This window comes from Oenanthe melanoleuca, chromosome 4A, assembly GCF_029582105.1.
Source record: "Oenanthe melanoleuca isolate GR-GAL-2019-014 chromosome 4A, OMel1.0, whole genome shotgun sequence".
NCBI classification, from domain to species: domain Eukaryota; kingdom Metazoa; phylum Chordata; class Aves; order Passeriformes; family Muscicapidae; genus Oenanthe; species Oenanthe melanoleuca.
This window is the reverse complement of record NC_079338.1, coordinates 16,409,714-16,481,802: the sequence shown is the minus strand read 5'-3', so window position 1 is coordinate 16,481,802 and position 72,089 is coordinate 16,409,714. Positions and strand designations below refer to the sequence as shown.

Below are 72,089 nucleotides of genomic sequence, written 5' to 3'. Positions count from 1 at the left end.
AGCCAAAACTGAGCTTTTTGTTTCCTCACAGCCCAGCATAAGAATCTGCAGCTGTTTCTCTTTGCTCAATCTCCCAGAAAGGGTTTGTAGGATTATGGTGCTGTGCTTCAAGCATTTATCACTGGTTCCCAATAAAGGGAAAAGAAGGATGAGCCAGGGAATCATCTGAAAAAGGATTGCTGTTGTGTCTTCTAATTAGTGCTGGAAGAGTGGGAAAGAAAAGGTAGAGCTGGAACTAACGAATAACATCCAGAATTCCTGGAGGTTGTTTTCTCTGTTTGCATTTTGTGAATTCTTTTTGATTTTGTAGTTGTTATGCAATTAAGAGAGGCACTTGAAAAGTTCAGTGAGTTTTAATTGTGTGCAGTTCTCCCTGCCTATGCAGAGAATCACTGGGTATTGACAGAGAAACCAGAAGAGCTCAGAAAGCAGGATAATGATTTCTCCATAGAGCTTCCCAAGGATAACGGATTTCAGACTTACAAATTAGAAATTATCTTCTGGATTGCCTGCTGGATAGGAAATAAAATGGTCTTAAACGTTTCATGTCACTGAAATCACCGTGATTACAGCTCTTACCAGCTGACTGCACGTTTGGCAAATTAGCTATTTGTGAAATTTGACTAAAATTAGCATCAAATCCTGACACGTTCAGTAGGAAGGGAAAGCTGATTCCAGGAAGGTTCTCAATGCCAACTGTAGCTCATCTGCAAGTTCTGCACAAACTGCTTAAGGCTGGATCCATTGTGCAGTGCAGCACAATGTGGATCTGATCTGGATTTATCAGAGGTTAAATCTGGTAAATCCCACAGAACTCCTGCTTGTCATGGTACTAACACCACTGACTTTGCATCAGTTGTGCAAAAAAAGATTTAAGTGATTTTAAAGATTTATTTTTTTTAATCTCAGAGTGCTAGGAGAGAAAGCAGGGAAATCCAGTCCATTGTACAATATTACAATGATGTGATAAAGGAAAACAGGAGAAGAGTTGTTTGCAGGAAGATTTTCTGCTTAGGTACAGGGGCACAGGAATGGTGATAGGCATATGAGATAAGATAATTCAAGATTATTGAAAATTACAGTATTAATTTCCTGCTCTTAAAATTATCAGAGATTCTTGCCACAGAGCCCTCTAGCAGAAACTGACTAGAATAAGTCTTTCTTTATTTATCATTTGTTAACAAACATGCATTTAAATAATTAGAGAGCACTGTCTCAAAGGAAAACGTAGACACCAGATACCAGTTAAATTTGTTGAGGGAAAAGCAAGATGATACATTCAGTATTTCATTTTCTAGACATTCCTACTGCTAGAATTTTAGAGAACTTGGAGCTTTGTTATCAGAAAAGGATGTGATGAACTGAAGAGCTGGCACACATGGCAAATGTTACATCACAGAAATTTCCACACTGAAATAAAGCTGGATTCCCATGTTTTATTGTCACTGAAACCACATGTAAATCTGTACATGGGAAAAAGAGATAGACTGTCCAGGAAATAGAAAGTATGTGGCTGTTCTCTCCAAGTGGGAGTGAGTTATGGTGTAACCAGGGGGTTTCACTGAAAGCATGAAGTCACTGTGTAAGTAAAGCACATTAAAGTTCTCCACAGTGTAAGGGCAAGCAGTAATCCCCACAGAGTGCTTCCACAGAACTGCAACATCCATTACTGCACCTCACTTCCACAAAAACAGATTCATAAAGTGAAATGTCATTTCTTTAGGTAGTTCTTGTATAAAATATATTTTAAAAGACTCACTCTTAACAAGCCATGCTTTTGGCATAACTAACAAGGAACCTTATTGAGCACCTGACTATTGCAGACCTGCTGCATTAAATCCAGGCTGGTTTGGGATTTTCTGGCACCAGAAGTGGAAACATCAAATGTAGGGACTGAGGGAAATCTCATCAATCACTGCACTCAGAGTCCCATGCAGACCTTGATATTTTCCCAGGCTCTTGGCAAAACTTCTCACAGGTTATCCCACAGCCAACCTGTGGATCCTTAGAAAAGAGAGAGCTGGATTTGAAAAGCATCTCAGAACCACTGGGTGGATACATTTCTGGAGGGAGTCTTTGTTATAATGCTTAAAACAATTGTTCTTTTTCATCTGGGTCATATATTAACCAAAGCACGGTGAAACTATTAAAAAAAAAACAACTATTAAATCAGGCATTTACTAAAAGGCCCTCAGAATTAGTTTAAAAATTGAGTAATTAGACCCATGCTGCGCTGGCATTACTTTTCTGATATTGCTTCCCACTGCAGCCCAGTTTCACTGCAGCACTTCCATTAGCTGCTCCATGGAAATTAGCTGGGAAAGAATGCCTTATGTTTTCAAATATATTTTAATAGTAAAGAACAAGTTATTTTCTTCCAGACTCGAAGAGTTAGCAGTAGAATGTGTAGCATGCATAAAATCAGCTTTGCAATCATTTTCATCTGCAGAGGATTGGTTTGCAATAATTTGTCTTTGTGAAGGGCTTATAATCAGCTGGGATTTAGATTTACATAAGATTGGAGTTATTTTTAAAAGTACCTGTAATACAAAGTAAGGCCTAACACCTTTTGATGAGCACTATTAGCTGGGTTCTGTGACTTCAATGGGAGTTGCAAAAAGAGTCTAATGAGAAAGGCACTATAAAACCAAATTAACTGATGTTAATGACTGACAGCAGCTAAAAGAGCTTCCACCTTAAATCAGTTTACTCTGGTACCACAGGAAGTACTGAAAAAAATGTAGCAGTTAAACTATGTTAATGCTCAAATTTAAGAATAATAAAGGTAATAAAAAAGCCTAAGGAAAGAATACTAAATACCAGAAATACTTGTAGGTATACAGCTGTCTAAGGGGCTTTAGATAAAGAAAATGGAATTATACTGCAGGTCAGAAATAGTGATTAGGTTCTCTGAATTTTCTTTATTTATATGCACTCAGTGCCTGTTTTGTGGATTTTCTTGATTAGATTGTGGATTTTTTCCATTTCTAATGTGATTTACTCTCAGTGAGTATATAGAACTTTGAATCATTGCTCCATTCCTTTTCCATATCCACAGTCTGCAGTACAGGAGCTGGATGAGGTTTGGAGTTAGACAACAACTGGAAAACAATTCTCATCCAGCCTATATCTGCATTAATTCTGATCAATCTCTAACATTTCTCAGTGAGTTCATGAAATTTGCTGTCAGTACTGAAATGCACAAGTTTCCTACAAGGAGGAGGTGGCAGCTGAGCCTGTAAAATTTGGTAACTTTGCATGTAAAGGTTCCCATCCTGCAGCTGCATCAGTTTTCACATGGTCACGAATTTTTACTTGCTGACACAACAAACACAAGGATCAGTGAAGCTTTAGTGCTTTCAGATTTACATGTTGCTTTTAACACAGCACTCTCCCTATAAAGTCAGTGGATTATTTTCTGGTTTTATATACAGCACAAATCCAATTGGGTATCACTGGATAACTGAGGGAACCACCTTCATGCTACCTCATTTCCCAGAGTTATCACCTCTTGTTTCTCTGCTCCTCTACATTAGCAATTTCTGTAATCCTTTCCAGCAGGCAGCTTCCAAAGATTAGAAATGTGTTTTTTCACTCTAAAGTAATCAAATGGAAATATTGCCATTTCAAATGAATTCTTCACTCTCTGTCCAGGAACTGTTTTGTACCACTTGAATTAAAGGTGGAGAGGGGTTGCTGTGATTATCCCACAGCTGACAAAAGGAAAAAGAGAGGGAGAAAATTGCAGCACTCACTCAGGAGGAATCACTGGGATATTTAGGGAGATGCAGCCACCTTTTTTCTCACTGTAGCCCTTGTGTCAAAGCAAGAGGGGACAATAAACTATCAGCATTTAAGAGAATTTGGCAGATTCCAGGTTCTGGGTGGCAGTGACACAGAGCACATGTTGGCCTGGGATAAAGGACATCACCCCAGTGTGGAACAGAAAAATCCTGTGGGACTGGCAGAGCTGCACAGCTGCAGCACCAGAAAAGACAAAGATGGCATTTTTTGTAACTTGAAGGAATATTAAATGTCAAAAAAGAAGTATTAGATTGGTCACTCACTGGAGATAGGAATCTGGTTTTGAGAGGAAAGTAACAAGACTCATTTGCTCAAAATATACCTGGGCAAAATATTCTGATTTTGGGACAAGAAGAAATAAATCCAAGTACTACAGAGCTTTCAAACTGAAGGAGAGACTGACAAATAACATTTCACTTTTGAATTCTTTTTGATAACTTCAGTGGTTTGGGAGTTACCTGAGAAGGTCTTACAGCTCCCAGATATTCACTGTTTCACTTTGAGACATGTCTGTGTAATGCCCAAATATCCTACATAAAATTTTAAAAAGCTGGTTTTTCCAGTGACAAAATTAAAATATAGATGCTCATTTGCAGGTGTGCATGCCTAAAAAGCAGACATTTATAATTAAAAATTATGTCTTATCATCCATCTTCTGCAGTAGCTGTTGCTACAGGAGAAATTGTTCTTTTACTGTGGATCCAGATACTGTGGATTTGTATTTTGAAAAATTATTTGTGATTATTATGAGCATGCTGGCTGTAAATGGCTTTATCAGAGAAACAAAGACACATTTGGGTTTTTCCTGCTACCCCACTTCTGCTCCTGTATTTTTGGGCTTCTGGGGTTCCACCACTCCACAGTGGCAAAAACTCAAATAGCATTGAACTCTCATAAGAACCGTTTTTATAACCTATTCCACCTCTATTTTTAAAATAATTTATAAATAAACAGTCATTAAATCATTTAATTCTTCCATCATGAAATAACTTCCTTAGAGGAAATGTCATCCCCTAAAGTTATTTAAAGTAAATATCTGCAAAAAAAGTATGGGCTGAAATTTTAGGGATGGAAAAAGATGATTACTGATAATACCCTTGTCTGGTTCCCTGTCAAGCACAAGTATTTCCTCAGAAACTTACCAGGGTTTTTTTTGCATCTCACTGTAAATAACTCAATGAATCATTTTCCCTCATGGATTGCTAAGGAAGAATTCCACACTACAGGGAGTTGAATATACTTTTTTTTTTTTTTCATGTTATCTAATACATGAACTACAGGCTGTAAATATTTCCCAACTTGGAAAGTCTTTATAACACTTTCACTGTTGTCATTCCACTCTATTCATTATCACCTGACCATTTTGAAGGGGTTCAGTATTTTCATTCACAATTATCTTTCCTGCTCTCAATGCATTTTTTTTAGCTCTTCCCAGTGTAGAGTTTGTTTGTTTTTTTTTAATTTGTATAAATCTTAGTTGTTTAAATACATCACACACATTTCCTTTAAAAGTATTGAAAAAAATTCCACCATAACCATTCTCTGTAAGCACTGACAATATAATTAATTCTCTCCATGCTGTTAATCAGAATAAAAATGCAGAGTTGTATTTTCATGTATATATGGGTAAATGGGAGTGCTTGGAAGAAATTTGAAGAATGAATGAAATATCACTGGTTTGGTCCCTTCTGTATGGACATACCTTTCATGTTCTTATTAGATAATTACATAATAACAATGCTTAGAGCTCTGATAACAGAAGAAATTTGAGGAAAGTCTGAGTGAAACTGAATTTCTTAAAGATCATGGCATTTAAAGTCTGTTTCTCTAACTGTGCAAGAATCTGTTTGCAGCCAATGGAAATGGAACTGCAGCACAGGGGCAAACCTGAAACTTTTGTGTGTGAATCAGTTTTATTGCATGAACCATCCCAGAACAGTAACAGTGATGGGTCAGGTTTAGATTTTATATCCTGAAAGATCATCATCGTGCTCTTTTAAGGTTATTTTGTGGAACTGTAAAGGTGTCTTGCCTTTAGGGATTTTTGTTTATGTTTGTGAGCATGTGTCTTATATCAATTTGTGTACAGAGGCATAATTGAGCAAAGACTTTTATTTTCAATTTGAGCAGTTCTGCAGTCATCACTTCCCCTGGAAGTGAATTATGAACTTTACAGTCTGACAGCAAAACTTCTTTCTTTCATAATTGTTGCAGGTAAATCTGTGTGAGGGAGACCTGGGGCTGTTTGAAACATTATTGGATGCCCTGACAGAGCTGCTGAGCTCTAAAGCTCATTCTGTCTCACTTACACCTCGCCTTCATCCAACTAGGCAGCACTTATCTAATTCAAGAGCCAATTTTTCCTTAATATTGGGAAAACCTGTGTGCTCTTTACCTAATTCTGGGATGGATGGAGCGTTGCTTTTGCTCCAGTCCCACCAAATCCATCAGTTCCTCCCCAATTGCTGCGAGTCTGAAATGAAGAACAGTAAATTGCTTTTGTTTCTCTCACTGTTCCGTGGTATTGAAACAGGAATGATTTATGGACTGCAGGGTGGAACACTGTGGAGCAAATACCTGCAGAAAGGTCCTTTGGGTGCTGCTGTTGTTGTTCCTCTGATCTGTGCCAAGGCACAGCTGGTGTCCTGCTAATTTTTAACTCTGGAGGAACCAAACTCACAGTGGCACTGCCCATTTTAAGTTATTATTCCTGCATTAAAAGCTATAAATAAACAAAAAAACTGATTAATCAGGAGTCTTGAAAGTGCAGGCCTTTTGATTCAATAGAATTGCAGTGTAAATATTAGACCAAAGAACATGAAAGTTAGTATTTGATGGAAGACAATAAAATACACCTTTCTCTCCAACTTTAAACAAATTGAACAAAGACAGCAATTGCAATAGGAAGAACAAACCAGAAAGAATCCTGCTATCAGATAAAAGATCTGAAGTCTCAGGAAAAACAAAAGCATTTTATTACAGTTGCCATCTTTTTAGCAAATATTTCAGTGTTTTAGCTTATGCCACCATCTACTGGTCACCAGCTCAAAGTGTTCAGCTGACTCCAGCAGATTCCCTGAGGTTTTCACATAAATGTCTGCTCTTGACCTGAGCTTCAGGGAAAGGTTTTATAAATGCCTTTTTGCATCAGCATAAAAATGAAAATTGGATAGAGTGGTAGAAATTGCTTCTTGATTAGACACATGCTTTTGAAAACTTCAGCAACTTTTATTTCTGTGTGCAGTCTGGGAGCTGGTAAGAGTCACCTGTTGCTAGAAACTTTTGTGGAAATGTTAGATTTTAATTAATGTCTTGCATGTGTACTGAAGATTCCTATGGCACGTGCTTCATTTATAATTCAGAGGATTTTTATCCTTTGGCATGAATTCGTGTATTGCATGTGCCACATCTAAAGAACAGGGTTCTGGTGTTAACAATCTATTTTACCCTCACCTTCTGCTTTTTCAATAAGCTGAAACAGAGAAATGCCAAAACTTAGATCTTAAAATGTCAGGTCTTTAGATAAATTCCTGCAGAATTTACAATCCTTAACTCTGAATTTGGGGTCTTGGCAAGCATTTTCACTCACTGCATGTGAGAAATTGAATGATACAGCACCAAGTTCTGCACGGGTGAGGAGGGAATCAGGTAATGCTGGTGATGTATGGATGTATTTTGTGTAAGGTATGAGCTTTACATACACACACCAAACAAATATAAGAGCCTGTGATGTCCCTTCATCCTCCTGACTGGTGACCTAGAGATTCTTTCACAGCTCTGGCTGTCACTGGCTTTCCTTTTCCAGAGACAAACCTTCCTCTCCAGCAGGAGAGCCACAAGCAGGTAACCAGCAAAGCAGTTTGTCACTTTTGCATGTTAGCCAGATGCGGCAGGAATTGTGGCAGAAATCTCCTTCTTGTCCTGCCTTTTGGTGGCTTCAGCTTGACCAAAGGATGTTCTTTGCCCCAGCACAAGTCCTGGGGGCTGTTTCTGTGCCCAGCCTGGGACATTTGCCCTGAAGGCCCCAAGTTTGAGCACTGGGCTTGAGTTTGAGCTCCTTTCACGTGGGAGGATGTGAAACACTTGAGAGCCCTCACTGAGTTCAAGAGTGGGTTAAATCAGCACACAGCCAAAACCACTTTCACTTCACAAGACCCCCGTGAACTTAAGCCAAGTAATTCATTAATGGAAATGGGAGCCTTTATTACAGACTCTAATTTCCATGCAGCTATAACCCAAATGAGTGTGTGAGTCCATCCCTGGCCATGCCTGAGTGCTCATCCCCCTGCCATCCCCTGGCCTGTGCCCTGGCAATTTCTGAGGTGGCAGCAGCACCCGAGCTGCTCTCCCCATCTCAGTTTCTATAGTGATAACTTCAGCCCTTCCTGGGAATGGACACAGCCAATTAATTTCCTGTCTGTCCTTTTTTCCCCTCGCTTAGCTTTACTAATGCCAAAACTAAATGTCAAGTAGGAAAAATCTGTTTTGTCCCTCTAGCTTAGAAACAGTAGATAAGGATAAAATCTAAGCCAAACATCGCCTCTCTGGAGATTTCATATATGACTAATTGCAATTTGGAAGCATATGGGCTTTTAATTAAGCTCTGTATTTTACAGGCAGAACATTCTCAGGACTGCAGTGGTGAGCACCCTTAGGGTTGCCAGGCTGTGAATTCCACTCTGAAAGTTGATCTGATAAGAAAGGGAGGAGTGTTTCCTCCCTGCTGTCTTTTCCAGGCTTTACCTGAGGGAGGAAATAATCTGGTGTCAGGTCTTTAAAAAGCTGGAGGATCCCCCTGCAGCCACACACCTCACTGGCAATTTGTCCCGTGGAGAATCAGGAAGGTTTGGCACGATAATGTCCTGTCCAGCAGCAGCTGTGAGATTGTACAGCAGGAAATCAAGGCAGCTGAGCCAGATTTGCAGCTAAATTGTTATTCCTTGTGCTAAGTGCTCTTGCCTCCTGTTTGTCACTGCAGAGGGCTGGTGCATGCATCACTCTGACAGGTGCTCTTTACTGCAGCAGCTCTGGAGCTGGGTCAGGGAGGTTGATGGCTGATTTGTGCTCGGAAGGCCAGAAAGCAGGATAATGGGAAAGGAGGTGATTCTGAGTGGTTCTGTCCAAGAGTTCATTGATCTACTGGTGTGGGTTGTGATACAACACTTTCACAGGCACAAAGCTGCCAGCCCCACTTACACTGCTTTTCCTGAAAGAAAAACCCCGATTCATGTCTTGAAAATAATGTCTTGGTTTTTAGCTTCCTGTCCAAGAAAATTCAATACTGATTGGCTGTAGGGATTTTTGAATCACTAGGCTAAATCCAAGAATTTTTTTCTGAAAAAGTCATCAGGATATATTGAAAAAAAAATAGAACTTTGCTTCATTACTATGAATTTAAGCATTCATTATGGCTACAGTAATAGCAGAGAGATCACAGAGTACATGGAAATGGCATTAATGACCCTTAGCAGGAAACTGCACTGTAAAGTTGATCAGGACCTGTGAGTGATTTGCATGTAAGTGACAGTCAGTAAGATGCTAATTGTTCACTAGCAATTTTGGAATGAAATGAGCAGCATTCACACAATTAAAGCTTTAAGCATGCAGTTGATTAAGTAGGATCAGTTTGCAAAGCCCCCCTGTTTAAAGTGATCAGGTCTGAAGAATGAAGTCTTTCATCAAATGATTAGTTGGACCGCTTGGAATGGCAGCAGAGGTGACTGGAATTTGCAGCTGGAAGCACTGGAATTTGCAGCTGGAAGCACTGGAATTAATTTGCAGCTGGAAGCACTGGAATTTGCAGCTGGAAGCACTGGAATTAATTTGCAGCTGGAAGCACTGGAATTAGCAGCTGGAAGCACTGGAATTTGCAGCTGGAAGCACTGGAATTAGCAGCTGGAAGCACTGGAATTTGCAGCTGGAAGCACTGCAATGCCTGGGAGGTTTACAGCTGCTGGATACTCTGAGGCAGGGCTGCCCATGACCAACCCTGCTGGCTTTGTTTCCAGAGCACCTCCCTTTGTGTCCTTGGCCCCAACCCCAGGAATCCTTGGGTAAACACACCTGGCTCTCCCAAAGCTCCAGGAATTGCTCTTCAGTCCTCAGGGAAGACTGACAGTCAGGGCACCCTGCTCCACAAGGAGCCATCACTCACACCCCACATGGAGCAGCAGCTGATCTGCTCATTCCTGGGACATCAATGGAGCAGAAATTCTCTGGGCTGCCACTTCTTGCAGGGCTGGGCACAGCACAGGCAGGGTTCAACTGCTCATGAAAAATTCTGTTTCTGTTTCCTTTTCATTTCTCAGGTCCAGTATAGGCTGTGAATTAAAAATGTTACAGGTCAGAAGATGGTCTTATGTATGGACCAATGTCTTTTACTGAGAGTGATTAAAATTCAGATTCTTGATTCTTCAGATTCTTGAAGATAAAAGTACCAAATACTTTCTGGGTATTTTTTTCTACAGCTGTTTTTTTCCTTATTTTGTTTTCTTCCATTGGCTGTCACTGACATGAAGTGATTTACCAAGTTAGGCATGCAACCTTGAAATGCTGCTAATGAATTTCTAAACACACTGAGAGCATGATCAAGAGTGTGCAATGAATAATGAAGAAACATTCCACGAATGTATTGTTCTGCCTTGCAAACAGCAAGCTCCTGGGGAAACTCTGGACAGAAGAAAAGCACAAAATTCTTGGAACCCTCAGAGAGGCTCCCAGAATGAAGAGCTGAGGATGTGTTGGGTTGTTGTCAGAGCAGAGCCAGGATTTTTTGGGTTTTGTTTGGTACCTCTCAAGGGTGTTCCAGGTCCATTCTGACCTTCCAGGAGTACCAAGGCATTGATGGAGGTGTTTTATCCTTCTCTGGAGCCCTCTGATTCACGTTTGTCTTTGCAAATCTTCTGCAAGGATGTCTTAATTAACCCTGGGCATGGGTTTTAAGTAAATGAGAAATCCTAGGAAGTTGTTAGGCAATCCTAGAGCCAAGCCAGGCTTTAAGCATGCCCTCTCTTTAAGAACCAGTGCAGGAATAATGCATTATTAGCTCTGAAAAGTTTCAAGATTGAAGGTACAGATTTATTTAAAATGGATATTTTAAATATGCAACATGAGAGCAGATAAAATGCTTTAACAGACTTGGTGTAAAAGCTCTTTCACATCTCAGTTTAATTGCTCTCACCTTATTGCAGGTAAAACTTAAATCTCATCTCAGATTTCTTGTGCTCATAAGAGTCTTTTTCATATTTACTTCATAAAGTCTTAAACATTTTTATAACAAAAGAAATCTCCTACAAGCAGAATCACCATTCTGCAAAAGAAAAGCTCCAGAAATTGCTATGGAGGAATCACAGAACATATTCTGGATAAAGTAAGTGGGATGAATTAATCTCTCCCAAACTCTGGTGATCAGAACTACTTTATTATGTCTAGGACATATAGTATAATGCATGTCAGAACAGAACATAAATTCCTTTGACATAAAATTGCAGTGTTTAATGAAAATAAGCTACAGATGGATGGAACTTCTCCTGAATCCTCTGTCAACCCTACACAATTCTGAGAATAGTTGGCAACAATAAATATGGAGAAAAAGTGGAGATCTTTTACCCAATTTTACACATCATTTACTGTTCCTGTATCGGTTTCCTTTTAAAAAATGGACATTTTCCAATGTCACATGCAGTGGCTTGGAGGAAAAGTTACTTTGGAAGTTGTCTGGGCTGTTCAAAGCGAGCAGCTTGAGCAATCCTGGGCCCACTAAATCCACAAGATCCCTTCTCAGAAAGAGCTGCACACTTTTCTCCATGAGAATTGAGATAATTAATTTCACTCATATTAATTATTGCACATGGAAATCTTCTGTTTCATAAAGGAACTCAATAAAAGAAATTAATTCTGTTGCATAAAGAAAAATTTACCAGTGAGGGAGAGCTCACAGAGAACCAGCAAGGCAAAATGAGTTCATGGACCTGTCAGGAAGGTTTTTGAGTACATGAAGTAGATTTTGTGTCTGTTAAATCTTATTTTAATAGGAAAAATCTTAAGGCACTCTGACTCCTGTTACAGCTGGGGTGTGGTAGCACCACCCAGTCCTGAGTGTGCTTGAGGTGAATTCCCAACTAGAATTCCCTTTTTATAGTACAGCTGATGGAACAGCATTATGTGGGAAGGAAAACTGTTTAATTTATTAAGGTAAAAATGTCAGGACATCATAAAAGGAAGGTGTTTTGGGGAAGTTCTGTTTTGATCTGGGTGAATATTGATGCCATTCATTATGGCCTAGTTTTCATAGAACTCCTTGAAGCTTTTCTGAAGTTATATTTGCTTTTCTACTCAGAATATTTTCATTCTTTTAAAAATTCCAGTCATGACAACTTTATATCTGTATCAGTGCATATTTCATGAAATTATTGAGAACTTGAGATAAATCCTCTGCTGTGTCTGTCTCTGTGTAGGGACATGTGGGCCAGTCATTAATGAAAACAAAACTGCTGCTGACAGGTGGGCTTTGAGAAGCAATCTTGGCAATAAATATCAGCTTCAATAGATATCTCACCATTAATTCATCAAATCTTTCTGAGCAGCAAAAAACATTTGCATGAGCCCAGGAGGATTTTTACACCTTGGCATTGCCAGGTTAGAAAATCTATTTGCATATGACATTTATTTGAAGATCTAGAAAACTGAGAAAGATGAAATACTCTGTTGGATTTAGTTTGCTGTTTGTTGATTAGATTTTCAGTTCTCCAGTACATTGTTGGGGAGCAGAGGGAGGAAGGTTAAAGGGTTTTGTACATTAATTTTTTTCATCACATTCTCCTTCTTAAAATGGTGATGCAACTGCCATTTAGGGTTATATTTTTCTACTGAATTATTTTACTGTTTAATGACCAGAGCTTGTTTTTTCTCTTCTTCCTTTATGATTTTGCAAGTGAATTACTTTGAAAGCTGAAAATTGTATTGGTTTCCTTGCTTAAAGAAGTTTAATTTATGGTTGTTGGGGTTTAAAATAATTAAATTAATAATCTTATGGCTATTTATTAATCTCAATATTCCAAAGTACTTGATGAGTCAATTACATATTTTAATTCACAGATTATATTTACACATCATATTTACAGCATAGGGCTCTTGGGTAGAAAATATTGCAGGTTGCTCTTCTGATTTTGTTCAGCAATGTTGTTCAGAATGCCTGTCAATATTGAGATTTTGGGTTCATTCCTATTCCTGAGAGGAGCAGTGTGACTGGATCACAGTTTTGCCCTTCATAGCAATTTCTGCACTAAAATTTAAAGCAGTTGACTGAGTTTTGTTCCAGCAGAATTCCGTGTGCAGCTCAGCTGAGAAACTGGAATTTCAGAGCGTGGCCACTCCTATGACTTCACAAAAATCCACCAGAGCTGGGAAAGCATCAGCTGAGCTCTGCACTCCAATTTATGCCAGTGGAAGGTCTGCATTAGCATCAGTGAGCTACTGCTGAGTGCTAAGGTCAGCTCTGCATTTCATACTTCAGCTGCAGAGGCAGAATTTTATTGCCTTTCACAGTCATGGCACACTGAAAAAGGTGCTTTATGATGCCACAGACAATTAATTGAGGTACATTACCTAGAAACTCAAAAAGGTCACACGTGGAACATAATTGACACCTCATAACCCCTATTAATGATTACAGAAATGCAAATTAGTACTTTTCAGTTTCCAACAAGCAGCATAATTCTTCTCCAGCTTTGAATTATGTTTCCATTTGCTTACAATCTTTACTCTTTAAAATGTTTAATTTACCTTTCCTTTTAAAGTAACCTCCATCTACATTAAAAGTTATACTCTATATAAATTATACTATCCAGAAGAAGTCTATTAAGCTGCAATTATTTTTTCTGTGCAATAGGCATAGAGAGAAAGAACTGATAAAAAATCACATGTGTAATGCTTCAGCAACCTCCCTTCAAGGCTAAAACCTTTATGGGATTGCAGAAAAATGGTTTTCCTTCCTTATGAAGACAAACCTGAGAATCTAAGAGAATTTAATGAGCTAAAGAATAGATTATAGGTTTATTTAAAGGGGGTTTGTTATTATTGTGTACAAAAGGAGTAATCCTAGCACAGAGGATGGGGAGCTGATAGCTAAGGGTTAGCTACTGGATTTGCTCCAGCTGGCCACTTACACACTCAGATCCTACTGATTTTACTGTAAATAATGTTACAGTTTATTGGCACTTTCTGGTGATTGTGTTAAAACATCACAGTGTGACACCAAGATGTGACATCACTGAACTGTGAGATTTCCTTTCCTCCCAGGCTTCACATTTTTAGTGTTGACCAAGACCAAAGAAACATTCAGTGAGGTGTGACAATTATTTAAGAGATAATTTTGGTTTAATTATTTAAGTTTTTCTGGTGTAGCTGTACCTGAGATGTAAATCCTCTGCTGCCCCTCTGAAATACAGAGTGAGAGCTCAGGGCTCTGCTCACACTTGGGCAGAGCTCATTGCTCCAGGTCTGGAGCTGATGGGAGCCAAACTGGTGGCTGCAAAAATAATCTCCAGCAGTTTCTGACCTTTCCAAATCTTAACTTGCAGAAGAATTTTAGAACAAGACAATTGATTTGTCTGCTTTCCCCAGTGACTGTGTTGATTGATAAAGTCATTCAATGGAAGAATTTCTTCTAAGGATGCCTAAAACCCAGGGAACAATGTATTGGTTTGAGCTTTTAAAATTTCACATTTATTAAATGGTGCAGAACCTTCCCCTCAGTTGTTGACAAACAGTGCAGAACCACCATGGCTCATTCCCCATTTGATTCATTGTGTTGCCTCCCCTCCTTATTTAGAAGTCATGAAAACTTCTCCTTTTGTCCCTTCTTTTTTTTAAGACCACAAAGTGTTTGCACTATACAATGCAGGAGCACGGTGGTGATGAAATCAGCTAAAGAATTTCCCTAAAATTTGGGGTTTAGAAACCAATATTTATTCTTTTCCCTTTCCAAAATGCAAGGCTACTGCAGCCCAGTGGCCATTCCAGCCCTGAACATGCACTAAAATAAATAAACACCATGCTTATGGCACAGCAATGCTTTTCCTATTAGCAGGCAACTAAAAATTAATTTCATGTAGTAAAACTGACAGAGTGGATGACAGTTTGAATTGAAACTGTTAAATTGAGTTGCTATCAGTCCAAATAAATGGATATGCACTAGAAAAAACCACTTTTTCTTAAAAATGTTATGGATTTCAGTATCTTAGTTAGCATATTGAGTTTTAATGTTTGTGTAGCTTTTGGAGCAAATGGCCACAGCTTCCATCCCCCAAGGAAACAGGATTCCCCTGCAAAATTACCACACACAGAAGTGCTTCCCTTTTGTAAGAGCTGTATGCTTTTTTTTTTTCCAGTAATATAATTTTCTGTTAATTCTGTTACTATTGAGACATCTAACAAGCTTTTAAACTTTAAAAACACCATAAAAGTAATGGATATCTAGTCAGAGATACACCACATCTTTATTTCTTTCTTTTAAAGTGCTGCTTCAGCCCTATTTTGAATTTTCTATCCAATGCAAACATTAATTTCTCTGGGGTTGAAGTGCAGTTTTTTTTCCTTTCCCTTCCTCTGAGCTATCAGCCAAACAGTCTGCTGCTGTTTGGGGTATTTTTTATCAAGTCAAAATTAAATTAGTGATATTGCAACTCAATATCATATATAAAAATTGATTTGCTTTGTAAAAATAGCTTGAAGTGCCATTACAGCTGTGCTGGCTAGACTGGGTGACTTTCTGAGCTATCACCTGTGGCAGACTAAAAATAAAATATGTCTGAAATTCAAGAGTGTTGTCTCAAATGCCACTGGGCAGGAAGAAAAGAAACTTTTGATACACAGCACAGAAATGATATTTTAATTTGCAGATCACTTTTAGATTCTTGCAGTGACCCTTAAAGTCCTGACTCTGTCAATACAAAAGCATAAAAAATGCTTTTAGCTGAAAAAGAAGTTATTTGCATGCTCAAATCAAGAGCTTGTTGCTTGCAATTATCAATCAATATATCAATATAATCAATATGCTTGCAATTACCAATCAATATCCAAGCATAATTCTACAAAATTCTGTTTAAACACTTACAAATGTCTGTTCACAAATGAGAATTTGAGAATGAAACATGTAGCTCAGCATTTTAAATAGTAACAACAATGAGCTGTGTAAATAAATTAGGGGACTACTGACCAGTCAAGATAATGAGAATTATCAAATCATTTTCCAAATAATATTCCTGAAAAAACTTTAGCAAAAGTTTGCTTTCATCTGTAGCTACAGTACTTTTATCAGAAGATACCAACATTGTAGAGGAGTTTATATTATATCTGTCTCTGGAGGGCTGAATGAACTCAACAGTCATAAGAGAATTATAAGAATTTTATGATGACAGCCTAGTGAAGAAAATAAAAAATTAAAATTAAATAAAGGAGACTTGACCAAAAAAAAAAAAAAAAAAAAAAAAAAAAGATAAGAAATACAAGGAAATACTAAACGAAAAAATATATGTAAAGTGAAGTTCACAGAGGTTGAGATTAAAATTTAAGAAAATTACATTACATTTTAGATTTTGTTGGCTTTAAACCTTTTTTAAAGGCCCTTCAATTCTCTAATGCTAAAGGAAATAAAAACCTCTTGTCATTTATTCACCATGAATTTTAACTCCACTATGTCTGCCTGCAAGACAATTGAAATGTGAATTTATATACAATTTTCAGCCCTAAGTTACTAAGTATAGACTGAAACTAATTCCAAATAAAATGTTGCTTTCTGATCTGACAATTCTGTTGTTGGAAGGAAGAAAACAAAAAAGAATTCTGTAATAAATGCTCTTGCATCCACTTAGAGCTTCATTGCTTCTGCTTTTCTTCATGGCCCTTTTTATTTCCTGTAGTAAAGCATCAAATGAGATTTTATCTTGTATTTTATTGTATTTTAAGGATCAAATTAAGTTTGACAGGTTCCTCAGAGGAATTATATTTTGGGATTTTTTTTTCCTGCTCTGTAGTGTCTCTTAGCTCCTGACCTCTTCTGTCCAATCTCCCCCAGATTTGCAGGATATTGTTACTGAAGTGTGCACAATGCTGCTTGGGAAGAACATGCCATAGTGATTTCTCTTTATTCTTGCAGCATGTTTGATTCCATCTAGCAGCTGCAGGCCCCTTTTCCCACAAAAGAATCTGATTACTGAGTGTGATTAAAATGAATTTTTCTTTATCTGGCACTCTGTTTTCCCCAACTGAATCAGACAAGCACATGTTTTACTGAGCATCGGGCAACACTTAAGGTTGGAAAGACACAATCATCACAAGACTTTTTATTTACTATTGTTCAGCACAAACAGTGCAGAGTGAAAGAAACTAATGAGGTCTTTGATAATCAATTCTTATCAGAGATGCCTTGGGCAGAGTGGGGGTTTTCAATTATCATCAGTTGTTCAGTAGCTGTACACGGGGCTTTCATTTTTTCATCTAGAAGTGCTGATTTTATCTCTATTTTAAGAAAGATTAGCTTACATTTGAATGCTTGAAATGCATTGAAATGCTTGAAATTCCAACTGCTCCCACTTGGGCTGGTTGTGTGACAATTGGCATTATTTTGTCATGCCTGGTCTTGGGTGTGAGCACTGTCAGACAAACACTGAGCTTTAGGAGGAGGATCTCAAAGGCAGGAAAGCCTTTGGCAGGCAGAGCTCTGGAGGATTTGAGGGCAGGATGTTTGTTTTTAAGGAGGCTGTGAGAATGGAAGGTAGGTAATGCCTGGAGCAGCCTCGAGGGAAATATTTCCAAGCTTTTTAAAAGAAAGCTCCTGTTCAGTGAGGAGAGGGAGGCAGGGAAAAAGCCAGAGATTTGTGATGTAAACAGCTCATCCAAATATTAACTCTGGCTTTTTAAAGGGACAATTGGACACTGAGGAGTTTGAGAAGCTGAGGCAATGAATCCATTTGGGGTTTTGTCTCTCTTTCCATCTCTGCTGCTTGTGTCACAGAAATAAAGGGGTTTTCTTATGGAGCTTCTTTTCCCCACAGTAATTACTGAGGAAATGTCTTTGGTGGGGGGTAGGTGTCCTGGAAAAAAAAAAAAAAAACAAACTTTGCCATGTCCTAGTGGTGGTTCAGAACAGATAACTAATATATTTGTGGGGTTTTTAACCTCTCTACAGAGCATAGTCAAATATCTCTGAGCTCAGAATTATCTTGAGCTGACAGAGAGGAATAGTCACCCCTTTGATTGAAGTATAGCAGAGGGCCAGTTTCAAGTGCTCTAACACTTCACTTTCCCCAAGGTTTTTTAAATTTTTTTTTTTTTATTTATAGCTGTCTTATAAACAGTATAAATCTGACTGTAAATCTCTATTTGCCACAAAAAATAAATTTTAAACTGTATTTTTTAGCATTGTGTTTCAGAACCTCTTTCTGAATTCTGGAACTAATATCATTGAACTGTCTATTAATTGGAGGTGACAAGGAGAAATCCTCATGAAAGCAAGTTGCAGCTCTCTGTTTACAGAGAGCTGAGGTGAGGTGAGGTGAGGTGAAAAGGAAAGTTGCATCCAACACCTGGGAGCAGTCCCTGTCCCCTGCTGCAGAGGAAGGATGAAGCCCTGCTTTGTCCCCTATAAAAAGAATTGTCAGGACTGCATGAACTTTCCTTACCTTTCACTTAAACCACATTGTATTCACCTCTGGCTCTGTTTCATGACTATCCTAGGATGGAAAATGGGGAAACAGAGCAAAAACCATTTTGTATTTTATTTATAACACCTATGGATGTGTTGTGTGCATTCTCTAAACAGCAGGGCTGTGCAGGAGAGTCAGGAGAGGATGCTCTTGAGAGTATCAAAGAGTGGATTTATGTTTCAAGGATAAATACTACTACAAGGTTGCCTCGTGTTCTCTTAGAGCCAGGATTCTCCAAAAATTGTCACACAGCACCATCTTCTGAGCAGAGCCTGAATGGCTGAGCCTGAGCTGAGCCTGTCTCACTCAAACCCCCAGGGCTCACGACTTTGCCAGGACTGAGGGATGAGAAAACTTTTATGCAAAGAGAACTCTTCATTAAGAAATGAGTCTAACAGTGTCATGTCTGCCCTGAGTGAAAAATTCATGGGTAAATATCAAGCAGCTCTAAGGACATTCACACTGAAATATCCTATGTGGAAAATGCAGAATGTGTGACCCTGTCAGGGAAAAAGTCTCGTGTTACTATAAATGAATAAATGAATAAATCCTCTCCCAGTTCCTAGAAGCTTTACATGTAGCCTGTTCACTCCTTGGTCTGTACAGTTTGAATACACCCAGTATTGATCAATTGAGATTGTGGTTTAGTGTAGCTGTGTTAAAAATCATATTCAATCAAGAAAATAATTTATTTTTATTGTGACAGCTGTAAATAGCTCTAGTACTGCTTTCCTCCAAGTATCCTTGCTTAGGTTATGGGAGGGACTTTTCTGGGCTTATTCTTTTGGCCTAAATATTTCCTGCTAGACAGAGACATGGTTAGGCTGCATCTTCAGCCCCTCCCAGAACTAATTTCATGGATAAGTGGTATCCCTGCTCCCCATACATTATATTAACATAAAGTATCATTGCTGCTGCAGCTCATGTAGACATTATCACCCAAACCTTCCAATTCTCTTGCTGCCTTTCCTTCCATCTTCCTGTTGAGGGCCCAATTTCCTTTTGTGGAGTGCTGGTTTCCTTTCACATGGTTTTTCACTGCTGTACAAATAATATGGAAAAACCAAAACAAAACCCTTAAAGTTCAGCACTAAAACCACCATACCCTTCCCATCCTTTCCCTTCTCCCCATATCTGAATTTATCTTGGTGTTGTTTCTATAACAAGATGCAGCCTTAAAACTGAAGAAGTGAATTTGTTACTACAGCCTTGCCATAGAAATAGAAATGAGAGTATCTCATATCACCCACATGCAAATATTCACATGCTCTGCCTCAGAGTGTGTTTCATGCTAGGAAAAGCTACTGAATTTATTAAACTGATTATTGGAGCTGCTTTCTGCAAGCTAAAAGCATGACATATTTTTTTCTGCCTTATGGTATTTTTTCACATAAGCAAACCTCATGACACATTTTCTTTAGAGAGATGTAAAGAAATACAGGAAGTGTTCTAATGCTCCTTCTGAGCCTTTATTAAATTACAGAAATGGCAGTGTGTATTTGGAGAGATGTTTAAGGGGATTGTTTATATCTAAGTGTTTTCCCTCAGGGTTTCATGTATGTTTATTGATAGAGCATTTAATAAAATTTGCAAGCTGAGGAGGGGACAAAGCAGGGGAGTTCTGTGTCATCTCTCCTGTGTGTTTGGATCAAGGAACTATAAATTGTTCAGGTTTTTGGAGATGGGTTTATATTTATAAACCTCTCTGTTGGCTCAGGAGCCATGGCTGCTTTCTCTCACTTGAGGCTTCTGCCTTCTTTTTCCCAAGAAAACTTCAAATTCCCTGCAAATGCTCGGAGGATCAGGCCCATTGGAATTGTCAGTCTGTCAGTCTGTCCTGATGTGCCTCTTGCACATGTTGGCATCAGTTGCATGGGTTTGTATCATTTTTATGTTGGAATTTTAAAAATGACCATTCAATACCAGCTCTTTCCAAAGAAGAATAAAACCTGCAGTGGTTGCTGGTTCCTGGAAGCATTGCGTGCTCTTTTAGGAGAAAATCATGATTTGGAGCCTGAGTGAAAAGCAGCAGTGACCCTCTCCCTGCATCCACACAAATCCTTATTCTTACAGAAGATTGCACATAGCTGTTGCAGGATGGCAAAGAATAGTGGGAAATGTAAGAATTTTATTATTGATGTCTAAATTTTAGTGTTTGCTGCAAGAAGATGTTCTGCACAGACAGGGACAGGGAGGGAACAGCACCCACCTCCCTCTCCCCTCTCACTGGGCAGATTCTCTGTCTGTGCTTTGTGTTTGCTTCAGATTCTTGATCTGCTGGGAAATTAAAATATTTCCTTCCTCTGGTTTAGGGTTTGTTCTCCATTTGCTTGTCAGGGGGAGTTTTGTGCATCTTTTGTTCTTTTAGAGTACAAAAATGAGACTGGTGTTTCTGTGTCTCTTAGTTTTGAAAGGATGCAAAATAAAAGCCACAAAGTTGTTAAAATATAGCCCAGATTTTCTTAGCAGAGAAAGTAAAGTTTATTTGAATGTAGCATGCTATATATATAAACATAATTGATTTTTAAAGTTAAAAATGTCTTCTTTTTATAAATATGCTGATGAGATTTTTTTTTTTCTTTAGAGGCATTCAATAGGTTTAATACTATAAATTTGTTTTAAAATAGCATGTTGCTAAAATCTGAAACCACAGTATTCTATCAGGAAAGTTGGCCTACACATTCAGAGACTTTTGCCTCTGTCCTGAATTTTCTGATACTGACAGAACAACAACATAACAAGCACTGAGGTGGATACTGAGCAAATATTGTGCTTTACAGCATAGAGTATCTTACATACATTCTTTTTTCTAGAATACACTTTCAGCATTTGAAATTATAAAAAACGAAATTAAAGCAAAACAGTAGAAATTGGCACACAAAAAGAAAAATATCATGCATGTGGAATACTATGTGCTGTTTTCCTTTTCCTGTTTGTTCTTGATTCTTATCATTCCACTAATTCCAGGTAGAACATAAACATAAATTTTACATAAATGGTATCTAATGGTACACAGTGGGTGTGGTTTATTCCTCACCATTTTTCTACTGTACATGAGAGAAAGCTGGTAATCTTCAGCTGAGCTCAAAGATTGTCATATCAATATGATATAAACATTTCATTTTGTAAGTTATATTCAAGGAATGTAATTATGTGATTGTTTTAAAATTTTAATGCACAGTTATTATCCCAAGAATAGTCAGATTAGTTTAACACTTACCACTGGTTAGTGGGCAAAGAAAAATCCAGGAACAACCTGACACACAGAGCAGCATTGAAATATCACATTTCTATGCACCAAAAATGATTGCAAATTATATTTGCATTATGTTTTGACAAAGATTTCTTTCTGCTGGCACACAATAGCATAAAGGTGCCTTAACCCTACATCAACTTAACTTGCATTATTCAGTTTAATACACTGCTAAAAATGGATGTTCTGTGACAGTCTAGCAGTGCTGGATGACAAATAAACAAATTGTCTGCTTCTCTGATTTGATTTTAAAGTTAATTTAGGAGTTTAATTTCTGAATATAGAAATTAAGTGCTTCTGCAGAGAGTATTCTGTTGACAGTAATATTTAAGAGCAAATATTTCTTTTTGTGCAGTTCCCTGTTGGAGGTGTTTCACAGTCATTTTAATTTCCTTAAAATATAAAAGTTTTTTTATAAACTTTAGCATTCCTGACAACATAGAAAGGAAAAAAGTTTTTTAAAATCTTGTACACATCTCCCACTGCTGCATTTTATAAATAACAGATACATTTTTGTAACAAACCTGAACCATTCAAACATTTAAACCATTTCACTGGATTTTATGTATTAGGCATAATAAAGTAATTCACTTCTGCAAAGTTTTCTGATTTTGGGGATGCAGGAAGACACTTCTGTGCTGTAGTGGTGTGATGGCTCAGGGATAAATATTGTCTGTAAGGGAGGCCTTTGAGGTGTGTGCAGTCTGTACTGTCCTGGAAATGTTTCTTGGCTTCTGAGACCCCCTTCAGTTCAGTTTCATGATAATTTCCAGTCCTCAGGGCAACTTCACAACAACAACACATGCTCCAGCCCTGCCAATGTTGACAGGAACTTCCTAGAAAAGAAAAGGGAAAAGGAAAAGGAGGAAACATTTTTAGTAGCATCCTATGGATAGGACATAGGACAATACTTTCAGATTAATAGGAAAGCAATTTGTTTATTCAAACTCATGTAATGCTAAAAAATTAGGTTTAACTAAGTTATGAAAACTCAGATTGGGTTTTTTTGCAAAAGTCAGCAGCCCCTGGGTTACAAGGTGTAGCCTGGTGTTGTTCCCTTGACATATTCAAGAAGCCTTCACATCCAATGTTCCAAAATCAGAGATTGTGTGGCTGCAAAGGATCTTGGCAGTGCAGGTGTTTGCTCTTGCTGTCAGTGGGGAGGGCCATAGGGGTGAAAGGCTGAGGTGCTCCAGAAGAGAGCATTGCTGACCATTGAGTCACCAATTCAACAGCCAGCTTAAGCACTTAGAACCCACAGTGATTTGTGCAATCTGGTCTGCTTGCCCATGCACTTCCTCCACCCCCACCTGAAGAGTTTTAGGTGGTTATTTTCCAGGAGAGGCCACTGACATTTTACCCAAGCCCACCTACAGCACTGCTGCATCCCGACGTACCAAACCGGCGATAACTTCACAGCCACTTGTACAGAACCGTTCCCAGCTGCCACAAGAGCCCCTGTCATTTGTGAGCACCACCTCTGCTCCCTCACCTCTGTCCACTCGTTGTTCTGAGCATCGTAGGACTCCACAGTGGCCAGGTAGGAGTGGCCATCGTAGCCCCCCACGGCGTAGAGCCGGTCCCCCAGGGGGCAGATCCCAACCGCGTCCCGGGGCACGCTCAGCGGGGCCACCGTGGTCCAGGCATCCGTTTTGGGGTCGTACCTGGAAAGGTGGGCAGCAAGGTCAGCAAAAGGCATGCTGGAGGCACATTCCAAATTTAAACTGCTCAGATTCGCTTGTTCTCTCCTGTGTTGCTGTTTGGGTTATGCTCAGTAGAATTGAGATGTGATTTAGTTTTTGATTCACCCACTAGAGAGGACACTGTGGTCCAAGCATCTCTTTTGGGGTCATACCTAGGAAAGCTGGGTATCTAATTCAGGAAAAGGCATGCTGGAGGCACATTTCAAATTTAAATTGCTGATATTTGCTTGTTTTCTCCTGTGTTGCTCTTTGGGTTACAACTGAGATGTGATTCAGTTTTTGATTCAGCCACTAGAGGGGCCTTCAAGCACATGGAAAATGCTCCTGTTTTCACTTTTTGATTACAGTCTCTCCGTTTCAATTACATTAAGCCATCAACACATTTTAAACACAAATGGGACCTGAGGGAATGATAGCATGGCCACAATTTGACTCAGCAAAGTTAATTTCAATATATTCTTTTTTTCTTCCTCCATAAAGCTTTTAATTTTCTGTTTATTGTCAGAATTAATGTTTTCAGAGAAGTTTACTATAAAAGAAATTAAATATCTTGTGTAGTAGATCTAAGTTTCTCACATGAAATGTGTGGCAGCATCTTACATTAATATTGATTTTACTTCTGATCTATCCTAATATAAATTCCAGTGAATTCCAGGCAGTTCCTGCTTTATCCCATCTAACAGAACAGAATTTGGCCCTTGTTGCTCACAGCAGGGTTTAACACCTGCTCAGTTTTCCTTTCTTTTCCCTAGATGACCTGACCTTATGATATTTCTTTTTTTTTTTTTTTAATCAGTATCAGTCAAATTATTGGAAGAACAGCTGAGAAATATTTAATTCCTACAGTACATGGCACAAGCAGGCTAGCCCTGAATTCTGCCACTTGAGAAATAGAAAGGACACATGTTGGATTTGTCCCAGCACTTCAGCTGCTTTTACCTGGCTCGTGGCAGAAGGGAGGAATTTGCTACTGAGATTTAATTCATTACCACAAAAGTATTGAAAATCAGTTATTCCTGCTCAAAACACTAGGTTAAAAAGGTGGAATGTGTTTTGCAAATGCAGCATTCTGACTGTGAAGAGAATTTGAAGAGAATTTATTATATAATCCCTTTCCTGGAATGTAAACAGGAAAATTAATTTTTAAAAAAATAATAAAATAAAGTAAAATAAAATAAAGTAAATAAAATAAAATAAAATAAAATAAAATAAAATAAAATAAAATAAAATAAAATAAAATAAAGTAAAATAAAATAAAGTAAAATAAGATAAAATAAGATAAAATAAAATAGAATAAAGTAAAATAAAGTAAAATAAGATAAAGTAAAATAAAATAAAATAAAATAAAATAAAGTAAAATAAGATAAAGTAAAATAAATAAAATAAAATAAAGTAAAATAAAGTAAAATAAAATAAAATAAAATAAAGTAAAAGTAAAATAAAGTAAAATTAGATAAAATAAAATAAAATAATAAAATAAAATAAAATAAAATAAAATAAAATAAAATAAAATAAAATAAAATAAAATAAGATAAAATAAAATAGAATAAAGTAAAATAAAGTAAAATAAGATAAAGTAAAATAAAATAAAATAAAATAAAATAAAGTAAAATAAGATAAAATAAAATAAAATAAAATAAAATAAAATAAAATAAAATAAAATAAAATAAAATAAAATAAATAAAGTAAAATAAAGTAAAAAAAATAAAATAAAATAAAATAATGTAAAATAAAATAAAATAAAGTAAAATAAAGTAAAATAAAATAAAATAAAATAAAATAAAATAAAGTAAAGTAAAATAAAATAAAGCAAAATAAAGTAAAATAAAGTAAAATAGAATAAAGTAAAAGAAAGTAAAATAAAATAAAATAAAATAAAGTAAAATAAAATAAGATAAAATAAAGTAAAATAAGATAAAATAAGATAAAATAAAATAAAATAAAGTAAAATAAAATAAAATAAAATAAAATAAAATAAAATAAAATAAAATAAAATAAAATAAAATAAAATAAAATAAGATAAAATAAAATAGAATAAAGTAAAATAAGATAAAGTAAAATAAAATAAAATAAAGTAAAATAAAGTAAAATAAAATAAAATAAAATAAAATAAAATAAAATAAAATAAAATAAAATAGAATAAAATAGAATAAAATAGAATAAAAAGCCAAGGCGTGTCTCACCTCTCCACGCAGTCGGACAGGCGGGAGCAGTGGTTGGAGGCAGGGGCATCGTGCCCTCCCACCGCGTACAGGAGCCCGTTGTAGGTGGCCACACCGACTCCTCCTCTCCTCTTGGACATGGGGGCACATAAACTCCACTTGTTCGTGTGAGGGTCAAAGCACTCCATGGACTTCAGGCAGGAGCTCCCATCTCTGCCTCCCACTGCGTACAGCCTGTACAAGCAGGGAAACTATTTCAGTCTTTATTCTCCCACTCATAAGAGTTTTATCTGGATGACTTCACCTTAAAATTGTCATTACTCCCATTTTTTGCTGTGCTCTGGAGCTGCCTTTGCTCCAAGGCTTTTGTGTGTTATATGAAGTTGTATTCTTCACTTACTGTGGAAATGCTCAAGCAGCCACATGTGAAAATTAACCTTAAAAATTCGTACCAGGTTCTCTAAACGTGAGCAATAGAAAGAGTTGAATTGAAAGATGCTGCAATTGAAATATATGGCAGCATTCCCTGGGACAGGGTTACAGAATATTTGACATTTTACCACATTAAAAGTTCTTCCTGGGCAGTTAACTTTAATAACTTGAATGGATATCAAAAGCATATATAAAACATATTTTAAATATATTTTCCTCTCAGTCTGTATTTAAGAAAATCTGCTGAACAGAAGGTACCACCTTGTGTCATCTTGTCTGTTCAGCCCAAAGGCACTTAGCAAACAACTGGAGATTTAAACTGCTGATGTTGGGGCAATTTTTAGGGATAAATTTTGGTAAACCATGTCAAAAAATGTTGGAGTAACTTTTAGGAATGAATTGTGGTAATCACTGTTAAAAAACATCTGGGATTGTGGCTTTTTGTCAATGAATTTTACAAAGTCTGAACTTCTTTCTGGTCTCAAGCTAACTTGGATGCTGCTGGACTAGGAATGTAATAGAAAATGTGTTCAGGCATTGAGTGTGCTCCTTTTCCCACTCCCTTTCAGATCTTTGTTATTGTTTTCTGCCATGAAATTGAATTTATTTAGTGAAGCTTATTAGGGACCTAGGGAACAAATGGACATGCCCAGAGTAAATCAAGTAAACTGGATCAGCTGAATTTTCCTTTAGAAGTGCCTGTTTTATCCCAAAGACTTTAAAAGCTTTCAGACTTCTCTGGTGCATATTTTACCTAGAAGATTCTTGACCATCATTAGAATAATAAAAAATCCCCATCTCTCTCTCTCCTAATTTTGTTCACTTGATAAAATTGAGTTTGGTTGTGCAGTTTGTTGTCTGATCCATACAAAACTTGAAGCTTTGATTTAATCTTTTCACATCATGCCACTGATACAGCCTGCTTGTTTACACAGCTTCCACAGGGCAAGGAAATCTCTGTTTGTACAAAGGGATTGGTTGGGATCCTTTGTTTTCCATAACATGTCTACAAACACAGTGGTGTTTCCCATTCTCTAAGGAAAAGCCCAAATATAGCATTATTGACTGATGTTTTCAATGGACCATTCATTGGCCCAAAAGTGTTGCTCCACAGATATGTAAAGGCTTTTCTGGCGGGGCTGAACAGGAAAAAATAGGGTGTGATTTAGGGAAACAGGAAAAGGAGAAGCATTCTCTTGGTTGGACCCCAGCAGAGGCACAGAGTGATGGACATTTGATCTCCTGGTAAGCCAGAAATTACATCAGCAGAATAACAGACATGATTTAAGGCCTGCTGGAGACAGTTTGTATGGGCAATGACTGAGAGCAGAGCCAGGATCAGGCTGATTTCCTCTCTGACAAAGTGGTTTCCTGCATGTTGCTGCTGTGGAAGGCACCAACAGGAGTTTCTGGTGGGGTTTCTGCTGAGAACATTTCCTCTGAGGTACAGCAGGACCCTGGAGAGGCACTTCTGCCTCTCTTGGACCTGGGAGCCGCCATTTGAATCCTGCCTTGTATGAATGCAAACCCCCAGTCTGCATTTACAAACATCCCTTTGCTGACATCTTTGTTCCTGCTTTTTATCCTGCTCTTTCTCAGGAATTTACAAAGGGATCAGGGAAGCCAGTGGCAAAGGTTCCAGGTCTGTAACTGAGTGTTCCCAGCCCTTACAAACTGCTAAGGGTTTGCCACAGGTTTGAACAAGAAATGTTGGCTCAAACCATATTCTCCATAATTTAAGGCTTTTTGCAAGGCTTTTGTAAGATCCACACAGCTGTCTGTTCCCATGTGAAAGGGTTTGAGTGGCTTTAGCATCTTAGCAGGATGTTTAAATATAATAACATTTGATTTCATGGATTTAAGCAAGAGATGGAGGGCGGAGCAAATCTGGATAGGATAAGGTTTACCTAATTAATAAACTCATCTTCTTTCCATTAAACACATCATGTACCTTCAATATTTTAAAAATTGGCTGTTAATTTGTATGACAAAGGAAATACTTCCTTTCCATACACATTAAGTCTATTTAGACACAAAGATTTTAAAGTGTAAACATAAACTTGGAATACTTTTTTTAAGTAGCTGATTTTATACCCCCATATGTTACATTCCAGGTAAAATTCTGATGTGCACGTAATAACATTTTTACATTCCTGTAACTAAAAAAGGCTGAAATGTGTTTCAAACCTGTCTGCAAGTTTGAAACCCATTCACCACACAGCAGAGGAAAAGCTTTCCTTTATTTCTGCGCGGTAGAGCTCCTCTCTGCTCCCTTGAGGCCACCACTAACCATAACCCTGCAAACACAACCCAAGCAGCCCCATCAGCCAGGAAGGGAGCAGATGCAGCCCAGAGAGGTGCTGCTGGTGCCATACTTGCTGTTGAGGGCGGCCACCCCCACGGTGCTGCGTGGCGTGGACATGCTGGCCACGTAATTCCACTGCCGCGCCTGCGGGTCCCAGCGCTCCACCGTGTTCAGGTAGCTCCAGCCATCGTGGCCTCCCACTGCATACATTGGTCCTTCCAGCATTGCCACTCCTTGGGAGAGAGGGAGAGAGAGAATCAGGCACAAATTATCTCCTGGTTTCAGTGGCCGGCGGCGCATTCATTAATTCCCCGCTTGCAGATAAGCGATTTCAGTGGGTATTAAGGGATCTGAAAGCTGCCTTTTCATTTGGAGAAATAAATAAAGATAAACAAGCACTTCACATACACTGTTCTGCTAAATAACCATTATCTTTTGCCAGAAGATTAGAGGAAAGCTGCTTTAGCTCTGATGTTCTCTTCTTGGACTTTTATCTCTTTCAGTTCTGGCGACCTTGCTCTGAAACAAATTCGAGCCCCTAACTGGGAAATGATGTTATTCTCCTACAAAAAGGCAAAACCTGAGTCAGGCAATGACAAATATGCCCACACCAATAACCTCTCCTAAGTCAGAGCAGCTGAAGCTCTGTAGTGCTGCCAGCACGAAGCCTGGGCGGGTGGGTAGCTGGCTGTCCTTCCCAGCTACAGCACCACAACATTTTAATGCCTTTTGGAAAAGAGCTGGCTCCTCTCTGCTGTCCTTGAGGCACAGGAGAGCCAGCTTGGCTGTCACTGCAGAGCTCTGTGTGGACAAACCCTGGGCCATTCTCCAGGGAAGGGCTTTGGTGCCTTCCCTCTGGGACCTGCTGCTGCTCTTTGCTCTCTTTGTTAAGTGAGGAGAAATGTTTCAATCCAGCTGCTTAAAAGTTTTCTAAATCTGTCTTTCAGGCCTAAATATACTTGGCCTGATTTCTTCAAAAGCACCAACTCTCTGCAGAATCCCCCTGAAGGTAACAGGGGCTGAGTGTGAGGCAGCTTTGCCAGCCAGGCACAGATTGAAGCCAAACTTTGGGCACTCAAATTTGTGGCTGTGACCGACTAGTCAGGGAGAATTATGCCCCTGCAGTCAGGAATTATAAAGACTTCAATGAAAATTATTTCATCTGTTTGGTCTTCTTCCCCTTTGCCACCCACTAGTGTTTGGTTTCATAAATTTTGTGCTCTAGCTGACAAGAACCCTACACTACCCTTTCCCTGCCAAGCAGTGGAGAAGGTAACCTAGGCCACAGTGGTTTGCCCAATTATTCTGGATCAATCTTCCTCTATTACCATAAAAATAAAAATATTCCATGTAATTTGAACTTACTGATGATTTCAAGCAATACCTGTTTCTGTAACTTAAGAGAACCCAGCTCTTTCATAAGGTCTGGGATATATAAATTATTCAGGAATCATCATATTCCCTCTGTTACAATCTACTCATCTGTTAACTTAGCCTTATTTTTTATAGTTCTGGAAATAAATTCTAGATTTCATATTCATATTATTCCTTCAGTGTGAATAATATTAAGGATTATTTTGCAGTAAAAAAACCCATAGATACTAAGCCATGGCAGAGCTCTGTAAAACTTCTTGTAATTACAACATTAGAACTGGTGAAGCCATACTTATTTCCATACACTGTTTTCTTCAGTGTGGGTAATGCCCTGATCTGAATTGCAGAGGTGGGCTTAATTCATAATTTATTAAAAAGAAAAATAAAACCAGGTTATTATTGTATTTGTAAATACAAATTGAATCCCTTGACCAGTGAATCACCTGAAGAGTTGATTATTTTCACTCTAGCTTATATTTTGGAATTTCCTATGAGCAAAATTAGCTCTGGAATACCAGGAGTAGTTAGGTGAATACTAAATAAAATCATAAAATTATGGCAATGGGCAAATCTCTCTTTGAAAACCGTCTTCTAGCAATATCTCTGCGTGTTCCTGGATGCTGTCAGGAGTTTTCTCAGCAGTGCTGGCTCCATCCAACCCCTGTGAGTGCTGGGAGGCGTTTGAGGGCAGATGTTGGAGAAGATGAAACTGAGGAATCTTGCAAATATGAATGCTCAGATTCTGGGAATTGTTGGGGAAGGTAGAACAGGAAAGCCCTAGTTACTGAATTACCATGAACACAATAGGATGGCTCACCGAAGCTAATCCACTCTTAATTAAACAATGCTTTTAGCCAGAGGGCAAGGCCAAAAGACACAAAAGACTGACCCGCACCCAAAGATTAGATCTTAGAGTTTAGAATGTCACATGCTATGCTAATATAAGAATTCCTATAGGCTGTGTGTAATTGCTATAGAATTAGTATTCTGTATTCAATTGGTTCTTAAGGGATTAGAATATTCATGATGAAAATGGATTTATTGTGTTACAAACGGGAAGTCTCTCTCTTTCTCTTCCTATCTTTACTCCTTGCTCTTCTTCTCCCACTCCTCCTCTCCTTTCCCTCTTCCATTACCCCAATACTCTTTTATCCCATTGCTCCTTTTCTCTTCTCCTCTTCCTCTCTTTTCTCCTCTCTTTTCTTTTCCTCTTCTCTTCCCCTCTTTACCTTCTTTACTCTCTCTCTCTACCCTCCCTCTTCTCTCTTTCTCTCCCCCTTTTATCTCTTTAATCTGCGCGTGGCTGTGCTGGGCAGCTCCTTGCAGACTCTTTTATAATAAACTGCAGCTGCAGCTTTCAGCATTTACAGAGCGTCTGAGTCTTGTTCCTCGCGTCCACCCTGACACAGAGAATCCAGCAGCCCCTTACCCAGGCCGTGCCTGTGCGTGGACATGGGGGGCATCACAGTCCAGGCCTTGGTGGCGGGGTTGAAGCACTCGACGATGTTGGAGGTTTTGAGGCCGTCCCTGCCCCCACGATGTAGAGCTTGCTGTCGATCACCGCCACCCCGAACTGCAGCCGCCGCCCGCTCATGGTCCCGACCTGCGCCCAGCTGTTGGTCCTCAGGTCGTATTTCTCTATGCTGGTGGTGCCTGTGGGGAGCAGAGACAGCCATGGAACAGCCAGCCCGAAACAGGGCTGAATTGTAAAATACTGGCTTGGTGTGTGTGAGGTTTTGCTGTGAGCTGCAGTTCTCCTGTCAGCCTAGTGAGAAAACTGCATTGGCAAATCTATGAGAATGTGCTGGTGGCAAGAAATGGGGAATTAAATTGAGGCAATTTTTGTAGCACTGCAAATTTTGGAGTTTAGTTAAATCTGTTTAAATATCATGAGAGTAAGGAGTTTGTGGGTTTGTTTTGGGGTTTTTCTTTATATTCCTTATTGTTGCATTTAAGATGTTGCTCGGGGTAAAATTAGCAGGAAAGGCCTTTGCAGGGTGTTACAAAGATGTTTATTTCAGCCACACATTGATCCAGGGTTCGGGGAACAAAGGCAGGGACTTTTGGGAGGGTCCAGGTTTAGTACAAGGGATAATTAGGGCAGGGAGAGCATCAGGGACCAATTATTAGGTGACACAGGGTACCACAGGGGAGGGGCCAGGGCAGAGGAATAGCAGGGAATTAGGATGGGAGTGACTAAAAGGCTGGGAGAGGGCATGGGGTTAACTCAGGGAACAGAACAGGGGCTGCATTCCCTAGCTGGGAATCCCTTTGGTCTCCACACCTTATGAATCCAGTGCCTCAAACAACCATGTTTGTGCCTAAAACATTAGTGGCATTAAAACCAGACTCTGTGTGTCTGCCTGAGGAACTGGACAAGATCTCCAGGAATCCTGCGGCTATTTTCCCTTTCAGGATGGAGTCAGGCAGAAGGCAGGGCTGTGTGTGAGTGCACACCTGGCTGCCACAGGTGTCTTCCCTGAGCCTCACCTGTGCAGCAGTAGCTGCTTGGCTGCTGTCACACATCAGCCCCATTTCCCATTTCCTCCAGCTCACTGGACCTCCTGCAAGGGTTTTATTTGAGCTCTGTGCCACTCAGCACGGACACTTCTCCATGCCCTGGCTCCCAGCATCACTCAGGAGCCATAATTGCTCCTCTGAGAGCTGCTCAGCACAGGCACAGCTCACTGAGCTCCGAGGCAGGATTGCCACTGCACCCTGGAGCTCAAATTCAGCTCAGTCAAATGCAGCCAGATGAGGAAAACAGAGCTGATTTCTCATTCCCTGAATGGGATTTGAGACCAGACAAGTGGTGTATTGAAGATAACAACAGGCAGTTTGTGGCTAAGAAATTCTTTTTTACCACAGGAAAACAACCATGCAATAAAGCAGAAGAGAAAGATAGGATTTGGTTTTGAGATCTGTTAGAGATCACCTGATGTACTCCAGAAATAAGAGTTTATTTCATGCTATCTTTTATCTATATATTTTTCCACATGCATAGGTTGGGAAAGAAATACCATCTCTATCTGCAATTAAAGTAAGAAATTCTACTTTCTCCCCTTTATACAGAGCAGCTGGGTTTCTTTGCCTGCTCTTTCCATCTTGTTATTCTGTTTGCTGCTCTTTGCTTTGATTCTTTCTCATTTATTCTATGCTAATATGTGTGTGCCCCAAAGTTCTCCACTTCAAAGGAAATCTCTCACACTGACTAAAACACGGGGAAAATGCAGTCAGGTTTGTGTTCAGACATACCCTGTGGGCTGTGATTTTTACAGAGGCTGGAAGATTTGAAAGTCACAAAACCGAGCGTGGTTTAGGCACATTCCCATTTTTCAAAATTCCAGCCCAAAAGCATTTCTTTGATCTTCTTTTGATCATTGGGATTTGAGATGTGTCTTCATTTTCCACCTGAGATAAGCAGAAAGGCAAACCTGGCGTTGCCTGGTGTCTGCCTTTATCACAGGCAGTGTGTTCCTGCCAGAGGTGCAGATATCCCTACCAGAGCTGCTCCTCCTGAGCATCCTGCACTCTTCCTGCTCTTTCTTTATCTCCCAACCCAGCTCTGACTCCAGATCTGAGTCAGATCTGTGGAGGACAGCAGGGAGGAGCAGAAGTGCTGCTCTTCTTACCCATCAAAAGGCAAAAGTTCAAACAATTGGCTTCACTCCAAGGTGAGATCTAAGAGAGGCACCAACAGGAAATGCAGATGTTGACTGAAACAGCCCTTTCTTTGCTTAACCTTTACCAGCAGGAAATGATTGGAAAATTGTATTCTTATTTTAGGGGAAGATTGTTTAAAGATCACCTGTTTAATTCATAAATTATATCACTAATATATAGATATATATCACAGTATCACTAATACATATATCACTATCATATATCACAGTATCACTAATGAATCTACTTAATTGCACCAGATTAACTCCAATTTGCTAAATCGTCCTAGGAATGAGTGTTTTCATGTTGTGCTGGTGATCAACGTGTGTTCTGCACTTGATTTGATTGCACAGAGATAGGGAGGTAGCTCTGCAAGGTCTCTCATACAGGGAAAAATCAGCAGTCAGCAGCTTTTTGTAAACCATGAAATGGATTATCTTCTTTGTGATTCTATTAAAAGTGAACCCACACAGCTAAAAGTAATTCTGTGCAGCAAGTCGCTAGAGTTTAAACTAATTAGAGTTCTCTGGCTCCAAGCTGTGGGTTTGAAGTTGAGGTTCCTGGAGAAAATGATTTAATATTCTGCCTCCTAAATAGAATAGTGCAATGGTTAAAGCTGTAACCTGATTGCAGTTGTGGAAATCAAATCATAGAAACTGGAATATGTTTATAATAATTAACTTTTGACTACAAAGCTGATAAAAAAAAGCCTGTACATGAAATCCTGAAAAAAAGCTGCTTTCATGAAAAATACAAATCTTTCCACCTGAAATGGTACAATAAGGACTTTAAGCATTAGGTAAGAGTTCTCCATAGTTAAGTGATGCTTTTTGGTTTTATTTTCCTGCTTCTTTGAAATCTTAGCTTTCTTACTTTGTCAGGGTATAGACCACAAGGTTCAATATTAAACAAATCTTGAAACATTTTGAATATTTACTTTTTCTTCTGATTTGTAAATTCAACTATTTTTCTAAAAAATTCACTCTAAGTTTAATTTTAAAAATGACCATATGAATCTGCACCTAAATATAAGTGTGTTGTTCCCAAATATGATTTTTGCAAGAAGACAAAACTTCTGACACATAGAATTATGCTCTCTGATTTGCCTTTTCTCCTTCTTTTACCCCTAAATTGATATTTTCCTGTGGGAAACATTGAAATAAATGTCATACATTCCCTGGGTGTCTGTAAGACAATTAATTAATCCAATCCAATTAACCTGTGGGCTCACCTTTGGTGGCATCCATGCCTCCCACAGCATAGAGGGCACCCACTGTGGATTTCCTGGGCTTGGTCCGAGGGCTCTGCATCATGGAGCGTCTCTCTGGCAGCAGGTGGTACTTCATGGCCTCCATCAGCAGCTTCTGGCACTCAAGGTCATCTGCAAACATTGGGCTGTTTTCTAGATCAGCCAGCAGCTAAGAAATGGGGGGAAAAAACATCTTGATATATGGCTAAATCGTTAAAATTGCATGCACTTGAATAATTGAATATTTGTATCTACAAACACTCATTTTGAGCTCACCACTGCCTTGTGCTCTGCTGGGATCTCTGCTTTAATGCAAGCTAAACTATATAAAGGTGGGGAAAGGTCTGTGAGTGTGGTGGCTTTGATTAATATTTTCCTACCTCTTTCTTCTAGCTTTTCAAAAAAGATTCAAATCAGTAATTTGTAGTACTGCACCCTCTGAATTCAAAACTCTTTCTGATGTAGGTAAACCCAATAGAGAGTACTGGACATCTCTGTGAATGTTAGAAGATATTAAATGTATTTCAAATTAAGTGTGTATATTACTTTTATACTTAAGGTAGAATATTTGCAGCATCAGTCACCATAAAGTGTCCTGACTGACAGTGTTGATATTCTATATCCATTTCTGAGGAGATATAAAATTCCTCTATGACACAGACACAGCAGCGTCACCTGTCCATGAAACAGGATGTCCAGCTCTGGAAATTGATGGATGAATTGGATCTTTCAGAATTAAGGGACAAGTGACGTCTCTGCTCAGAATTGTCAGCAATAATTTAGGCCCTTATATATTTATCTTTATTTACTCTTATATTTACTCTTTATGGCAACAAAGAAGGAAGCATTGTGGCTTATCTATCCTGCAGTTTGGTAAATCTGAAGAAATATCTTTGCTTGGTATCTAAATATGTGCTATTAGAGGAGAACCACTGCAACCCAACAAAGGAACACTGGCTTTTGGAATAGACTGACATTTTTTTAGAGGTAATTCTGAGCCTGGTAATTGCACTGGCACTGGGGGATTTCTTTTCATCTGTGTTTAAAAACAATGCAGATATATCCTATATCATTAAAAAAAAAAATTTAAAAGGGTGAAAAAACACCAATAATCTCCAGTCCAAACCAGAACCTTTGCACAAAACTCTCCCCTCTGCCTGCAGGATGCTCAAGGCAAACACTTCAGCTGGCAGAGCTCCCTGTTGGCCCTGCCATGCCTACCTGGGGGGGCAGCAGGGGCAGCCTGATGTAGGACAGCAGCATCCCCAGGTCTCTCTGTCGGTTTTGGAGGTCGTGCCTCACCCACATCATCAGGGCCTGGAAAATTGCCTCCTCATCTGGCACGTTGATGTCGTCACTAGACAAGAGCTTGGCAATTTCATTAGCTGGGAGCAAAAGAAATTCCTGGTTTTTTATTACTTCTATGAAGTGCTCCTAAAAATGAAAGGAGATTTCAATGCACTGGTGGTTTTCACAGGTAGAAACAGCTTTTTCTTAGGTGATGTAGGCTTTGTGAATATTTCATTCCTGTTCAGTTCCACAATGCTGTGGGTATTCTAAAGATCACTGGGTGTCCTTCTACCATTTAAAGGAGGTTTTTGTTGCTTTTTGCTTCCTGCTCTTGCAGAAGTGAGGATGATGCTCATCTGCACACCACCATGTGCTGATGTCTTTGTCAGGCTCCTTGTCAGCCTGTCCTGGCTTAGGGATTTGCCACTGGCACTTCTGTTCATCAGTGTGATCTCAGCATGGATAGAAATACCATTTGAAGATATCATGTGCATTTTAGAAATGCCAAGTGGGCATTCAAATAAAATGTGTCCCTTCTGCTGCAGATTCAAAGGTTTTGAGCCAATTACACCAAAAACTTCCAATCCTTTCACAATGAGCTGTGCCAGCTGTTGGCTGCAGGACTCTGCTCTTAGGGCAGGAAAATACAGCAAAGGAAGTTCAGCTCACTTTTCTAACAGCAATATGTATTTGGGCAATACAAATTTGGGTAAATACCAATGAAGGGTTCTCAGCCTTTTAGCTACTGCTGTGATAAAACTGCCCAACTCCAGAAGTGACCACGTGTATTAAATACCTAGAGTCATTCACAGGATTATTTTTCATTTAAAAAAATATTTTACAATCAAGTTACAACAATATTAATGTCAATATATGTGATATCAATATATATATTATCTCTTTCCCTATCAAATTCCAAAGGAAAAAAGAAATATGGTGAGGAGAGAGGGGGTTCTGTTACTTGCAAAGACATGCTTGTAAGGATCCATGACTGCATTTGAAACAGAATTTCTATTTCTGTACCTAGAATTAATATACCTCCTTTAGGAACCAGATTGAAATAAGGAAGTTGAAGAAATTTTAGTAACTGATATTTTATTGTTTGTTTTCAGCAGTTTCTTCACTTTCTGTAGCTCTTTTCAAATGTAGCCAGGATGGAAATACAGAAGTATCAGTGATTAAAGGAGATGTCAGCTTTGGTCTGTTATGCATATCCTGCTTTAATATTTGTGACATTCAGAGAGCAGGGACAGGAAGCCAGTCCACTTCTAGTTACAAATATAGCACAAGTTGTTTATCAGAAGGAGCTCTATCCGCATGAAAAGACACCAGGCAGGAAACTGTTAATACTCTGCCCCAGTGGCCAAAATAGTGAAGGGGAAGGTCCCCATTGTGTCAGGTTTTATTGAATGGATCTGGTGTTTACAGCACATCTGAAAATGTAATGGGCTCTGTATTTACAGAACAACTTTCTGGTCTTTCCCCTGAATTACACATTTTCACCAACATGAAGCAAACCTGAATGTTTTACTTATCCCCTCCACAATTTTTCTGTGTTTATGCATTCCTGTTCTCCAAGGGTTTTTTGTAATATCACTGCAAGGGTTTGAAACAGAATTTCATTTCAGAGGTGCAGGTTTCCTCTTCTCTTTCTGAGCTGTCAGTAGCAAATGTAGTGAGTGAATTTATGGTCCTGTTTTATGGCAGCATTTTCAGTCTGTTTCATGCAAAAACAGGAGGTGGTTCTAGAGGTGGGAGAAGTCCTTTTCAAAGAAAATAGTATAAAATTTATGTCCAGTGCTGCTGAGTGTTATAGAATCATCATGATCCTTCATTTTAGGAGGTTTGTAATGGCTCAACTCTCAAATCTCTGACACATGGTTTCAAAAAATAATAAAGGTTTAACTCCTGGGAAAGACTGGAGGATTCAAATGGTTTAAAAAAAACTATAAACAAAAATTATTGTCATAATTTCTTTGTTGTTTATTGTCTCAACATCTCTTACTGTCATAAAATCATGAATCCAACCATAGATTTTATTTCATTTTTGCAGAAATCTGAACCACAATTTTAAATGCCTGAAGCTGCCCCCCACGTTCTCACACTGGTGGGAGGAAAGAGGCAGCACTAGAGGGTGATTTCCTGATTTTGGATGAGTATAAAAAGGTTTGGAGCAGCAAGGACAGCACTATTTTACACAGGCTGAGCAAACCTCTGTCTGAAATTTCAAACTATGGCATGTAAAGGGGATGTAGTTGCTGCTAAACCATTCACTGCTGTGAGAGGGGAGCACAGGCAGTGCCCTCTCCTCTTTGAGCAGTGCACAGCCACAATCCCCTGCTGGAGTGTGCTCAGCATTATGAAGCCTCTAAACATCCCCCACTAATATTTCAAGCATAAAGCTGCCATGGGTCTCCTAACAAGGAGCTCTTTTTATATCTGTGTAGCTGTAGCAGTTGCCATTCTTTCTGTGTTTTAAGCTGTGATAACACATCGTGTTGCCCTGAATATTTATCCCTTAATTTGGTTTCATAGCAAGTTATCTCACTTCTCTGTTTCCCATGCTCTGAATATTCATTTCTTGCTTTGAGCCAGAGGAGGATTATGTTGCAGTCAGGGATGTGCTTCTTTTTAGCATCCCAAATCTTTCCAATACATTCTTTATTTTGACTCTTTTTGTGCGTCTCACCTTAAAATCAGCTTGAGAATTTTCTCTGTGTGGAACCAAAGGTAAGGATTGCCCATTGCTGTTTGTCTCTGAGCACAAACCCCTGTTAAGGCCCTATCACACTTTTTGGCAGGAATAGTCACCACTCATAATTCAAATTTAACTTCCCCGAGGACACCTTCCTACAAAGCAAAACTGTGAAATGGGGGGGGCAGCAGAATGAGTATTTCTGTGTGTGTTTGTGGCTGCCAAGCTGCCAGGGCTGCCCTTACCATGGTGTAGGTGTGGGCCACCTTGAGGAGCTCCCTGCAGCCCTGGGCATCCCCGAAGGAGCGGATCCCCAGGCAGTTGGAAGGGTGGAGCTGCTTCATGAGGAAGTTGCAGCACACCTCAATGACCTGGGAGAGCTGCAGGAGGCATGCAGCAGACAGCAAACTCTCTATAGTGTCTTCCTTCAACTCCAGGATACCTGGGCAGTTTTCATTTAGGAAAGAAAAAAGAAAATTTTTGAGTCGTTTCCCTTTTCCCTTGTGTTTTCATTGTTTAAAAGTTTGTTGTTCTTTGGCTTTTGTCTGAAAAAGAAAGGACTATGGTTCACAAAATCATTAATTCATTTTCCTATCTTGATGACAAGATTCTGTAAATATTTTAAATTTTTAAATATCTTTTAAATATCTTTAGATATTTTAAACTACAGAATTTGGTGGATTTTGAATACAACAATTGTGACATTTTTATTGGAACTTTAACAGCTTTAGACCCAATTTGGATGATAAAAAAGAATAAAAAGAAAATTGTGATTAGGGAAAAAACTTTCTCAAAACAGGGTTCTGAATAACCTGGTCATGTGGAAGGTGTCAGGGTTGGAGATGGTTGTTTTTTAAACTCCCTTCCAACCCAGAGCATGAAAATCCATATATTAATGAACAAAACAGTACATATAATATTTTTATGAGCAGAACATCAGTGTGAGAAGCTGGGGAATGTGGGAGTCAGCCTGACCAGGTCAGTCAACCATCACTGAAGGAGAATTATACCCAACCCTAAACCTTGGAGACATTTGTTTAAGTTATGGTGACCCCAGACAACAAGTTCCAAAGAGTTATGGGATTGCCTATGTTAATACCTCATACATATTCCTAACCCTCATTTCCCAGTTAATTATCACCATTCCCAGGTCCTGGAATGTTCTCTCTCAGTTGATCAATGTTCCACCCACCTTACCTTCCCTTACTCCACCTCTGCACCACTTTCCCCCATACCCATTGGACCCTAACCTCAATTCCACCCTCTCTCTTGCCCCATATTTATACCCTGGACCTCCATTAACCTTTGTCTTCGACTGCTGGCTCCTCCTTGTCCCTTTGGTCACTGTATTCACATTTTTGGGCTATGTCCCACATTTATTTTCATTATTATTATTAAAGTGTTTTATGTTGCTAAGTCGTGGTCATCGCACCACTCTTCTTTTATTTTTGCCACTTTTCCCTGATATCTGCAAACCCTAAAAAGCATTTTGGGGGACCACCCTCGGCCCCCAGCAGCTGTGGGGCAGGGTTACCTGTGTAGGCATAGTGCACCAGAGCCTTCAGAGCCTCGGGCTCCACTCCTTCCATCTTGATCTCCTCCTGCTTGGCTTCCCGCACGTCGCTGGTGAACATGGCAGCAAAGTAATCAGAAACTGCGCTGAGAACCAGCCTGCAGGGGAGCAAAATTACCTCACCACCTCAACACCAGGCAGAAAATCCAGCATTCTGATGTTAGGAATTGTGTGTGCAACAGAAGCAATTGGCACAGGACTCAAATCTTGCAGTGAAGTTAAAGAGTAATTAGTAATCTAATTTTCTCCCAGAGTGCTTATCTGGGCAGGTCTTGCTGTAGTTTGACAGCAGTGAGAAGAGAGGGTGGACAGTGCCAGTGGTTTGCACTTGAATTTCATTGTGTTTAAGATAATAGATGTGAAAAGCTGATCACGTGGTTTTATTCCTAATTATAGCAACTCTTCATTCACAACCAACCTGGGCATTCCTGAACTGGGTTTTTTGGAAAGTTGAGGCATAAAGGAGCTGTACCTGTGGGCTGGAATCTTTTGGTCCCCAGCGATCAGGAGCACATCACAGAGCTGCTTCTGCTGCAGGTAATTCTCCATTTTGCGGAAGGTTTGCTCGGCGTGGTTGGTGGACTGGAAAAACTCGTCAGAGCCATTGGTGCTCATCCCCAGAGAGCTGCTGGTGCTGGACAGCCTGCCAGGGCCAGAGGAGGGGTGAGCACAGCCTTAGAAATGCATTAGAAATCCTGATTATGTTGATTTTTGTTCAAAAGGCAGCACAGAAATTTGTGAAATTATGAGTCCCACAATCCTGTCTTACCGTGCCTTGATCCAGCTTTTTCTCTAAAAAGTTTCTAAAAGTATCTAAAACTTTTCATTCATTAACCTGCACATAAACTGTATTTTACTGTAGCTGTGTGTAGTAGTGGTGCTACTGATTTGTCTGCTCCCATCAGTGTTGAGTGGATGGATTGTTTGCACAGCACTGGGTTGATAAATGCAGCCTCATGAGCACTCACAAACAGATTCCTTTAAAAAAAAAAACACTTTCCTGTGATACTGCTAGCTAAAATACCTCTTGGTATAAAATATTGGGTATTACATCTTTAGGTTTGATTTCTGATCTCTTCTTTCTCTGTCCATTAAATGACTTGACTCAGTAGTAAATGAATCTGGAGACAGTTTTATGAGCACCGTATAATTCTGGAGAAATTTCCAAGTTAAAACCTGTACATTACATGGCCTTTAGAATCTGAATGCAAATAAGGGAGACAAATTAATTTCTCTGCCTTTCACATAAATGTACAATATAAATATATTCCTCCCACTCCAGAATTCTGTTATCTTTCCCACTTGTGGAAAACTCAAATTGTTTTTTTTTTTTTGAAACATCATTCCTTACAGCCTTTAAATGTGTATTTTGATGTGGATTGAAACACTTTTCTGACACTTCCTTAGAAAATAATTTCTTTTTCTATTCATCTGTTTTTAATAAATAATGATGTATTTGTTGCTATAAATGTATGTCACAGAGCTTGAAAATGCTGCAATATTTAACACTACTTTAGCTAAAGATTATTTAGAAAAACATTTTCTCAGTTTAATAGTATATTGTTTTAAATTTTCTACCCAACAGGGAAATAATGACAGCTGGTTGACTAAATTTCCTGGTTGTCTTTGACATTGTTAATTCAAATTTGTAAATGATTAGGACAGATAAGATCTGTGTAAGATAGTGTAATAAATTTAGCAGAATATTGGACTACATCCACAATTTAGCATCTAGTTCAGAAAACAGAGAAATAAAAAAGGGTAAGTGGGGTTGAATTGGTAGTATCAGAAAATTGAGATGTTAGATCATGCATTTTCAAAGATCATACCTCATTATGCAGCTCATAGAATTCAAGGGAAATAATTAGAAATCAAATTATAATGTAATATTGAGTTGAGCCACAGCACTTTTCCATCCCCTCTGCAAAACATTTCTGTCTTTATTACAATTTCAAATCCATTTTAGCTTAGCTTAGCTTAGTTTCAAAGAAAAAGAGGAAAACCAAGTTCACCTCTAATGTGTTTCCTTTGCCATTTAGGACTTACAAAAATGAATTTGTCTCAGTGTGTTTAATGACTCCACTTTCTGATTTGTTTTCTTTCAATGCATCAGAGACAATGGCAAAGCTGCAAAATTGGATTATATGCTCATTAGTTTTGTATCAGCTACTGGATGCCAAATTCATACTCTGGAATGTTTTGCTATTTACCTCCTGAGCATCCTTTAATGTTTTCCAGAAAATTGTTATTTGAAAAAAATCTTTTTTCAGATGCAATATATCCACTCTAAGTGTTGTAGCTCAGTACATTGCACTTGGCTTTGATGTTTGCAGAAAAAAACCTCAAATAATACTCAACCATCCCTATTGTAAATAGACATTACTGGTTGTGTGAAATAAATAATTCCCCAGAGCATGTATTTATTTGTGGTTAGAGAATCATTTCCAAGGCAGTGAAAGTCTAATTATTTCATTTAGTCTTGGGTGCTTTTTTTAGAAGTTTAATGGAGTCGCATTTAACTACAGCATAAATACCACTAATATAATTAATTATTTCAAAGGCAAAGGTCTTCAGAGACTGAAAAATACTGGAAGCAAAAGCAAGTTCTCCATTAAAATTAATAAAATAATTTCTCATTTATTTTCAGCAGCTGATTCAAACTGGTAGATATATTATAGAGGGGAAAAATTAAATTCAAAGATAAATATTTATATATTTTCCTTAGTGTATTCCTGTCAGACTCAAATATTGACCTTCAGAGGGTGGTGCTGGGTAAGGATGAACTGAAGAAGTCAGAGATCAAAATATCCTAAAGGAAGGAGTCAGGGAAAACCCCCTGGAATCTGATGTGGAATTCTGGCAGAGGATGCTGAGGGTAGCACAGATAGAGATTTATTCCTATAAATTTTTCACAAGTCTGGACAAACAAAAGCTGAGTATTCAGGAATAAAAGTTCCCAAAAGTCCATTAGTCAGGGAGGAAAATATCAAGAAGCCAAATTGTTTCATGTCATCTTTGTGTTGGTGTTCACTGGGATGAGGAGCTGTAATTAGCATTCCTAATAATGGCTTAAAATGTGGATTAGCCTGGAGAGAGAAATCTGTATTTAAATTATTCCCAAATCACTGAGTTGCATGAATTTCATTTTAGGTAGAGAGCAAACTGAAATTATCCTGGAGTTTTCCTCTAAGGATTTGTGAAGGAGAGTCAAAATATGGCCCCAAAACTTTAAAAAAAAAAAGTGGGATTTTGAAACAGACAGACAATATAAACTGAAAACTCAAAGAAATAATCAAAAAGCATTAATTGTCTCAATGATAAGAAGGACATAAATACCAGCCAGCGTGGCTGGTCAGAATAGATCATGTCAGAACATTGTAATTTATTCTTTTTTTTCAAGGTACCAGAGCTTACTGGGAGAAAAACATGAGTTGTCAGAAGTCATCTCTCCTTTTGGATGACTTCTGACACTATTTCACATGACATTTTCAAAATCCAGCTGGGATGGCAAGTTTGAAGTGTAATAAATACAAGAGATATGAATAACTTGTTTAGGGATCCAGTTCCATGAGAATTCCAGGCAAATCCTGCTCCTGATGCTGCTCCATGGTTTTGATACAGAAAATCGTGGTTTAATTGCTATTGGTACTTAATTGTTATTGTGGTTGTATCATAGCAAAGACAAAAAGTTTTTTGGGAATGGATTTTAAATTCAGAGAAGCATCTTTGCCCTTGTCCTCATTAAACTTTAGGGAAATCTTTACTTTTCAAAGAGCTGTTCTCCTCTGTTCAGATATTTACCTGAATGAAATTCAGGGGAGGAAATGACAGGTAACAGCAAGGTTGTGCTGGACCATGAGAAAGCCAGGACTCAAAAATGGTGTGGAGGTAAAATTTCATCTTTTCTCTAACCTGAATTGATGAGTTTTGTGGTTCATTCCAGGCCTAAAATTATTTAAATTTCTGAATTATGTTAGATTTATGTTCTGTCATAATGAAGAACTCTTCACATTAATCAGCAGAGCACTCTTCATTAATCAGTATATAAAGGATAAATCCAGATTTCCTCATTATTTAACTAGAATGGGATAACACATAAATGCCATTTATTTGCCATGTCCTTTTTAAAAATCAGTGTTTTATTTAACCTCATTCAGTGTGCCTTTGGCCAAAGCCAGGAAGCAAACTTGATGACAAGGAAGCTTAGAAACATAATATTGTATAAAAACAAGGTGATTTATTGGAGTATTTTAATTTTATTGGTGTTGATGAGGCTGTTATTAACATTTTTATGGTGATCACTTCTCAGGTGTAAACAAGGTGATTTATTGGAGTATTTTAATTTAATTGGTGTTGATGAGGCTGTTATTAACATTTTTATGGTGACCACTTCTCGGGTGTTTGTTGAATGCACCTATTTAAGATGTTATGATATTTGTGAAATTCATTTTAACCAAGTCCAGTTATTGGTGTCACTTAGAGATTTAAATTTGGGGTGTCCTCCCCTGTGCACTGTAAATCCCACCAGGCACCAGCAGCAAACTGGGACCCAGTGAGGGACCCCATGGATCTCTCCCAGCCTGGAGTTCAGGGCTCAGCTCTGGATGTGCCAAGGCAAAGCTGCAGCTCCCCCAGTTCAGTTTGTTTGTGCAGCAATATTTCCAGGGCAGCTCATCATTTTCCTTTTCTCTCTTTAGTTTTTGCTTGTTTAAGAGAAGTGCAGCTCAGCCCCTTTCCCCAGGCAGCTCCATCCTGCTCAGCCCTGTGGGCTCTGCCCCTCTGGCTGCTGACAAAAACTCTTTTCCTGCAAAAATCACAGCATCTGTCACAGCTAAACCCCAGCAGCTGGCTGAGAATGGAAAATATATCAGTTAGGAAGCCATTCCTGAACACAGATAAAATAATGATAAAGTTGATAAAGTGCTTGTATTAATTGATGCTGATAAAATTGTAGCACAGCAGTAACTGTCCCAGCCTCTGCCTTGAAATTCCTGCTGCAGTCATCTTTATTTTTCATTCTTTATTGTGAAGCTTTTAGCATATGGGTGAAAACATTTGTTCTACACGAGCATGGGAAATTTTTGATGACTGTTGAGGTTGTAACTTTAATATGAGGTTGTAATAATGATACAAAATTATGTGTTAATGAAGAAATAAGTAATCAAGATTTATAATTTATTTCAGTTAATGGAGAAACTCCTGACTTCCCTACTAAACTTAAATCTCTGTCAATTCCTTTAGAACTTGGAGCTCCTAGAACTGCCTGATTTTAGCAATTCTTTTATTGCTAAGGTTAACATAAACCTGTCACTTCTCTCAGTCAGTGTTAGTTAAAATAATTTTTCCCATTTGGGATTACAAGTGTAAATGTGCACATCATCAACTGCAGGAGCTTCAGCAAAACACTGGAACCAGTTTTTCAGTGGCAGTTTGAGTCTTGTGCTTCCCCCAGACATGACAATGTACAGACAGATGTCATCATGATTCATATCAGGAAGAATTCAGGTCGTGGTATTTTGAATTCTCCTAGGAACAGAAATCAGGGTTTGTTGGGGTAATTCCACTGGAAAATGGAAGCTGCACCCAAAGTCAGAGCCCCTGAGCCCTTTGTGCCTCCTCTCAGCTGTGGCCACATTGTGATTTTGAGGTACAAAGATGAGTCAATCCAAACACTCTCCTCATTATTTGCAATTTCCCTTTGCAAATTGCATAGTCATTATTTTTTAACAGAGGAATTACAAAATTGTTTTCCAGTCTCCAGATTAGTGTGTGAACTCTCTTGATTGTTGATCCTTTTCTACTTTTTCTGCTGTTGAAAGGTTTTGTGTCTACAGAAGGGGTTTATGCTCACTGTTAGTTATATGCAGATAATTGAGAAATTGAATAATCCTATGTCCATAGAAAGGAGTTTCTAAAGGTTCTCTTCCTGATACAGAACTAATCTGAACCTAAAGTTTTGCTATAAACATTCTAATGCATGACTTAAAACCACTGATTTCTGTGGTATAGAAACTGGAGCTGTAGCAATGTCTAATCAGCCTGGAGAGAGCACTGCCTGCACAGCCTGAGTGTTTTATTTAATAGCTGTGTGTCTATATTCAGGGATGAAGTGTCTCAGAAAAATCATTTCAATTAATGCCAGCTCAAATCACCACTCAAGAACATTATCCTCCAGGAGAATGAACACTGTATTCATTTACATTTTGTAATAAAGAGTAACTGAGTGAAACCTTTCAGGTGAAAGGAGTATTTTAGATATTATCAACTTAAAATTATCCTTTCTTCTGGTAATGCCAAGTATTCACTGCAGTGCATGAATTCCAAACTCACATTTGTAGTACATGGTTGTGTTGCAGGGAAATTAAAAGTGAAGGAGAAACTCAGGGAGGCTGAGTACTTCTTGCTCAACATCCTGGGATCAAGTGATAATTTTTCTAAAGAACAAAAAATGATGTGACCAGAAGGCATGATACAGCATGATTTCGAGCTGTCAGAATGCACAAAATGAAAAATAATGGCTTGATGCTGGATCTGGGCCTGTGGCATTTTTCTTTAGAGGACATAGAAAACAAAATACAGGCCAATGGCAAAAAGAACTGGTTTTCTCTCCAAGCAGAGCTATTGCCAGATGAAACTAATTAACTCCAGTTTGTTCCTTCATTAAGCACTTCTCAGAAAGATTCCTGATGGAGAGAGTGAGGGGAAGAAGACCCTGCTTTATACTTATCCCTTTTGACTGTTGCTGGGAAAAGTGGAGCAAGGAGGAGCAAAGGGAGATACAAGCACAAGAAAAAGCCAAATGTGAAGTGGTTGTGCCTCCAGTGAGCAGAGCTTGGAAAAGGCAGAGTCTCAATAGCAATTATCCCTGCCCCTACCAAGCTGAGCCTTGCAGCTCATCAGATGTGGATCCTGCTGGGAGATTTTTTAGGATACCTTGATTTATTAAACCTCAAACCACTGCCATAATACCTGCCTACCTGCTTCTCACTTCTTTTCTGTTCTTCATCAGAGGCAAAGGTGCACTATTCTCAGGCTTCTCATCACCATTTCATTTTTCACATTTTTCCTTTCCTACATTTATCTGGATCCTAACTAACAAATAACAAGGCTTACCACCTTTTCCCCTTCAAGTGAAACATGATCCCCTAGATAAAGGCAGCTCTTCAGATTTCATTTTGCTACATGAGACACCCCCAGTCGTGTAAAAATCTCCAGGCTTGTTCCAAAATATCTCCTGACCTGGTTCAGCTGATCTGCTGGATACCTCATTCAAAGCAAAACACTACTGCAATGGGGAGAAATGTGTGATTTTAACCTATTTAGCCAGAGTGCCCTGTCATAATTACAGATTTATTAGAAATGGGGGAGAGAGGATGTGAATCAAGTTCTGGGCAGCCTCACAGGTAGAAATCACAGATGAGAAGTGTACTGAAGTTTTCTATTCTGATTGAAGGTTTTGTAAACCACATAAATTTATCTGTGATCAATTCTCTCCTTCTCTTAATTGTGCAATTACACCCTGAGAGAGTTTCCCTGTGTTAAAGCCAAATATTTCTGTGTCCCTAGGTATAGTTATGCTGATAACAAAGTACTCTCCAGCCAGCTGTTATCTTCTGAGCTTCTGTGTCAGAAAATATAACTCAAACCTAGGCCTGGAAAGGAATTTAAATAAACTTAACCTGCTGTATTCATTTCTGGCTCAGTTGAGTGCATTTTCTTTCAAGTCAGTACAACCAAACCAGCATATTGTGAGTGCCCTTCCATATTTACTGGAAGGAATTTTGAATTTTATCAGTAGGATGTTGTGCTTTAGCTCCTGTTCTTACCTTTGGTCACTGACTTGCACTTTTTAACAGCTGAGAAATACTTTAGCATTTATTATAAAGTACATCTTTGCTAATGTCAGAAATGAACATCCATTGAGCATCTCCTGTGCTTGCTCAGAAAAGGGGAATCCCTCACAGGGATTCCTTAGTGAGGAAACCTCTGCTCATGAGCCCACAGCACCTTTGCAGGACAGAGAGAAAATTGTCTTTACAACCTTTACAGACAGAACATTAGGTCTGCTTTAATTTGACAGTATCAAGTGTATTTAACAGTATTTCTGACAGCCTGGCTTAATAGAACCTGTTCTCTCCATGCCATTAGTGACTTGGCATTTATCTGGACAGATAATAGTGGTAATTTGCTCCAACAAGCCAGGGTCTGTGTCAGCCTCATTCACTGTAATTGAATCAGCATAAAAACACGAAATCTAAATAAATGTAGCACATTAAATCAAAAGAAGAACAAAGAAAGGCTAAAAGTGTGTAACTGATATGCATTGTGGAAAATACTGTTTATAATATTATTATTATGACAGGTTTTTTCCCTGGAGTGCCAGTAGTATTCACTAGGCTGGAGAGAAGCAAATTTGCATTTCAATGTGATTATACAAAAAATAACACAGCAATTTTATTGCATGTCTTCAATAAAACATTGTCCTTCCAGTCCTGCCTTTATTAATTGTGTTAAAGTCAGGTTTGGATTCACTTTAACACCAAGTGACCAAGTATGAGGAAACTTTAAACAGCTGAGGAATAATTTGGCTCCATTTGGATGAGGGTGAGAGGCACATTTGAGCTCTCCTGCTTTGTGGCATCCCATGGGAACTTCCTCCAGAGCAACCTTATTGGAATTTTGTACCTCCTAGCCACTCTGCATCTTTTTTTTTTTTTTTTTTTTTTTAGCAGAAATTGGGATCCTTTAAGTGAATGAAACAAATTAAGGCAAGATGAATTAGTGCTGACTTCCAGCCTTGTCCTGTCTGTGCTTATCTCACCAGTTCACTGTGTTCTGGCTGAGCAGCCTGGCTCCTGCAGGATCACCAGGCTGGAACTGCCCAGGGAGTTTTCTTGCTCTGCTCCTCAATCCCCTGGGACAGGCTGCTCTGCTGGGGGATTTTACTGGGTCAGGCATCTCAGGCAGAAAGGTCAGAATTCCATCCTAAGCCACCAGCACACAGAGCAGGGATGGCACAGGAGGGAATTTCTGCCTTTGGGTGAAGTTTTCCATAAACTGAATGAGGAGCTGGAGAGAATCTTTTGAGAGTGATTTTTGTGAGGCAGTAATGAGAGTCATGACCCAGAACCAGCATTTTCTTCTTTAAAGGATCAGTATATATCTGTTAGAAACATGACAGAATCCCCCAGTTTTTGTTCAGAGTAAATATTTTTTTTCTGCCATGCTCAAAGGGGTGTACAGAGATGGTGGCATCAGAGCCAGCCTCTCTCCTTTGCCTTTTCTCTGAGAACAGACAGGGGCAAAGCCCCTGCTCTACAGAGATTAATGCCTAAAACATCAACCCCAATGGATCAAAACTGAAGGCAATATTCAATATTGAACAAACATTCTCAGTCTGGAATCAGAGCTTTTGTTCTGGTGGTCATGGCAGAGAGAACAAGCTCCCAGCCAAGATGTGGAACATGACTAAGACAAAATTACTGAGGTGTTATTGCCTGCATGTGTGTGAGAGTGCATCTCTATTTCTTCCCATTCTGCAGCGTTCTGAAATGGTCTGACATGGAGACAGAGCTTTCCTGAGCATCTGTGCTAAGTGAGCGCTGTAAAAGAGGTTTCCCTAGCAACTCAAACCATATGTAATAGCTTAAAATAGCTTTTCTCCAACTCCTAGGATTTCTTAGTGGCTTGCTCACAATTTCCATTTAAATCAAGGTCTATTTGCCCAGTTCAAAAAGGTTCTTTTTGAACCCTTTTCTCAACTTCTATTTTTCTCAACCTTCTTTTTCTCAACTTCTATTAAAATGAACAGGGTTTGAACATGCTCATTTCTTGCCAGAATGCCTCCCTTCCTCTTAACTTGTAACTTATCAGGTGAACTGAAGCATGGCCAAGGGTGACAGTGGCTGTCCACCTCCTCAAATGTATTGCCTTTCTTTGCTGTTCAAATATCTTATTGGAAGTATATTGGTCTCTACTCATTGTAGTGGGAAGTCCTATCAGACTCTGATTTCTGTGGTGTCAGTATAATGAGAAGATAATCTGTGCAACTCTGAAATGTAAAGAATCAATCATAGAGTGCATGAATTCCACTTTGCATAGCAAAGCTGTTTGCAGGCAAATCTGGGTGTCTGAAAACCCTGCTCAGTTCCTGTTGTGCCCCCAGGAAAATGCTCTTTGTGATATCAGTGATTGCTCTGGGGTAACAACAAAGCAGGCAACAAATCTGAGACATAGCCCATACATTGATTTTCAGATCCTGGTCATGAGGCTAAAAATTTAGGTTGGGAGTGCTTGAATTTGATGAAATGTTAATATCCAGGTAAGAAATCTAGATTCTCGTCTCAAGGTTTTCAAAATATCTGAAGGAAGGGCCAGGTATCAGCCATTGCTTTCTTCTCCACTAAAAATGTTTTTTTGGCCTAAATGAGTTTTAGTGGAGAATGTGAAGATGCAAATTTTTACCCTGTGAAACAGCCTAGGAATAGAGTGCCTATTTGCTGACAAAACACTTTGGAACTATATGAATTTAGATGCTCTAGCATATATTTAAACCTGAAATGAAGGCAGGATGTTCCTTTAAATACTTTTAGTTATCCTCCTGTTCCCTCTGAGCAGCAGACAGGTTTTAGTGAAATATCCTGACTTGTCACATAGGATGGAAACAATTACTACAATGAAATCAAAGATGTTTTAAGCTGAGAATTATTGGATGGGCAGAATTTTTGTAAAGAGAAAGGCTCTCTGCTCTTGTTCTATATTAATTTGCTTTGAATTGAGTTTTGACTATTAAGCATTTTCTTAAAAAGGAGAGAAGGAGGTGGTCTGGGGGCAGATTTGCTGTCACAGCAGGGTGGGAATTTCCAGTGCTGGTGTTTCTGTTGATGGGGTCACTGAGGGGGAATTTGATGTCACAGAGGAATAAATTTGACTTTGTTTTAGATATTATTTTCTTTACATTTATATCCTTTACTTCTCTTCAGCTCTTTCTGTGAATCCCAACAGTACTTCAGCTTTATTTTTTAATTATTTTACCCCTGCACACCAACAGGTGCACAAGAAGTAAGCCACAGTCTTATTTAATTGCCTGATATAATCCTTCTCTAAATACACTAGAGAATTATTTTATTCTAGCAGAATGAAAGGAGTTAAACCAAACTGGTCTGGTTTAGTTGGGCAAATTTAGCTGCTTGATTATAACAAACAAATCCCTTTATTTTTTAATTTGTATGATTTTAATAATTTTCCTCATTACAATATTCCAAAGTAAACAATTCAGCCACCAACCAAGGGTGAAAACTAAATAATTTCTTTCTTTTAGGATCCTGTCTGGCTATAACTTTGAAACCAAGAAAAACCTTCTCCCCCTTTTTTCCCAGAATGTTTCAGCAACTCTCTGATTTTTTGTTGATCTTTCAGTTGCATAATTTCAGTGTGTCTGCAAAAACTGCTCTGCATGGGACACATGTGTTTAATCATCTCCTTAACTTTTTCTGGAGACATTAAGAAGTGATTTTAAGAACAGTAATAACTCTTTAAAAAGTCATTTAACAGCTGTCTGTGCTGAGAGTGAGCTCTGTGGAGTGAAAATGAGAAGATAATTGAATCATAAAAAAATTGTTTTGAAATGACTGGAATTGTCCTAGATTCTTAAATTACTATTAAATGACATTTTTTCCCTTGCCTGTAATAATTCATATTTGAAAGCTAGGCTTGTTAAATGTAGGCCTGTAAAATATTGTGTTTTCTAGTAAGTCAGGTTATTTCTCATCATAAATTTCTTGGTGGGTAAACAGGGTTAGACTTGATGGCATCCAGAGCCCCTTTTCAGCCTAAATTTTCTTATGATTCTATTTACTTAGCTATGAAAAAAAAAAAAAAAAAAATGAATAAATATCCAGAAAATTAGTTTTTGCTTGTCCCTGAGGTAACAAGGAAGAATTTTTGTTTTCCATTGCAGGCTTACAGAAAATCATCTTTTTAAAATGTGCTGTTGCAATTTATATTCAATTGTTATAAATGCTAAAAAAACTCAAACATTCTCCACAAGACACAAACATAATTTCTTTTCCTTGCTGCAGCTTCTTGCCAAAACATACAGTGTAAAATTCATCTAATTATTATTTCTAAGCACTTAGAAATAAAACTTAAGTCAGCAAGAATTTGCCAAGAATAACGTGTCAAAGTAAACTGAAGTGCCTCATTTACAGATTTTACTAGAAATTATGGAGAACAGAAAATATATAGTTTTCATGTATACCTTGAATATAAGAATATTATTTTTCAGTGTGTTATATCAGATAGTGCAAAGTTAAACCTCAAGGACTGTCTGGAGTAATCTGTTTTGGAAGAAGTGTGAAACTGGTTTGAGATCTGCTCTTAAATTATCAATGGTTCACTGACAAATAGGAAAGGACTGAGGAACTTAACACTGAGGTCCCTCTATAATTTCTCATAAATTTTCTAAATTACTAGAAAAAAATAAAGAGAAATCTGTGATATTATATATTTCATTTGGAGATTGTGCCAAGCTGAGAAGAGCTGCAGGTATGGTGGGGTACTGGATCAGAACTGAACATGAAATCACTAAATCAGGGTTATAAAATCAGAACTAGCTGAGCCAATTGGAGACATTATCTGATAAACACAAGATGGAATTGATTTGTGCAAAGAACTGGTTTTGGGAACAAATAACTGCAAAAATGTGCAGATGGTTTGGGAACAGGTCTCTGGTACAGGAGCAGGAGTTTCACATGAATCACAAGGCATGAGCCACAGCACCATGCTGCTGATAAAAGAAAAACAACTGCTGAGGACATCCAAACAGATCTGAGTCAGGATGGCACAGAAGGAACCCAGCTCTCCCCAGACTCCAACAGGAGCACATCCAGCTCTGCCCACTGAGCTGCTGCACACAGGCAGGACAGAAGGACAGATCAGAGGAGAGGAATTCTGAGACAGGACTGCAACAATTGCTGCTCTTTGGACTCACAGCAAATTTCAAACACAAAGGGTGTAAAGAAGAAAAGTGTGGCAATAAGAAGAATAAGGAGAGCAATATGTTGCCTATACTGATGGGAAAATCCAATGCATTAATGAGTTTAAATTGTGCTATAGACAAGAAGGGAAGAACCTAAACCTTGTTGGTCCAGCTTTGTCACAGAAAGATTGAAATGCTGTCTGACTGCATGTCCAGCATTTTTATCATGCTTCTAAAATACTTATTGGTTAAACTTAAGATTTTTTGAAAGTTTTTTTTTTTTTTTTTCCAAACACTGGAGGTTCAATGAAAACAAAATTGGAGTAGTTCTGTTTTAAAGATATGGACTGCTGTGATGTGAGATTAAGAATTGTCATTTCTAAACTTTACCCTGGGTATCAGATTGCTCATGGAACTGAATTCTCACCCAGCACAGGAGGCAGTGTGGTGATGTACCCCCCTTTATCCCCTTCTCTGCACAGGGCACATCACAGTCCTGCCTTTTGCTGCTGCCTTGGGTTCCATTATCAGTCATTCCTGTGCCCCACTGTTTATTTGGATATCCAGAGCTTCACTCACATTGCCAAAAGCCTTCTCAATCTGGTTTGACCAGTGGTTTCACAGAATAACTCCTGTGTTCCATTTTCACTGGGAAAATTAGTGAAATTTTGAGTTTTTCACCTGTTTTCTTTTTCTTTATTTCACACTGGAATGGGAGCCAAGGCTGTCATCAGTTACTGGAGCTAAAAGCAAAACTCAAGAGAAAACTCTCAGATAGCAGAAAATCTCTGAAATACTCATGTACACGTGTATGTGTTTGTGTGTGTGTCAGACACAGTGAAGAAAATAGTCTGATAGTTATTGCCATATGTCTGCCAACACCAAAAAATTGTGAATTTTCAAGTCTTAACATGAGCTATCAAAATAGCTGACCAAAAATAGAGAAGGATTGCCTTTAGGAGGATCCACCTCCCAAATTTCCATGTGCATCAGTAATGACTGTTATGATTACAACATAAAAAAATTCCATTAAAATTAATTATAAATATATTTTCTTTCATGTGGGGAATTAGAAAACATTTGTCCCTAGCAAAACTAGAATTTATCCCAAGCTAGAGTTTGTCAGCAATTTTTCAGCCACATAATTAGAAAAAAAAATGCAGTAGAGAAAAATGATGAATGGATGCTACATTTGCTATTAAAATCTAAGTGCCTTTGGGCAACTAGGAAATACTTAACCAGCACACATGGTCTGCAATAGCACAATTGTGGGATCAGAAACCTGGCAGGCATGCAGGAATGGATGTGGCATGATGGTAATAAATGCTGGGCACTGTGCTCTCATGGAGAAGTCACTATCTGTGAGTCCAGAAATTATTAAGGGAAGTAATCAAAGTAATTCCATATCAAAATTCTTCTTTTTAGGAGGCTTCAGTGCTTTGTCAGTCTGTGTGCACACGTGTGCTCATGGGGTGCACACAAAGTTTCTGTTGACTGACAAAATCCATCAAATCCTCCCAGTGTGTGCTGATGGCTCTGCATCTCTGCCACACCACTTTCTTTGAAAGAAATGGAAATGCTTCCTTGGCAGAGGAGCCTGAACCTCACAAGGTCCAGGCAGGACAGATCAGAGATGTGCTGAGCAGCCCTGCCTGCTGAGCCACCCACAGGTTATTTATTCCCCAGGGGTTCTTACTGAGCTTCTGCTCCCTCTTTAAGCCCAACCTGACATCTCTGCAGTGTTTTGTCTTCCTTGGCATGGCCACATTGCACAGGTTTAGCTTGATGGTCACCCCAGTAAATGCTCTTTTGGGAGATACACTCTACAAGGAAATAATTTGGCAGCTGTGCAGATTTTAGCTGGTTTCTTTTTTTCACCCATGAAGAGGTCCCAGTCCTCATCCAAGGAGCAGACTGGTGAGAATCAGGTGAGGTCAGTAAATATAGATTGTACACTATTTATCTTTTCTCCAAAGTGTAGATATAACTTCCACAAGGATCTCAGAGCAGCAGGTCAAGACTCATCATTTCAGATGTTCCTGTTTGAGCAGGTTCCCTGAGCAGCCCTGGACCAGCCAGTCCCCAGGATGCTGAGAGGCTTTCCTTACCTTGTGCCAATAAACCATTTATTTATGGCCCAGAATGCATTGGTTGCTCACACATTAACTGGTTATGATTAGGTCAAAACTAATGAGTTTTACTCACTTGAGCCTTATTTACTTTGTCATGGGATATAATTCAGGAGCAAGCCCGTGGATCAGAAGGGTTTCTTTAAGTCTTGCACTATTTAATTTGGGGACAGGAATACCAAAATGGATTGAAGAAAGCAGAAATAAGTGTGTTGATGATTGTGTATTCCAAATGGAACTGTTGTTTGGAACTTTATTATTTAACTTTCCTCCTCAATAACCAACCCTTATTTCATCAAACCCCAGGGTCCCCTCTGCCCCTCACTGACAGCATTCACCCCTGAGGTTTCTAGAGAAAGGCAGCTCAAATATTTCTGAAGAAATTCAGAATAGTGTTTTTACATTTCCAAAGTTTTCCATGGGAAACATTAATTCTTTCATATTCTGCACAGGGTAGAGGTATTGGCCAGATTCTCTCTCCTTTTCTACAATTTTGTTTATGTCCTGCTTTAGATCCACCTAAAAATGGGACTTCTCCAGGCAGAGGAAAATCCCCTGGTTTAGAGAAGCTGCTTTGTGGTGCTTTTGTGGTTTAAAAGTCAAATTTTTGTCTTTGTCTCAGGTGTGGATGTGAAATTTGGCTGCAGCACCTGTACAGCTCCTGCTGTGGTGCCTTTAGCAGTGTGAGAATGTGGCTCAGGTGATCCTGCAAACACCTGAAATTCACTTTTCATCACCAGCAGAGCACATTGAGTACCATTGACTGGGGCTGTCTGGGACTTCTAAAGGAAAAGGAGGCCTGGAGTGGTTGAAAGGCATGAGTTCAAAGATGAGACATTATTTTGAAGAGATGAAAATATATCCAGATATCAATATCTACATCCTAGATTTAGGTAGATATAGATACAAGGCTTCTCCTTATTTTTTCTCAATATCAATATCTTATATTTTCTCAATATCAATATTTATCCATTTCTACCTAGACAATTAATTTATTAATTAATGTCTGGATGCTCTAGGGGAAGGGAATAATGTTTTACTTGATGGTTTCTGTTGATACATATTTAGGCAATTTGAGCTCTGTTGTCCTTAATGGTCAGTTTTATTTTCTTGAAATCAATTTTAATTATAGAGAAACTCATAGTCATGAATCACTTTATAAACAATCTATTCCCAATTCAGCTTTTTAAGATGTATGTTAAGATAGATTTTAATCTACAACATGCAATGATAGCTTTTACTGATATCTTAAAGAAACCCACTTATTTGACTATAACAATATATGATTTATCCAGTTCCAAAACTATCCTAAAAGCTGCAACTTTAAACAGCTCAAGAGCAGAACTAAATTGGAATGGATAGGAAGGTACAAAACTTCAGGAGGTCTTAGCAGAAACTTTACATATAGCTGGAGAAAATGTCACATCTTATTTTAGAAGGCAGTGGTTTGTTACCTCCCAAACTGAACTGATTTAGCTTTTTTTTACCTCCTTCTTCACATGGTGTAGAATCTTATTTGGGTGAATAAGCATTCCTTATTTTTCTTCAAATTAAATCAATTTTCCTTCTAAGGTGTGTCTAAAATGACCTTTTTTTTCAGGAAATTTGTACTGTCATTTGAAGTAGTGTACTAAGGGTCTTCTGCTTCCCCATTCCAAACCAGTGCCCTTGGAAACAGAACTGCCACAGTCCTTCCTCAGTGCTTTATTCCCATGATTTTATCTGGTACCTACTGACTACTGGGACTGGTTTCCAAGTGACATTTTGGAATGCAGTTTTTGCTGTTCCATCTGCAGATGCTCCCCACAGCAGATGCACAACTTGAAAAATAATAACTCCCAAAAATATGCAAGCTGTCAGCTTGGTTTTTACTGAGAGAACTGGAACTTCGAGTAAGATAAATTTGTATTTAAATGCAATGTCATACATTTAAATTATGTCCAAAGACTGATGGCGATCTCATCAAATGGTGCAAATAATCATATCATAAATGCTTGATTAGAGTCCAAGGTGGGGAAAGGTGGGGTAAAAATGTTGCTGGATAACTAAATACACTGACATGAGTTTTGAAAAAGAAAACATAAAAAAAACTTAATTAAATAAGTGGTATTAATATTGCATTCTCTGCTATTCACAACTTAAAAATAGCTCTTCTTTTGTGCTTACACCTTTAAACTCTCATAGCTGTAATGCTTTTTCACCTGACCTTGAAGAAAATATTTGTCTTAGCATACTAAATAAGCTGTGAAAGTACTGGGATTTCAGACAAACCTTGAAAAAAGCAAAGAATGACGCTTCCTTTCCACTTAGTTCAAGGTTAATTTTACTTGCTGGGATGACAGTAAAAGAAAATCAGTGAGGAATTTGAGAGATCGATGGCAAGCACAGAGCCCGTGCACCTCCAGCAGCTCCCATTTGTCAAAGTTGCACCCATTGATAAAGTGAGAAGGAGGACAGGATGTCAGGAGGTTCCTCTTTTCATTGCACTCACACATAATAAATCAGGAGAAGGAATTGATATGCTGTGGATGTTGATAGAGCAAATTTGACAAACTGGCAGATTTTGTGCATATGGAAGAGTTATGGAATGATGTACCTTAAGCAAAGATCAAAATCTCCTGACAGTGTTTCTGTTCATTTTCCTGGTGCAGAAGTGTTCCTTCTCTGAGTGTGGGTGTGCACACACACAAAGTGAGATTAATGCAGCAAGGAGCTCTGGCTGAAAACAAAGACACTTTCAGGGAATAACTTGGAAACAAGTCTGGCTTTCCGAGCGCAGACTTTGAAACTCCTACCTCTCAGCAGGTTCATCTGCATTTTGCTCTGTGATCATCTGCAGCTCCTGCGAGGCTTTTCGGGGATCCTCCTTGCCGGGGTTTTCCTGGGCGCCGTTTTTGGGGCTGTCCTCGGCGGAGCGCAGCTGCTCCATCAGGCTCTGCTGGTGCCAGCTGCGGATGGAGCGGGGGTGCAGCGGGGTCGGTCCCGGCACGGGGGCCAGGATGTTGTGGTGCACGGGGCTGCTGTTCTTCTTCAGCCCGTTTCTGTCCCGAGAGTGGCTCTTCAGCCTGCTCTGCACCGGGGTGCCCCTGTGCTCGTATCCCTCCTGCTGGTGGCAGCCCCCGGAGCCGGCCGAGCCCTGCGAGGGGTGGCTGAACCATCTCCAGCGGAGCCTCAGGATCTGCTTCACATCGAACTCTTTCTTACCTGACACTGACATTTTTTAATTTTTTTTTAATTTTATTTTTCAGCGGAAAAAAAAAAAAAAAAAAGGCGCCTATTCTTTTAGGAAGGAAATGGATTCTTTGTTATCTCCTCTGTTTCTCTTCTTAAGAAAAGGCAACAAAAGAACAGACAGCGGCAGCTCTCCCCCTCTCTCCCGATTAACGCACCTGGAGCTCTCGCTGCTGCCCGCTGCATAGGTGGCAATCCATGCTGGCAGGATGATGAGGTCAGACCTTAAACAAGTAAATCAGCTTAGCACAGGAAAGCAGCGCCCAGAGCCCTCGGCAGCTGCCGGGCTTACACACTGGCAGCGCTACATCACAGCCCTCCCCATTTATAACCCAGCCTCACATGATCCTCGGCGAGCCCGAGATGCAGGCAAGCATCAAATAAAGTGACGGGACTTTCTCTGCGCCTGTCTCACGGCGCTCTCCATCCAGCCCGCTAATTAGCAGCGCTGCTTTTCACGCGAAAATCAGTGAGGATGCTTCCAGGAGGGCTTTTTCCCGCAGCTCCCGCGTCTCCTTCAGGCTCGGCATTTGTTTGTCTGGCTGTGTAAAATTCCTACAAATGGCCTCGGTGTGGTAGCACCTACCTAAAGGAGAGGCAGCTTTGAGTGCGTGCTGCAGGAGCGGCTGTTTGCTCACCTGCTGATGGATTTCTCGAGGGAATTGCAGGAGAGGGGCAGGAGCTCCGGAAAATCGGAGATGTGCTCCCTGAATGACTGGATCTGTGGAAAACACAGTTTCCTGGCTAAGTGCCTGTGTAAACAGCCTTTCCCATCCTGCTCTTGATTTCTCACCGACAGTGAAACACTCGTGGGGTTTTTTGGTTTTTTTTTGAAAACACCTTTCTTTTCTTTCTTTTGATAGCGTGCTCTGTAATGTGTTTTCAGCAAATTTAATAGGGGAGATGTTTTCACTCCCATCCCTTGGTTACCAGGCAGGGCTGTGAGAACTGTTCCCTGTGTGGTTTGAAATAATGTACACAGAGCGTTTTCATGTGCAAATTCAAAAGAAATGAATGGACTGGATTTTTTTTTTTTTTCTTTTAATGTTATATTCTCCCAGGTTGGCTACTGATGGTCCATCCAACTGCAGTGTGCAGAAATAGAAAAAGCTCTAACACAAAGTCAGTAGAACACGATTCAGAGAGGACTCCTCTCTAACACACCTCTCCTCTCAGACCTTCTGACATTAATTTCCTTTTTCTCTGTCTTTTCTGTGAATTTTTCTTCTTTTTTTTACGTAAATTCTATGATGGGACATTGAACTTTGAAATAAAATCTGCTTTTTATATAATACAAGCAAGGAAATGTGAAGTAGAGTTTAAGAAAACAAAAGAAGAAGAAAAAGCAAAATGAGAGGACAGGACTAAGGAATTGCCAGCTTTTATGCTGGGCTCTCCTGCTCCTGTTCTGTCCATGGTATTCAAGCAAAGGATGTGCAGCATCATGGACTGGATGCATGTGAGAGAAATTACAGGATGAGTGAAGAACTCATCAAAATAATTGAAAGATATTTTCCTATCTAGATCCACAGAGGGAAAGGCTTTGCACAGAAGCAAACCTGTGTGGAAGGCTTGGCCATAAAAGGCAGGGAGGAAGAAGCTGAGGGAAGGTTTGACAGACGTAGCCAGTGCATATTTGTTGCTATAGAGAACACTGAGGCTGAGCTGATGCAATCAAATGTACATTAACAAGATTTCCTCTGAGATGTTCCAGGAATAGAGAGAAGGTAGAAAACTTATTCAACTTCTAATAAGTCACATTAAGAAGAAGGTGTATAAAGCCCTTAAAGTGTATTTAATAAGGGGGTTCTAGTCAAGCTTGTTGGGGATATGAGCTGATAAAAAAGCTGCTACCAAACTCCAGGGATATGAAAATATTTATAGACAGTGATGGATCAGTGAAAAGGCTGGGCACTGAGCAAGACAGATTATTGTATATCCAGGAGTGAGTTTAAGATGTTTTCACACTTTAATCATGACCTTTCACAGCAATCTAAAACTTCCTGGAGACCCAAGAGTTCCAGGTATTTTTTCTCATACTACAAGTATATAATATTCAGTATAATGTTTCTTGACTTCTCAGTTTCAGCCTGCACACCTTAGGATGTTTTTCTTTTCAATTTCACACAAGTAATGAGATTCAGTGATATCTCTGCTATTGCCTACATAGCAATTTGACACCTATTTTAGGGAGGGAGTCTCTATACACCAAGTAATGAAATAATTTATGATGAAACCTTGTAGAGGTGGACAGAGAACACAATTTCTTGCTCTTCTTTAATCAGGTCATTGAGCTATCTCAGCAGCTCTGTCAGCTCCTCTTAGCAACAGCTCTGATACATTTAATCCATATTTTTCCACCGTGTCACAAGGCTTCTGTCAGTTTTTTTCCCCTTAAATCTCTTTTACAGGAGTCATCCTTTGCTCTGAGATATCATCAAAAGCAAATTCCTTCCATTTTACTGGGCAATGTAGAAGCAGCACTTCTGCTTGTGAATTGCTCCTGTTCCTGCTAACTCAGGACATGTTTTAGCAGATGTACTGAATCTAGCTAAAATTAAAATAGTCAAACTGGACATTTGCTGAAGGAACCATCTTGCTCACAAAGTCTGCTTGAGTCAGCACAGATTATGTTTCAGGTGGGGCATAAGGAGATTATTTTTTTTTAACAGAGCTCATTAGTGTGCTGGCTAAAATTTCAATGTGCTCTACCAGGTCGACATATTTGATTTGATAACCTGAAATTTCAGACCTGAAGTTATTGGAAGTGTGGCAGCTGTTTTATGCCATGTACCTGCTTTTCACCATTTACATTTATCTTCTGGTGAGAAAATCAGTTCTCTTGAGCCTGAATGCAGTGAGTGTTTTCTTCTGGGTGATTTCTCTGATTCTCTCACATACTTTTGTGTTTCTCTGATTGGGTTCAAAGTGCTAAATGAGAAAAGAGGGAAGATTTTTCTGATGTTACTATATCTAATTGAAGGCCTTTGGTCTCATTTAGATGGATAACATAACTGCATTAATTTTTTTGCCCTCATGGCTGGAAATTTCCAAAGAACAGGATTTTCTAGGACTGCAGCAGGTCCAGCCAGGCCAGCAAGAGGGTCAGGCAGCTGGAGCATGTGATGGATGAGGGGAGGCAGCTGCTGCAGGAGTTGTTCAGCCTTGTGAAGAAAAGGCTCAGGGGCTTTTCCTTGCTGCCTGCAGGTGAGATGGGAGAGCAGAGAGACAACAGGGTCAGGCTGGGGAAAGCAGGCAGGTGTTGGGCCATGGGAAAAGCTGAGGAGATGTAAGAAAAACTTTCTACTGTGAGGGTGGTCAGGGGGGTGGGAGAGGCTGCCAAGAGAGGCTGTGGCATCTCCTTCCTCAGGGAGAGTGAGATCCACTGGGAGTGGGGAGGAATAATCCACATTTCTTGTTAAATAATCCCAGAAAAATACCTCTTGTAAAGTCTGAAATTTTGAATATTGCAAGGACTAGGTTAGCAGCCAGAGCTGATAAAGTACTTCTTTGCTGGATATGAGACAAACCATTAAAAAAATTGAATTTTTTATTAAAGTCAAGGATAGCTTTGGTGCAGAATTCTTCAGTGCCAGGTAACTGAGTCAAATAGGGGAAAATCAGCATAGGCTGAATGAGACAACCAAAAAACAAGATAGGCACAAAAAGTGAAGAATATTTTCTCATATTTTTGAAGCCATTTCTTGTCTATTGTGAAATTACATTGTTTAGAAAGTCAAGTTAATTGCTCATATCAATATTGTTTACAGAGCTTGCATTGGGGGGAAGAGCATAATAAGATTTTCATGTGCACAGATTGTTGATAACTGAACCAAGCCCTATTTAAAAACTGCTCCCTCTGTGCCCAAGCTGTGTTCCACAAGATCTGCACACTTTGTGTACTCAGCCTGTGCAGATCAGGCCAGATACAGAGAACAAGAAGTTGAATATTTTTATTACCCTGTTTTGAAAAATCATGCTAGAAAGAATTCCCATTAGTCCATCCTTTGTGCAAGAGATAGGCCAGGAAACATCTGCAGAGCACAGCAGCAGCATCACAGGAGTTAAAGGGAAAAGAACAAGACAAAACCCAAAACAAACAGCTCTGTTTAAAATCTGCAGGAAAGCTCCCCTTTCTTCTCAAAGAAAACTTTGAATGCCACAGACACAAATCAGTTCAAGACAATCATGACTTCTCATGCTCTCCACAAAGAAGGCAGGAGGGATGATCCACTTAAGGGAAGGTGTTGACACATCTAAATGCAATTGCTTCCTCAAATAACTGGGAGCTATCCTACAGATTGTCACCCACCTACAAAGCTCCGTGCCAAAATGGGGAGAAAAAAATCACAGCATTCCCACAAAATCCAAGGAAAGAGAATGTGAGACATGAGCCTGGTGTAAGTCAGTCTGACTAAGATCTTGATAAACAGTGGCAATGCTGTCACCCTCAAAATGAAACCAGAATGTTGGAGTAAAATGAGAAATAGCAAATGTCCAGAATGGTCTCCCATGGGCAAAGGCTTGGAAGTGATCCAATAATGCAGCAAAAATAAAACTCAAACTCATGACTTGAAACACCTGTCACAGGTTGAGAACAAGATATAAAAGAATGAAAAAAATGTGGATGTATAAAAATCATTTGTACTGATTTTTATTTCTGTGAACTCTCTTCAGTGGATCAACATCTTTCTCATGCTGGTAGAGCAGGGTTGTGCAAACCTGGCACTATTTATGTGTGTTGAGTTAAAGGTGCTGCTCACCTGGTAACCACTAGTAAACTAGCAGTAACTACCAGTAAGAAGTAGAATTGCAGCTTGCATTTATTATTAAATATTATTATTAAACTTGCATTTATTACATGAAACAGATGGATCAAACAAGCATATGATGGTCTATATTCCACATTTGTAAAAGGATCATGGTAGTCAGGTTCTTGCAGAAAATACTTGATTATTCTGCACTCTCAGTGATAACAATAACCCCTTTTTAACCCCCAATTATTACTGTTGGATGTGAAGGATTATGGAAAGGATCTGGCAAACCCTTAACAAAGCCCAGAATGTGGATCTGACACTTGTCAGCACAGCTCTGCATCATTTGCCATCTGAAAGCCTTGGCAGAACAAGGACTGATGCCCAAGGTCAGTCTTCTCTGGGAAGGTTTTTAATGTGACTCTTGTTCTTTGCCTCTTAAAATGTAATAAATGACACCTTTAATTGCAGGAGAGGGGAATCCTGGAGGCAGCTGTATTTCTGTGCATTGTAGGATGTAATGGCTCTTAGGAGTATTTAGGTTTTAACCCCCCAAATGTGCTGTAGGTCAATAAAACCCCTTAAAATGTGTAGTCCTGCATCTCTCCTGAGTCCCTGACTTCAGGGGTTGGAGAGCTCCTCGATTTTTCCTGGGAAAATGAGCAGCCTGGGGCAGGTGCTGGAGAGGTCTGAGACAATTATTTGGTGTTTTTGTCCTTAATGCCTGACTTGCAGATCACACAGGGACTGGAGCACAGGCACACACCCAGGCTGGTTTTGTCTCTGCAGGGGTGCAAAGAGGAATTCTGGAGCAGCAGCTGCTTGGCCTTTACACCAACAAGGGAACAGTGCCATTTTTTACAAGTTGAGGCTCTCACTGCTGGGGTTTGGTACCAGAATAATCCATCAACCTTTTCCCTACCTTCAGTTTCCCTCCCAGCTGCCATCACTTTTCCAACCAATTTTCTCAGAGGTTTATCTCTCCTTTGTGATTCCATAAGAATGCAGAGGACAGAATAATTTTTAAAATCATATGTTCAAAAGCATCACAGTCAAAGCTCATCTGAAAAAGGTGCTGAGAACCAATATCCTTGTCAGCAACCTGACACCACTCCTTTCCTCATGTCACATGTAAAAGCACACAATAACTCAATTTTTACTTTGACAAAATCCTTACAGATCCACATCACAATATTATTGTTGTTCAGCCAGGCTCTAGCTGCTGCCAGCTGCCAAAACACCTTGGAGCTGCAATTTCACTGTGTGATACTGGCCCAGAATATAAAAACACAAAACTACATTTAAAACACTCAAGTCCTATCCTTATCATGCAAAAAAACACTTTGATTCTTTCATGTTTGCAATTTTTAGAGTAGAGAGACTCAGCATTTCTATTTTGGTGTGTAAGGAATTTTTAGTAAGTGTTTTCATATATTCTGGGGGAAGAAATAGATGCACATGTAAGTGCTTTACCATAAGATGAAATCTGGGAATTGACAGGAAAATGTAATAGGTTTTATCTTCATATCTGTTTATTGATAATAAAAAAGATACTGAACAACATGGTGATTATATTTGCAAGTGATAGCAAATTTCAGGGGGAGAGGGATGGCATGAAACCTCCAGAAAACACAGATTACTGAATCTAACATACAATATTCTGAGACAAAGCCTATTAATAACAGATTCCCAAAGGCCCAGAGATATACAGCCTGCTCAAGAGAAACAGAAGTACAGAAACCAACATATTAAATCTGCCTGTTTAGCATTAAATGGCTGAAAAATGCAGGGATATGATTGAGAATATCACCTATTTTTTAGTGTAAATTATGCTGTTTTATTTTTTGTCAGAATTTCACCAACAATCCTATTTGATGCAGTTCCTTATCTCTTAATCTTGAACCTGAATTTTGCTGTGGTTTGTGCCACCCCAAGCCCCAGTGATGGGAGAGGAATTCCTGTAGGGGTGAGAGAGTTTCAGTGTTAAGAGCTGCAGACAGAAGCTTTAACTCCACTTTCAGTTTCCCAGCTCATTTTAGGGTGTTTGAGTGGGATTCAGGTGGTCAATGCTGCATGTGTGGGAGGGGGGAACTCTCCAGAGATGGTCAGCAGGAATTTCTGGTGCTTGGGTGATAATGTCAAGTGGCACCATTTCCTGAAATGTCCCCTGGTAGTGCAGAAATCAGAGCAGGACAGGAGCACCCATCCCTGCTGGTGCTTGTGCCCTGATGACATCTGGCAATGCTAAGTGGCCCTTTTCTCCTTGATTAAGGAAAACACTTGCAGCTGCATACATTAGCTATAGAAATTCTATGGCAAAGACAGCTCTGCTGTAATAAATTAATAATATTGCAAGTACACTACCAGGAAGCTGTTTCAGGAGAAATTAAGGCTAGCAAACCTCCTGGAATTAAGCTTCTGCTGAAATAAATTGGTAATATCTAACTAATACAGTTCAGCATATGTCACAAATGAGAGAGATGCTCTTGGCTGACTGTGTCAATTTAAAAGGCTGTTTGTACCAGATCATTTTGAGGTCTCAATTTGCACATCAAGGGTTACAAAGAACTTTAACTTTAGAATATATATTAAGTTGTTTGGCACAGTTGGAGTGACAAGCATTAATTTCCTAAATTAAGTTACTGCTAATACACTTGTTAGTGAGGGCCTGATGGCTTTACACTTTCCTGGACATTCAGGAATATTGGATGCTATCACCATTTTCATGTAAAATACAATTGTCTTTAAAGAGCTAAGGCTGTAATTGTGGTAGTGCTAATGTGGAATCAGTGATTGCAGGAAAAATATAACTCCCAAATTCCACTGCTCTAAAATACTCAATTCAGCTAACCATGGAAACATGCAGAAAAGCCTTGGACATGGGATTGCTTTTTAATCACTGCCAGCAGTTGATTATATTAGTGCTCTATTTCATAATTTTATGTGTCATGCTAATGAAAATGTTATGGGAGAAAGCAGTGGGATAAGAAAAGCTATTTGCCTCTCCTTACTTAATAACTGCTTCTTGCTGCTCCATTGAGGTGGTTTTCCCCTCTGAAATTGCTTTCTGTGTGCTGGAACACGGCTCATTGTTCTTCTGGCTGACAGTCTAATCATTCTGCCTGCAGACCTCTCACTTACACACAGCAAGTACAGCAAAGGCATTGCTGGATTACCAGGACAGCCAGTCCTCTGGAAAATAACACATCTTTTACTTTCTGCAGGAAGCAACACTGAAATTCCAAAAATCTGTGTCAGGATTCGCATTATTTATAGATCAGGATCTTTAATAACCTTCTTTTCACCAACTTGGTCAAGTCCAAGAAGCTTTAATAAACAAGAGAAGATTATTCTGTCTGGCTTTTTTAATACCACTACTATATTCTATATAACTATATTCTCCCTGACACAACTTACAAAATTCCAGTTGCCCTTTCACCTAGCTCAAAAGAGGAGAATTCTTTAACTTAAATATCTTATTTTGGTCGATATTTTGATTTACTCTGCATAAAACATTCTGTGGCATTGCCAGCACGCAAGTGACTCATTAATCTGCACAAATCAGCTTTGCAGGACTCAGGGTAAAGCACAAAAAGCTTCATCTTTAGCTACACGTGTTAGGTTTAATGGCAGAGGTGTCCTGAAAGTGCAGCCCCCTTGCCTGGCTGTGTCTGAAGAGGAAACAAAGTGTGTATGTAAAACAAATACAGTATTTGAATTCCCAGCATGTAGGAACTAAGAGTTTTACTCAGTGCTGCTGTGATTTAAGGAGAGGCTTTTCTTTGTGTCCCCCTTCTTCAAGCAGTTTGGATTCATTATTCACCTGTGATGCTGATATATGTCAGGAGTCTATAAAAGTAAAGAGGAATGAGGCAAAATAAAAGTTCTTCACCAGTCTTTACAAATTTAAATAGAGTTCTCAACTGCTGCTGGTGCTGAGCCCAGGTCAGGTTTTGTGAATCAGCCCCTAACACCCATGGAGAGTTTTGCAGTGCAGGGCACATCCCAGCTGAGCCTCTCAGAGGAGGCATGTGGGTTTGAAAGACACAATAAAGACTTTTCAAACCACTAATGTGGTTTGTGTGGCACCTGAAAGTGTCTCCAGGCAAACAGGCTCTGCCTGGTGGCAATGAAATGCCTGAAATGCTGCCTGGGCTCTGGCACAGGTTTGGAACCCTTTCAGCCCAAGGATTAAAAAAACACACTTCGAAAAACAGAAAAAGAAGGTTGGAATTTTTTTTTTTTTTTTTTTTTTTTGAGCCTGTTTAAATTAGTGTCAGCAGTGTAAAATGATGTCAAATGGATCAGAGCTGCCATCACCATTTTTAATGAGATAATCTGAAGTGGGAAGATCTCAGGCACATGGTCCAGGTCAGTGCAAAAGTCCTTACATGATGTTCTCTTTAGAAAGATTTAAAGTACTTGAAATAGATAAATAGAATCCATTGCCCTGCAGAGGACACAGCTTTTGTATGAACAGACCCACTTTCTTTAACTCCAAACTCTTCTTTTTTTCTGTGCTTGGTTGTGCTGTCATTCCTATAAAGAATTCAATGCTGAATTCCATAACGTGACTAAAGCCTTTCCCTACTTTATTTTGCTTTAGCTTGAGGCTTTAATATTATTATTAATATTTTATTCTTTGTTTTCTCTCTCCCTGATTTTCCTCAAAGCCACTTTTGCTATTTTTCCTATATTATTTATCCCTGGGCTGAAGGCACATTTCCTACCTTTTTTAATTTGGCAGTGGGATCTGAACACAGCCAGGTGGAAATTCCTGTGTTGTGTTATGTAACCCATAAACTTCCATTGATAATCTATCTAATGCAAATAATGCCAGTTTGAATTTGTAATTCCCTGAATTGGTGGTTTTTAAAGCAAATAAACATAATTTTAGAACTTTTTTAAAAAAAACACTTTAGTCAGGAAATTATATGAACCACCAGTAGAGTCATTAAGTTTGTTCAATTCTTCAGCCCTGTCAAAAACCTATTAGGTTCCAGTGGGTTCTCCCCAACACATAAATCTTGCCAGGCATCTCTTTCTTAATTCCATGGCACAGGCTGTCAGCTTGCAAATGTTGTGCAGTACATTAAATTGTCAGAAATAGCCAGTTTGAAGTGATTATTTGTGCTGCTGAAGCTGTGCTGCAGAACTGGAAGTGCTTTTGGGCACAGCTTTCATTACTTACAGTTGTGAAAACATTTTTGGGCAGAGAGAAATAAGCTTGGATTCAACAACTGCAGACCACCATTTGCTCTGTTTGATCAGCCATAAAAGTCAAGGTAATGAGATACTTCCTGATATTTTTAAGTATTTGAGGTAGATTTCAATGTCTCACTTGTCTCCTTGTACCAAATCAGGTCTCTGAGTGTGTGCAGCTACAGATAAGGAATAATTCAATTCCTAGTAAGCAAAAGCAATCTGTTGAAAAATTGGGATTTCTCTGATGAAAATGCCAGAGTATTGGTCTAGGAGTTATAATGAGAAGATGTACTGGGTGTTTTTTCATTATCTTTGATCCAAAGCTCTGAGAGCCTCTTCAGAAATCATTAAATGATTTCTTAGAAAAGCAATATTCCCCTATCTTTACTTTGCCATATAGAAATTAACTTTATGCTCTCTGAGACACTTCTCTCTTTAAAGCAAAGACCAGAGAGCTGATTACCTCAATAATTAATTTGACCTGACCCTTGTCCATGTCCTTCTGTGAGTCACCCAGAAGGAAAAACACTGGGACAGAAAATACATTGATTATTCCAAGAAGTCTCCATGCTCCCAACCCAGAACCACAGGCCAAAATCTCCATTCTGTTTCCCAGCCAGGATACACCCCTGAGCAGAATCATTCCTCAAGAGAAAGTAAAGCAATATTTCTGTCTCATCAGCACACTCTGATGATGGCAAGGGTGACTTCAGTGCAGAGGTTTTAGGGCAGGATATTTAATTTATTGGAAAATAATGCCATGGACCAGAATAGTTTGGTGCAACCTGTATTTTATTTGGTGTACTTGTATTTTATTCTTAAAATTAGGAACTCAAGGAATTGGGCATCACTTTTCTTTGCCTCATAGATTTTTCTTTGATTCTGTGATTCTATTTCTGAAAGTCTCATTGCCAATTAATTCATCTGGGTAAAAATCTCTCTTTATAAAAAGACAGATTCAGAATTGTTTCAGTGAAAAGGCAGAATGCTGTGCAGCCTGTCAGGCTCTGGGGATGCTCTCAGAAATGGCTGATGCCAAAGGAAAACACAATTCTGTGAACACCCTGATTTAAAATCAGTCTGAGCTGGGGGAGAGCAGAAACTCAAAGGTTTTTTGTTTTCATCAACTGCTGAACAGGTTCAGGAAGATAACAACTATATTAAGGATAGAGATGTGATTCTGTGATGATTTTTTATTGCCTTAAGATCAAGACCATCAAAATAAAATGGGCATATTTTGGTGTTTGCATAAAAAAAAAAAAAAATCCCAAAATCTACTTTCTTGTGAAACATGTAACAGAATCTCCAAAGTTGGAAGATGCTTGTTTCCTTTTGGAAATGTCTCTCTGCAGCACCCACACTGTGGATAATTTATGTGCATTTGAAATATATATATTTTAAATATATATATGTATAGACAGACACACACACACATATATATATATATATGTCATTGCTATACATTTTCAGTGAGACATTGGCAGCTGATTGCATCAGTCATGGGAGAATTTTCAAAAGTGCCACAATTTTAGTTCTGTTATGGGATAGGATGGAGAGGTTTTGGATCCTAAATCTGAGAATGAAATTGGTAAAATTCCTACTGACCTCTTTTCTGGAATTAGTTTCTTAAATTTCATTGCTGGTACATTTTTCTTGAGCTCCAGGTTATTTTTAAGGACTTTTTCACAGAAAAATGGAATATCCTAAGTTGGAAGGGACCCACAGGGATCATCCATCCCTACCCCTGGCCCTGCACAGACACCCCAAAAATCCCCCCTGCCCCTTTTGTCCAAACTCTCCTGGAGCTCAGCTCAGGGCTGTGCCCATTCCCTGGGAGCCTGGGCAGTGCCAGCACCCTCTGGGGGAAGAACCTTTTCCTAAAATCCAGCCTGAGCCTCCACAGAGACCAAGAAGGAGCCTGTATTAACAATTAGCCAATTTCCTAAAGCACTCAAACCTAAATCTCACCATCTTTGGAAAATTTGGCACAACTTCACCAGTTCTGCTGAATATTTCCAGTCTGCTAAACCAGGACAGAGTCCACTCACACTTGGGATTATTTTTTTAATGTGGTGGGTTTCAGTATAAGGGATTCTGTGAAAGGAGAGGTGGGAATAACTGACTTTGCCCTGTTAATCTACTCTTAAAACTTCCCTGGTTCTGAGCATCCCAGGGCAAAACCCCAAAGTCCTGAAAACCCACCAGAGATGGGAGAAGGAGGGGTGGAGAAGGGAAGCCACGGGTGGCAAAGCCAAAATCCCAAAGATATTTCTTCCCTATTTTTTCCATGCTCAAAACCTGCCAGTAACCATTGGAGCCTGTGAGCCCTGGGATTTATGAGAGCCTGAAGTTTTTACAGAGCTTCTAAAGACAGGCTCACTTCTTTAAATCACTGCAAACAATGTGTCTTTAAGAGCTCTGTCGTGCTGCTTGTGCGTGAGGAGCATTATCCTTGAACTTTCCCCCAAGGATCCCGGTGTGTGCTGCTAAAACCTGCTCACAATAAGCACATTTGCAGATGTGCAGACACAGAATTATAGGAAGTACAAACAACACCCCTGTGTAAAGCAGAGCACACTCAGAACCGGGGAGGTTTACGATTCAAGCAGTTGAAAAGAGTTTTTAATAGCCAGTGAAGGAGGTTGTTTGCTTTAGGAAAGTACATACAATAATAATGCACGCACTCAGTGCAGAGGGGGATGAGGCAAAGCAATTATTCTGCTCTTGGTTGATGTTATTTGTATAATGAGCCACCTAGAATGAGGTATTTTGCCAAAATACATTGTTTAAAATACTTTGCCAGGCAATCTGAATTGCAACTTATGCACGGATCAGCCTGGCCTGAAGTGATCCATTTTTTTTTTTTTTCCCACTGGAACTCAGTGACCTAAAACTTTTGGGGAAATCTCTATATACCCCAACATGAAATTGCTAAAGGCAGCTTCCTCCTATTTCATAGGATTTCACCATCCATGTAGTGACTAGATGGAATTTATGCCAGCAAGGGCATGGTGCTGGTGTGTGCTGGAGGATTTGCTGACAATGCCAGGGTCAGACTCAGGCAGGGAGAAGTGAGATGTGCAGGGCAGAGTCTGTGCAGAGCAGTTCTGCCTTGCCAGCTGACACAGGGATTATTGCATTTGCCTGACACTGAACACTGGGAGGGATCCATAGAAATGTCCATCACTGGGAGGCTTTTGAAGATGCTGAGGATATTTCTTATCTGAAGTGTCAGTGGTTGTTCAGCTGCATCTCTCATTTTTAGCTGCTTCTAAGTGTGGATGGTTTTTGAAGACTGAGTGGAAAGAGATTGACATTCTTGGAAAAAACCCTTTATACAGTGTATTTGCTGGCATTCTCTCCCTGTGTGATAGGATGTTTGAATTGATGTAGATTATTGGGGGTTTTTTCATTGTAATGTAGTTTAAATATATTGAGAACTTAGAGCTGGGAATTGGAAACCCAAATCCAAAAGCTCTGTGAATTGGAATATAATGATAAAATTGTGCCATCACTGCAGTTTGTGAATGACATTCAAACTCCATTATAAATTTAACTCCACTCTTTTCTGCATTACCTTCTG

The 72,089-nt window shown here is 39.1% G+C and overlaps 1 protein-coding gene across 1 annotated transcript; it reads right to left on the bottom strand.

Annotated features, from left to right (window-relative positions):
* Nucleotides 1–20,973: 20,973 nt before the first annotated feature.
* Nucleotides 20,974–59,253, bottom strand: KLHL4 (kelch like family member 4). The gene is given in 12 exon segments (XM_056491746.1): nucleotides 20,974–22,598; nucleotides 23,255–23,426; nucleotides 25,649–25,861; nucleotides 28,435–28,597; nucleotides 31,168–31,275; nucleotides 31,278–31,391; nucleotides 34,633–34,819; nucleotides 35,872–36,084; nucleotides 38,881–39,077; nucleotides 40,170–40,306; nucleotides 40,681–40,851; nucleotides 58,112–59,253. Coding segments are annotated over 12 exon segments (2,157 nt in total). The 5' UTR covers nucleotides 58,534–59,253; the 3' UTR covers nucleotides 20,974–22,538.
* Between the last annotated feature and the right edge of the window lie 12,836 nt (nucleotides 59,254–72,089).